Source organism: Equus przewalskii, chromosome 6, assembly GCF_037783145.1.
Source record: "Equus przewalskii isolate Varuska chromosome 6, EquPr2, whole genome shotgun sequence".
Classification (NCBI taxonomy): domain Eukaryota; kingdom Metazoa; phylum Chordata; class Mammalia; order Perissodactyla; family Equidae; genus Equus; species Equus przewalskii.
In genome coordinates, this window is record NC_091836.1 from 74070409 (window position 1) to 74142497 (window position 72089).

The window sequence follows — 72089 nt, forward strand, 5'->3', positions numbered from 1 at the left end:
TAAACTATATACACAATTCTTGAAAGCTGTCTGCCAATATTTGTGAATTAAGTATTAGTAAATTTTATGACCAAGCAATGCCATCCATGTTTATACAACCCAGGCTATTTGGGTTCCCTATAAATATTCCTATAAAAGAGTGCATGGAAAGATGTTCATTTTATTGATGTTCACATTGGTGAAAATGGGAGGCAATTTCACTGTTCGTCACAAAAGGAATGGCTAAGTGAAATGTAATAAATGGATATTGTTTTCGCAGCTGTGAGAAACAATCAGGGGTTTCCATGTAATATATTGAGTGAGAAAAGGAAACAAAAATGAGATTTTATAGGAAAATACAATTTGTGTAAATTAAAATGCATAAAATCATCATGTATTTTACAAGAGTACGTGAACAGTTTTTAAGTACATAAAAAGGGATAATGTAAAAATGAAGGATAGAGGGGAAAATATAAAATAAAACATTTTCGGAGTGGTGTTGAAAATCTGCTACAAAGTAAAGAGTATAATGAACTCAACTCTGTGCTTGAATTTCAAAATCAGCATCATCATCATCATCAAGACAGAAAGGTAGTAGTAATCTAAACAATCTTTCTGTTTGGATATGAGAGTACAAAATAGACACCCCTCCTGTTGGTCCAGCATCTGAACAAGTTGAAAAATATATCAAACTTATGCAGAGGAAAAATTGTTAGTCCACACAGTGGTCAAGCCTGCTCTACTTCTTTCGTTGATTCCATAAGCCTTTAAATACTGCTTTTTCATTTGCCAGTTCTAATTGGGTTTATCTTGCTTATTACCTTATGGTCTTTGGCACAACCGCCTACTGTATGCCAGGTGTGTCAGTTGTCGTTGGATTGCCTCTCAAATCCAAATGCACTCAATTGCCTATTCTATTGTGATAGAGGCAGACCCTGTTAAAAGTTCTCCTTTTCCAGTTGGCACAATGTTAAGCTTTGTCAGTAGGGTGTGCTAGAGAGGCACTGGAGGAGGAAAAGGATTGTCTTCCCAGTTCTGGTGTGATCTAGGATCCTGCAATAATCTCTGTCTCTCCAGCACCAGACCATGGCAACGTGCTCAGCTTCTGCACTGCCAGGTTCTAGCAGCACACGTGGCTTTGCAGCAGAGTGCTGCCAGTGCGGCACCTCTGTGAATGGCTCCTTCTGACATCCTCTCGGGTGCCTGTGTAGTAGAGAGCTGTTCCTTTGGAATTTCCCCATGACTCACTTCTCCTGTCACATCCTCAGGCAGTTTCATAGATCTGAGGTGAAGTTCCTTCACATGGGTGGCTTCCCCTGACATCCCAGGGAGCAGATTCTCAATAAATGCTGCTGACATGGCACCTCCCAGTGGATGACTTCTCATGCAACTCCCTTTGGGGAGTTTTGCAGCTTCAAAAATTGTTCAGCCTTCCATCAAATCTTTGGCATGCTGCCTCTCAAGTGGTTTAGACGTCAGTCCCAAGAAAAAGACCTTTCTCTCAGATTATTCCTTAATTGATTGTTTTATTCCAGCACTAAGAGAAGTGACTGCTCTCTACATCTTCTACTCGTGTATTTTCAGTCCTCTTTACTCCTTATGGACTAATCTTCCATTTCTTCCATCTCTGGTTACAGTTAATTTATGTGTATAAAGATAAGTTTATCTTTACAAATTTCTGTGTGACTTCAGTCTTTTAACTGGATCCTAACTGATACACTCAGCTGAGTTTTTCCAATAATCCACAAATAACACAGATTCCTGTATATAAGAGGTTAGGGTACATGGATGGTAGTGGCCAAAGATCGTATTTCTGACTAAAGTTTTTTCTTTAATTAGACAACTCTTTCAGGCATCATCATCAATATTAATGACACCACTTCCACCTTTATTATTCATAATAATTATAACAAAAACACTATTTAGATTACATTTGCTGAGCATGCGTCAGGCATTGTGAAGTACCATATGTTGCAATAAACTTTTTTGTACTCTTTAACTCTTTTAGTCTTTACAGTCACACCGCAAGAAAGCTGTATATCTTTGGGTACTTTACAGGCAAGAAAAACAAGGTGGAGGAAACATAAGTGATTTTCACAAGGTCGGAGCTAATAAGTGGTAAGTTTGTTTTCAATCCAGGGCCTGATTTCAAAGCGTATGTTCTAACGTGCTATATTATCCCATCTCACTTGTAAATCCTTAGAACAAGCATCTCATGCGTAATGGCTGAATTGTATTTCCCTGTTTATGGATTTTTAATTTTAAATATGTCCTCCACAGTGTTCAAAAATGCTCATATTCTATTCTATTCTATTCTGTTCTGTTCTGTTCTATTCTATTCTATTCTATTCTATTCTATCCTATCCTTTCCAATCCTATTCTATCTGATTCCCTTGCAGGTAGTTTTGCTTCAATTGCCTTTCCTACCTACTTGGAATTCTCAGAATACCAAACACATTATTCATCAGCAGTTTGGCAGATGCTATTTCCCTTTCTGTTTTGCATTTTTCTTTTTCCTTCTCTTTCTGACAAGTATATGCTTATCTTTATCATTCGTTTCATATGGAAGGCTTCACCCTCTGAACTCATAGAGCCTTATAGTGGCTTGTTAGATACATTACTTTCAGATCTTCCTAACTAGATTCAGAATTGGGGTGCAGGAGGAGACAAGCACCGCTTGAAATTCATATCGTATTTTCAGAATCTAGAATCCACTCAAGTGGCTGTTGAATGAGAAAGTGAAATTAGGATGTGTTGCTCATGGTAACACTATGCTAGTGACTACAAAGGCAGAGAATCCAGCAGAGGCAGGATAAGGAAGAGAGCAGATTTCCAATCACTTTCTGAATGTGAATGCTAAAGCCTCCTGAGGAGAATGGGCTCTCATTTGTTGTAAGCCCATGAAACAATTATAAAACAGCAGTGAATATCAAGCCACAGAAAACCCTTTTCTACATTCCCCTCAGTCCTATACTTATCACAATATTAGCAGCCCCTTCCTTCCGGTGCGGACTGTGAAAGGCTCAAGGAAGAGGCAGCAAGACTACCTCCCCTTGCTTTTCCTCCTTCAAGCAGATCTCTATAAGGTAACAGGGAACTAGGGTATCAGTGATGGCATTAGGGCAATGGGGACAGTAAAACATGTAAAGGAAATCTTGGAGAAGCAGGGGTGCCTTTAGGCAGAAGAACTTAGTCGGCTTAGTGCTATGAGGGCAACCGAAGAGAGAGAAGACATTTATAGGGCAAGCTATTTAAAATAAATAAAAGCATAGCAAAAATCTAACCCCCAAATCAAGCCTGAATTTGAATCCTTTTTGGAGGGAAAATAAAAATAGGCACCAGTGTCTGTTTCCTACATATGTTAACTATTTACAACCTCTTTTTTTATCGAGTCCGAGATATATAGTTGGTCTGACGTAGCTACTCATTTCTTTATGACTTAAATGCTTTACCCTCCCATGTGCCCATCTGAGTGAGAGACGCAGAAATAATTGAATACACCAGTGCAATGAAAATACATGTTGTTTATTAGGCAGAAGCCAGGATCTCAAAGCCTTTCATAACATCCCCATGTTTAATTGTTGGACTTTGGGCACAAAGAGGCCTTTCTCGGAAAGCATGAAAGGGAGCTCAGTGGTATTTGTGGGCCAGTGCATTGGCCACACCAGCCACCACCTTTTGATAGGAAGCCTGCAACTCTGGGGTGAAATCCTTGCCAAAGTGGCGAGCCAGCACAACAACCAGCACGTTGCCCAGGAGCTGTGGGGAAGAGAAAAAAGAGGGGGCATGGTTAGCAGAGGGAAGCAGCTTGGGCTCAGAATATTCCAATCTTATCCAAAGCTGTGCCCTAGACTATAAGCAGGAAAATAGCTGAATCTTGGATGTTACTATTTATGTGAATCCGCTAATAACAACCTGAATTTATACTTAAAAATGTCTCTCCCTTTCTGCCTTAACCCAGAACTTGTTATGTTATTCTTTAGAACCATGAAAGGAAGCAATAATACATGTTATCCTTTTTGCTTTGAACGAAAGAGTTAGAGACAAGGGAAAGAAAGTATTAGATGAATTTTTTTTTTAAAAAGAAAGTAGATTCAAAGAAGAAAGTTGTTTTTAATTAAACACTCAAAAAATTTAATTAAAAATACAATGAGAAGATATTGCAGAGACCAAAAAGAGGAAAACAAGAATGAACCAGCAGAAACAAGGGTTTTGAGCAAAGAAAATAAAAGAACTTAAATGTTCCTCCGGAGTCCGCAGTGATGCAACCACAACATCTCTTCGCATTCTGAACTGCAGCCTGACTTTCATGTCCTCTCCTCATTACATGAGCTTGACCAAAAAGAGGAAGGCAAAGGAGAAATTGAGGGTCACAGAGACTCACCCTGAAGTTCTCAGGATCCACGTGCAGCTTGTCACAGTGCAGCTCACTCAGCGCAGCAAAGGTGCCCTTGAGGTTGTCAAGATGATGCACGCCCTCACCAAAGGAGTGTAGCACTTTCTTGCCGTGGGCCTTCACCTTGGGGTTGCCCATCACAGCACCAGGATTGGACAGATCCCCAAAGGAGTCAAAGAACCTCTGAGTCCATGGGTAGACAACCAGCAGCCTAAGAGGTTTTAAACAGCACAAGAGACAGAGGCAGTCAGTACCTGTCAGAAACCCAGGAGACGGTCGTATATTCACATACCCAGCTTCTACGACTCTCCTTAAGCTGCTTGTATCCTGGATACTAACCTGCCCAGGGCTTCACCACCAACTTCTTCCTCGTTCACCTTGTCCCACAGGGCCAAGACAGCTGCCTTCTCTTCACCACTCAGTTGCACCATGGTGTCTGGTTGTGTGGTTGCTAGAGAACACGGTTGTGTCAGAAGCAAGTGTAAGCAGTAGCTGGCCCTGCTCTTCTTTTTATGCCCAACCCTGGTTTATGCCCTCCCTTCTCCTGTGAGCAGATTGGCCAAAGCCAGGGTGTGGTTCTCCAGGGTGAGGCCTGAGAGATGACAGCCATACCTGTCCTAGGCATTTCTAGCAGTGTCTTATAAGTCTGACTTCGGAACCTCAGCTCTCTCTCTAGGTGTCTCCAGATCCCATCCCAGCCGTAGAAATGCTATTATAATTGTCCTCCTCAGCAAATTTACTTGCACGTAGTTTTAGAATCACAGCCTGGTAAGCTTTGAGAGATTGCATCCTCAATTTTCGTATTACACAGATGAAGAATCTGAGGTCCAGCAAATGGAAAAGATTTACCTGCTGTGGTAAGTAACTTAGGAGTCTATGGATGGATCTCCTCCTGAGTCTTCAGAATATGCAAAATAGTTACAAAGACATCATGAATGAGACCTCCTCCCCTCTTCTAAGTATATCTTCCTTCTCTTGGTTTGGATTAAACCCTCCTGGTAAGAAAACAAATATTCATACATTTTTTCCTTAATTTAGTCATATGACCAAATAAATGATGACTGAAAAATAGAATAAATATCTATCAAGACTTGTGTGTGAAATAATTACTCTATTAGGTTTTGGGGAAAACAGAGTGATCTCTCAATGAAGTAAGAAATACCTATAGGTGAAAAGTAGTTACAACCCAAATTGTTAGGAATCCTAAAGAAAGCAATGTTTTCAAAGAGTAACCAGGGATGTGAAACTTACTTCTTCCTGGACTGATCTGGGAAAGTGTCTGGGAGAACAGAGAAGCTTCTCTGTGACTAAAAAGGAGAGATAGGAAAGTGGAAAAATATTCCAGTCTTGTCCCAGATTATTTTTTTTCCTCCCAGGCTACTAAGAATGCTGTTTGTATAATCATTTCTTTGACTCAAATTCATCACTCATAATCTCATTTTCTCTCTATATTTTTGGTATTTTTGTTTATTTGTTTAAACCCTCCTGTATTAAAATTTACACTTCTATCTCTACGGTTTTTCCAACATTCCTCTTTATCCCCCTGTGTAATCAATTCTGTTAACTTCAGGTGTAGAGTTCTGCTCCTTGCCACTGAAATATGCAATGAAAAGAGCAAAAGCAGCAAGCATTTCAGAGTTCAGCATAGGATCTCAGATTTCCCTGAGGGCGCTAATAGTTATTTTCCCAACTTTCCGTCATCTCCACCTCCTGCATCATCCCCCTTCCTGAGTTCCCACTATGTTTCACTAGGGAAATGACCATGCATTTTCTACTTACCGTGTTTCTCCTACCCTAGAGTCTTCTCCTGACTCAAGCCCCCTGATGTCTAGAACCATCTTCCTCTCTCTCTTGCCATCACCGGCAACAAATACTTAACAGAAGTCTCTCATCCTGTCAGCAGTAAGAGTCTGAAACGTTAACCACAAAAACCTTTTTAGGTGAACCAGAAGAAAAGGACTTCTCTGTTTCTAAAGAAATTCATAAAATTCCCACTTCCACTGCTTCATTCTCCAAAACGCTTTCTCCATCATTGCTGGATAAATAAAAATTCCTCACCCTGTTTACTTGTAACAAGCCACGTGAAGTACTTGTGAAAAAACTTAGTCTAATTATTCTCAGACATGTAGGAAAGGCTTGGTTCTTTTCTGCCGCCTGGAGATTATATCAGAATTATATGCCCCTAAAAGATCACATGGGCAAAATAGACAGAATTTAAATATTTTCCATTTATATTCATTCTTCTTTAAAATCCTGAAGCAAAGAGGGTCTTACTATTGGTCTATCTCTGGGAAAAGATTTTTCAAGTTGGCTTCTAGGAAAAGAGGCCTTTCAAATGTTTTAAATGTTAAAAAAAAAAAAAAAGATTTCGCTTGACCTTTAGAGTCTGAGTTTCATTTTATTAAGTTTAAACCGCTATTATCCTTATCATTATTTTACATTCCGACTGTTTTCAAGACCCCATTTCACACCCCTGATATCAGAGGGCAGGCATATGTATATAAAAGCAGGTCTACTGGGGAAGTTTGGACATGTCTTTTGCAGGAACTCTGTGTCATGGCAAATTCCCAGACCTTACTAAATGGTATAGAATACATTTATAATTTCCTGCAAAGAGTCAAATTGTCAGGGCTACATATGCCATTTTGATTGACAGAAATTAGCATCTACTTAAAGACTTGCTCTGCCATTTCTTGTGATCAGAAGTTGTTCCCCTGAAGTCCTCTGTTGAGTCTTGTTAAACCTCTTTTGCCATGAATGACCCAGGCACCAGTATTTTGTATTGGCAACTGCTGCAACTACCCTCATCCCGGCTTCACGACAGGAGCTGCTGTTCTCTCTTACTGTTGCTCCTTAGCATGACTGAAGAATGAAACAGACTTTTCCTTCTATTTCCCATGACCCCGCAAGGACAAAGCTGTAAGCTGTAATAAGACACGAAAAGCTCAGACATACCAGATAAAATAAGGAAGAATGAATAATGATAAATGTGGTCATGTTCAGAGCCTTAGGCTCAAACGCAGGTCAGCATTCAAAGGTTCTGGAAAGCTTCTTAGGCCCACTGCCATCTTCATCATTGTGAGGTTACTTCCACCCTGTGAAAGGTACCAGGATGTCTGTTCTGCTTTGATTCGAGCCCCTCTGAACATTCAACACACACACACACATACATACACACAACACCCTACAAGTCTGCAAGAGAGAGACAGAAGTTTTCTTTTTTCCTTTGTTCCAGTCTGTTTACTTTACCTAATTTCTAATGTTCTATACCAGGATGGGCCTGGTCTGAGTATAATTAAGAGGGTGAGCATTAATTTCCTTCAAGAGAGTCATGACATTCATCCAGAGGGGTGTGGTTTTGTCATTTGTTTCAAAAATTACACTCAAATAGGACACCCTTGAACATGCTGTAGTGTTCAATGCTAAATTCCTTAAGTAGATCATTTCAACAATTTAATTTATATCTTCCTGTGTTGAGCTCAGTTATTTTTTCTTTTTTAGGAAATGCTGTTTTTTTTTTTTTTTTCCTGCTTTATCTCCCCAACCCCGCCCCCATACATAGTTGTATATCTTAGTTTCAGGTCCTTCTAGTTGTGGGATGTGGGACGCCACCTCAATGTGACCTGACGAGCCGTGCCACGTCCGCGCCCAGGATCCGAATCCTGGGCCACCACAGCAGAGCGTGCGAACTTAACCACTAGGCCACGGAGCTGGCCCCGAGCTCAGTTACTTTTTTCCTCTTCTCTCCCAGATGCACAATCTCTTGGTTCCTTCAGTTTAACATCCTTTCAAAATTAAAATATCATTAAATTGAATTAATAAAATTAAATAAAATAAACATGCTCCAGAAAGAGTAAAACTTATAGAGAAAAGTACATACACACAAAATAGTTTAACAATAGGATACTTACTCACTTTTAAAAAAGTCATATTTCTTTCTAAAAAGCAATGAAGTTAGTATAGCCATAACTTTGACAAGTATATTCTAACTCTTACAGAACAACTCCCACATTAATATTTCCTCCATTCAGCTCAGATTTTCACTCATAATTAGCTTTTGTGTACCTCACTAAGTGGGCCATGGTGCTGATTTATGGAGAGTAAAGCAGCAGTCTTTTCCAAGTTAAATTTGAAACCGTACATCTTTACAGGCAGAATCTTGGCTTCAGTTTAGACACCCTTTACAAATGTGTAAGGCATTAATTCATAAAGCCAAATCTCCAGGGCACTGCTCTGAGGCTCCAGAGATGGATAATCTAGAAGATCATGCTAAATTCCCTTGATATTAAATTAAATTAAATTATTTTAAAATGATTATGGAAGCTTACCCACAATTCTTTTGTTCATTTTATTTCTCTCTTCTTCTCTCTTCCCTTCCCCTTTCCTCTCCTCCCCTCTCTCTCTCTCCCTGCCTCCTTTCCCTTCCCATCTTTCTCTCTTTCACACAAATACACCATCTTCATTCAAACGTACTGAACATAGTCTATAAAGCAACATGATAGGGAAGAAATTGAAATAACCATTGGGTAAATTATCAAGTAAAATTAAAATCAAGTCTTAAGGCATTAATTCCATTCCTAGACTTTTACAGAAGCTCTACTCTAACAAAGAATGAGAATATAACAACAAGCTGCCAAGTCTCTTTCCACCCCATGACCTCCTCACTCCCAGTGTGGAGACAGCAGTGCCTGGTATGCAGTAATTGTTTGGGCTTGATGCACGTCCCATCACAGGTGACGTTCTCTTGAGTTCTCCAGTATTGGGATTTTTAGGGCCAATTTCTTCTCTAGAATCACTGGCCAGCTCTAGAGGTGAAGGAACAAAAGAGAGTACATTGAGTCTTTATATATTTTTATTCTTCTCGTAACTATTTAGAAGGAAGAAGCTTAGTTTATTTCCCCCTTTCCAGTTTATGAAACCCACAATCTCTCTTACCCTCTTTCAAATTTTCTGAAAGTCTCTTCTTCTCCTATTATCTGATTCTTAGGAGGACTTTTCTGTAGTCAGGAGTGTAAATGTAATCTTCCTAAAATTTCTCTAAGGTGACTTTGCTTCTAAGTTGTGAGACTATGGTTCTTAAAGATCTTGTTCACATATAAAGACTTCTCAGTTCTTGGTACAATGACCTACGGAGAAAAAAAAATGAATATAAAAAAGCATCTGCCCTAAGGCAATTCAACACCTAGTGGTGAAACAGTAAACTCTAATGTGTTGTCTACACCCTGGTAGAACAGGCAAGTTATTATGGAAGTGCATGTATACAGAACAAAGTAGCAGGTCCTGCTTCAGGTAGTCAAGTAAGTCTAAAATTAATCAACAGGAACATGATATAGATTTAAAGAAATGCATACAAATTAGAAGGTTCTAGAAATCCTTCTAATTTTACTTATGACAAAAATAATTCTCAAAGATGTTTTACTACCTACCATCCGAAAGCAAATGATTGATCAGTGCTTTACTTTCCTACATGATTCTTTGTTGTATATTGTAGCATTAACACCAAAGGAACTTTATGCAATCGACTATTGTTCAGACTGTCCTCTAGTCCCAGGAGTTCTAAGACAAGGAAGAATCACTCATTCATTCACTGACTATTTCATTTAATAAATATTTATTTACTCCCTATGGGAAAACTTTACAATGCTCAGTAGTCATGTAGGATAGTATAAAATAGGCAAAAATGTTTATACAGCATGAGTGTGACAGATAAAGAAATGTGAAAAATGGGTAGAGGAGGAGAGTTTGGAAAGATTTCATTGGGCAATATTGGCAATATTGGAAAGTTCTTTGAGGCCAAAGTCAAAAGAGGTCACAAATGATATGGGAGCACTGAACTGTGCCTGAAATGGGAGAGGGTCAGCAATTAATTTGGGAGATGTTTTGGGGCAAGTGAGAAAGGGAGGTTATTTCTTAAAGCAGGAACACTTGATGGAGTGTAGTATTCCGGGCTACAATACGCAGGCCAGGGAAGCATGAAAAAGGAAACACAACAGTGTCTTGAGCAATCATAATATCTCTAATTAAGAATGCTATTTTTTGAGTAGTTGTTGGAAATGGATCAGAGAATTCACTCAAAAACTACATCCTAGTTTTGTGGTCTCCCATAGAGCCCCTGTAATACTGGTATCCTCTCTATATTTCCAACCTTCTTAACAATTCCTATGTTTTGGTGGTAGAAGTATTGTGACTGTGTGTCATCCCCTTCCTTTTCTCATTTCCCTTGACATCTTGGTATAAGACACAAAAACTTCCTATCTGTAGATCCTGAGGGACTTTCCCATACCCCCTGAGAAAAAAAAATAATAATTAATTAATGAATTAAATGAATCAGGAATTTGAGATGAAAGTTCTTTATTAGGCAGAAGCCATACCCTTGAGGGAGGGCATTATTTCCCTAAATCCAGAAAATACACTAGGGAAATAGGGTCTTCCTGTGGTCACCAGGAAGCAGATCAGGATCTCAATGGTACTCGTGAGCCAGGGCATGGGCCCCACCAGACACTGCCTTCTGATAGGAAGCCTGCAACTCAGGGGTGAATTCCTTGCCAAAGTGGTGAGCCAGCACAACATCCAGCATGTTCCCCAGGAGCTGTGGGGGAGAGGTAGATAGACATATACACATGATTAACAGAGAAATCAAGCTTGGTTTCTGAGAAACTGAACCAAGGATCATTTTCTTCTGCCCACGCTCAGCCCAAACTGATCCTCAGACTGTCCCCAAGAGCATAAAGGAGTAAACATATATGTATGTATTACATATAGATAGATAGATGATAGATCGATGGATAATTAGATATACACATAGCATATTTATATATTATATATGCTAATTAATGGATTAATTAGTGTGAGGATGGGCTGTCTTTTAGCAACAACTGCTGCCCCATTTCCCTACTTTTGGTATTTCATCCACTTTCCTTTCCATTGAATCTTGACTCTATAATTTTCCAATTATCCTTCAATTTTGAAGTGACCTATAACCCTAGAACAACATCTTGTGGCTTTCTTCTTTGAGGAGCCTTTCCAATCCCCATATGGAGACACAGAAGGGTTTTTCCAAGCATAGAAGTAGCAGATGAGAGCTGGTATGCATACATTCGGTACTGAGTAAGGAAAAGGAAGTTAGGGGTAAAAAAGAGAGAGAGGTAAAAGAAAAGACGTTAAAGAAAGAGCTTGATAAAAACAAGGAAGGTTGTGAGAAGGGAAATGATATGGAATACTGAAAAAAATATATAAAACTGCATAAATTTTGAAAAGCATTAAATGGTGACATACACAAAAGTAAAAAGGAATGTGGAGTAAGAAAATGTAGGTAAAATAACCAGCAAAAGACTAGAAAGTGAGTAGAAAAATGGAGAACATCTCCTAGATTCACGATGAAGTTCTCAGGATCCAAGTGCAGCTTGTCACAGTGCAACTCACTCAGCTGAGCAAAGGTGTCCTTGAGGTTGTCAAGATGATGCACGCCCTCACCAAAGGAGTGTAGCACCTTCTTACCATGGGCCTTCACCCTGGGGTTGCCTGTAACAGCAGCAGAAGTGGTCAGATGCCCAAAGGAGTCAAAGAACCTCTGAGTCCATGGATAGACAATCAGCAGCCTAAGAGGTGAGAACAGCACAAGAGACAGAGGGAGTCAGTGCCTGTAAGAAACCCAGGGGACTGCTTTATCTCTACATGCCCAGCTTCTACTACTCTCCATAAGTTGCTTATAACCTGGATACCACCCTGCCCAGGGCTTCACCACCAATTTCTTCCTCGTTCACCTTGCCCCACAGGGCCAGGACGGCTGTCTTCTCCTCACCACTCAGTTGCACCATGGTGTCTGGTTTTGTGGTTGCTGGAGAACATGGTTGCATCAGAAGCAAATGTAGGCAGTCGCTGACGCTGTTGTTCCTTTTATGCCCACCCCTGGCTTCTGTCCTCCCTTCTCTGGGGAGTATATTATCCAAGGAAATAACAGAAATTCATTGATTTGTGAGAATATAAGATACATCCTCTTTCCTTAGTTGCCTTCAGCTGGTCCTGAGATTGGCTGTTCTAGATCTCATGTGTCTTGACTCAGAAACTCTGCTTTCACTCTACTTGTCTCTTGATCTCATTTCCTTTAGGAGTTCCTTCTATAAATATGCTCCTACTCTCATTTATGCATAGATGTTTTAGTCTGATATAGTGGAATGTACCTTAGAGTTTAACTTATCCAATTCTTTCACTTTATAGTTAAGAAAACTAAGACCTAGAAAGCAGAAATTTTATCAAGTTGATTTTATATGGAGCTTCTCTTTGCCTCTAAAGGTATTTATAAATGGTTGGAATAGATAAATATTTTCACATAGTTTTAACTTTCTTCTTCTTTGGGTAAATATTTCTGGTCATAAAATTCCTTTTCTCCCTTCCTTCATTGAAATAACTGTTCACTAAAAGAATGAAAAATAATTAGTATTGTCTCTTTATCAGCTACTAAAATAGTTTTGGGGAACATGGATTATAATGGGAATAATTCAACGAGAGATATAGAAAAATATCTGATACCTATAACATAATTGTTTAAAACTATGACGTGACTAAATAACGAATGAGGTGGAATTACAAGGAAGATTTACATTACTCAGCCAGATTAAGTCTGACAGGGTTTCTGGGAAAAAGCAAGAGCAGAAATTTCCACAGCTATGTCCTCTGGAAAAAAGTGAAGTTACATCCTGGAAAGAAGATTCAAAAGGAATTTCACTCTTTTCTCAATACAAAATAGTGCTAAAATGACATACACATGTAACCCACAAGCATAGCTAGAAGGAAGAAAGGAAGGAAAGGAGGGAGAGAGAGAGGGAGGAAGGGATTGACAGAAGGGGAGAGAATGGAATGGAAGGGAAGGAAGAGGGAAAAGAATATAAAGAAGAGGAGAGGAGAGATTGACAACTCCAAAATTTGACAAGGATATAGATCAACAAAACTCTCATACTCTGCTGGTGAGAGTATAAAATAGCATAATTGCTTTGGCAAATATTTGTTGGTATCTACTAAAGCAGATTATATGAAAAACCTACGAGCTAGCAGTTATACTTCTGGATATAAAGAAAGGCATACTTGTGTGTGTGCAAAGATGCACAGAGGAATGCTTGAAACATCAATATACATACGAATCACGAACTTGTAGCAACTTAACAGTTCCTCATTTAGTGGAATAGGTAAATTATGGTAAAGTAAAAGAATTAAATACAACAAAGTAAGGAAAAGAATAAATTACTGCTTTACATACAGCAATACAGATGAATTGTACAATGTAATGTTGTTTAAAAGCAACCAGAGACAATAATTCAAGCTACATGATTCATATATAGAAAGATGGACAGTGTGACTAAGATTCAGGTCACAAGGAGAGTGTTATATGTAGGAAGCTTATTATTCTTTAACCTGAGAGCCAAGAAAAACTATCAAAAAATTCAAGGAAGGTAGTGGCATGATTTAATTTGTATTTTTCGAAAATTATTCTGACTTCAGTGTATAAATGAACTTTAGAGCAGACATAAGAGAGACAAATAGAATGACATTGGAGTAGGGCAGCAGTAAAAACACCATATCTCTTTTCTGGCTTGAGCACTGGGTGATGTGTAGTCACTGAGATGGGGAACACAGGAAGAGGGCCAAGTTAGGAAAAGAACAGGAGTTTAGTGTTGGACATGTTGTATTCGATGCACTCTTGGGCAATCCAAAATGGGATATTAAGCAAAAATTTAGATACATGGATCAGGAACTCAGAAAGAATAGAATCAGGTCAAGAATACACAGTGTATCAGAGCACAGAGGAACAGATCCTAGTGCATTGCATAAACCACGACCTCGACCTTTTCAAGAATGACAGACAACACACTTTACAAATATCTCCTTGAAACCTTGAAACATTTGTGAGATAGGAATCATTATCCCATTTTACAAGGGAGAAAATTAATTGTGAAAAACATTAACTAAACTTTTCAAAGGGATGGGGCTGTAATTTGATCTTTATCTGTTAATCCCAAAGCCCTGGCCTTTTGCTTCTATCCCAGGGACTTAGGTACAAGAATTTGAAGTGATTACCACAAAAGTGGCTGTGCTCCTTGCCTGCTTCAAACAAGAGACCTGTAGGCCTGTTCTATTCTGTTGATAGATTTCCAACTTTTTACTCACCAGACAAGGAAGCTGGCTATCATCTGTGACTTCTCTACTCTCTGCTTCACTATGTTACAAGTCCTAAAGAATCTTTGTCTCAATGGTTCCTTGCTTAATTTATTCTTAGTTTCATTGCTCCTGACAAGTTCAGTTCTTTGCTCATCACTTCACTACAATCGTGGCAAACCTCCATGGCTATATCCAAGTTAGACCCTGTCTTGTCAGTTCTATAGCCACAATTTCCCTAAAATTCCCTGTTCATTATGTTCATTATGTCTCTCAAGAAATTCACTGGTTCTTTTTGTTGTAACAATATCTTGTTTTCCTGCTTTTTCTGGTCTCTTTAGAAGATTCTCTAGTTTTATACCACCCCGCTGCTCTTAAAGGGCAAATTTCTCTTTTGTTCCTTTCACTTGGCATACTGATTCCTGAATTTGTCATTTTCCCACATAAACGGCACTTTATCTCCAAAGTCTTAATGTAATTAGAAATATGCTCCATGCCGCAGAGCTAGCCGGTGAAGTACAGATTCAAACCAAGGCAGTCAGTTTCTTTGCCTTAGGGAGGGCGCTTCCATTAATACCATTGAAGATGTGAGAGAAAAGTTTAGAGCATGACCTTGGACTGGGTCTCTGGGTCATCTTTATTGCATTATAGCTGATAAAAATATGTTTCTTATATTAAATAGAAGTGAACTATAACCCAAAAAAGAGCTCTATTCTGAGTTTATAGAAATAACAGCTTATCCAGGTCCCATACTCTGACTCCTACCATGCCCCTATTCAGTATCAATAGTCTTCTTGTATGTCTCAAGAGTACCTCCATTCCCTCCCTTTTTCTAGAGACATTGTCCACCTGAAGATCTACTCTCTCTTCCAAGGAGTAACTACTTTATGGAAGCCACTCTTATATTACAGAATCTTGCAAGAGTCTCTTCTCTACTCACCCCAAACTCCCAATCCCTGATACTCCTATTCCAATCTGAGTGCTTTCTTTTAGCTTAATCAATATAAAGGAAAAGACAGAGAAGACAAGGCTAGTTCTTATAGAACAAATTTTTTACTTTATTTGTATCATATAGAAGTTAAGTCTGGAGGCAAGGCACTGTCCCCCAGCCTTCAGGAGATGGACTCTTGGAACACTGGGCCCTCCAGTAGGCACCAAGAAAGTTGGACAGGCAACTCAGTGATACTTGTGGGCCAGAGCATTAGCCACACCCATGGTCAGCTTCTCCCAGGCAGCCTGCATCTGTGGGGTAAATTCATTGCTGAAGTGTATTGCCAAGACAATCGGTATCATGTTGCCTAGCAGCTGGGGAAAGAGTAGGGATAAAAAAGAAAACAGCACATGGTGAAAAGAAGGCCTCAAACTGACCTTGCAGCAAAAAGATATGACACTTATTTCCTTCCTAATAAGAGTTTGAACAACTTCAGGGTCATGCTCCCACAAAAGAGCTCCATTATGCCTTGTCATTGGTTTCTATATGACTCTCAGCCCTGTGCCTCCCATTGTGTTCTCCCCTTCTCTCATTTGTCCTGTCAACTCATGACCCCAGAACATTGCTATGTATTTCTTCTCTCCTTTGGAGACCCTTTTTCTTTTTTAAAAGTAGGATTATAGTACTACAAGGAGCCTTAATATATGTAGTCTAAGTACCCAGATGTTACATACATTCAAATTGTTTGGACAGTCGTATGACAAAGAATCCTGTGACGTGTACACAAGAACATTTAATCACTGCTAAGGGGCGGGGTTTGGGGGAGCCACAGGCATCCATTGAAAAAATTGCTCTTACTTTGCCCTGCTTAATTCTGGTTTTAAACTCAGGAACTGTGCAGAAATATATTCATTAATTCTTATGGAAAATTTCAATTTCCAAAGGCAAGGTGTCCTTCTCCCTGGCTCAATTTGTATTCTCGAAGCCAAAAATATTTAGCTCAATTTCAGCTAATGCTCTTCACAACATGTATCCTTTTAGAAATATCTGAAAGCCAGTGGCCTGCACTGGTCAAAGTAATGACTCTACATGGGCTTACCTACCGTGATCTTTGGAACAACCTAAATAGCCAAATCAAGTCCTTCTCTAAAATGTTACCTCCCCAAAATACCTGTATAGGACAAGACTTAAGTGTCTATGTCTCCAAAGATATCCAAAGCAAAAGTATCTATAATGAAAGAACAAAGCACAAGCTGGCCCAGAACTTACCCTGAAGTTCTCAGGATCCACATGAAGCTTGTCACAGTGCAGCTCACTCAGCTGAGCAAAGGTGCCCTTGAGGTCATCCATGTGCTTAATAGCATTTCCAAAGGAGATCAGCACTTTCCTGCCATGAGCCTTGACCCTGGGGTTGCCCATTATTGCAGAATCAGAGGATAAGTTGCCAAAATTGTCAAAGAACCTCTGGGTCCAAGGGTAGACAATTAGGAGCCTATGAGATAATCATAGTCACAGACCAGACAGGAAGTCAGCATATGTAAGAAACCTGACCAATCCCTCTTTCAGGAACACTTTTTTCCCCCTGCCCAGGCCTCCAGTGCCTACCTTCCCAGGATCTCGCCTCCGGCTGCCTCCACATCCACTTTGGCCCACAAGCTAGCAATAGCAGTCTTCTCCTCTGCAGTAAAATGCACCATGGTGTCTGGGAGCTTTCTGGTGATCACAGATGAGCCAGAAACAAGTCTGTGCTGCCTCTTCTTTCTGTGCTCTTTTATTCCTCTTCTCTGGCCAGAAAGTCCTCTCTTCTCCAAATGAAATAAGACTATTGGTCAAGGTTGGGTTGTCACCAGCAGGGGTGGGGTCTTGACAAGGGAGGGTCAGCAAGATGGACATTTGTGTCTCTGATAGGAATGGATATCTTTATCAGGGGGATTCTGCTGTCCTCTCCCTTACCATCTATTATGCAATTCGTCTCTCAACCTCCCCACCACAGCTACCCGTGAAGTGACCTGTACGTTGACCATGAGACATAACTAGAATTAGAAGAGGTAAGAATTATAAATCTATTGGGCATTGTGTCAGGTGCTTACACGACATCATTTTGTTGTTCACCTGGGTATAGAAGAAGCCACAGCTCTTCTTTGCTACCAATTTTTCTAAAGTTCAGATTGGGCTCATGATTTTATAGTTCTTGTAAATGGAAAAAAAGACCTCAATCTAGCATCAGTTTGGAAACAATATAGGTAAGAAATGAGTAATTTAGAGAAGAATTGAGCATTGCTTCATTATTGTTGGGTTCTGTTGATAATACATGCACATGTCTAATCAAATTATTTTCATTCTGACTATATGGACAAGAGTCTCTGGCCAATATCAAGTATCTACTCATTTGTGTCAAAGAATACACAATTAAGTATTGGGGAAAATAGCCATTCTTGGGTTCAATGAAGAGTATGCTGGAAGCACACTCCTTGCTATGTTCAATTTTTCCTCAGGTCTAATCAGACAATCTTCACTAACAGTATTCCACACACTATTGCTGCTGTGACCTAAGTCACTTTAGTCTCAGGCATTTCAAACAAGCATGTACAGGACTAGACAGCACACACTTCCAATGGGAGAGGGAATGGTTTCTTTTATATTTTTCTCTCAGAGTGTATTGTTCCTGCATTTTGAGCTCCAGGAAGCTGTTTTCTTTCTTTCTCCCAGATATCCATTTTCAAAACAAAGGTATATATAGAGTTTAACAAATAATCCCCATGTATATCTACAGAGGAACTCTAAAATTTAAAGAGTTCAATCCAATATTATAGAGCTGAATTTCTGTTATTAGAAAAGAAATCCTTTCTGTCCATTTGATATAATGAGAGAATTTTATGTATTCAGCTTGGAAAAGACTTAAATGTAAGACTCAGATAAGAATTGTGAATCTGCTGGAAGCTAGTTTATCATGACAGACTCAATTATCTGTGAACTCTCAGTCCCAAACTTGGTTGATGCGAGCACTTTGGTACAGAAATATAAAGACAAGAGTTTGAATCAGTCCCAAAAGGATTTGCTTCAAGAGAAGAGGTCAACGAAATAAAAGAAAGGAGAGGAAACTGAGCACAGATAGGAATCCCAGTTACACTCAGTTGTGGTGCTGGCCTGAGGGGATGGCTCAGGGCTCATGCTCTCCAATGGCCCTAATGCACACATTCAACAGGGTGTGAGCACACTGCAATCTCTCTGACTCAGGGACATTTGCAACTCTGAATGTTGGTGAATAGCCCCCCATCTTTCCAGCAAACCAGAGAGTGATTCTGGCAGCTACCTCTAATGCCGGCTTTTCTCTCACCCTCTGTAGACAATCATTTCCCAAGACTTTTTGATTCTTTCTTGCTCATGGCTGTTCCACACTTCCAATTTATTTCCATGCACACTCCTCCCACTGGCATCTGGATGATTATCACATCAATGCTAGATCATCATAACAGATATCTAACAGTTTTCCATTAATTCATCACATATTGAAAAGATATGTTTATTGAGGCCACTCATGCCATGCATTGTTTTAAACGCTGGGCATCTTGGATGAACAAAACAGCCTATCTAGTCTCATGATACTCACATTCTGGTGGAAAAAGGAGACCATCACCAATAATTAAAAAATTAATGAATAAGAATTTCAGATGGTGTCATATGACAGGAAGAAAATGCATCTGATGATATGGTAGCAAGTGACTACAGAAAAATAATATAAAGAGAGATATCCTGAAGAAAGTTACATTTGAAGTGGGACCTTAATAACAAGATGGAGCCAGGCATAAGTAGTTTGTAGAAACAAGTTCCTAGAAGTAGGAAAGACTAGTGCAAAACTCTGACTCTGCAGAGAAAGGAAAAAGAGACAAAAAATAAACTTGGAATTTCGTTTAGAGAAAGGCATTACAAGGTTGGAGAAAATATGTTAAGAGAATAGGAGGAAGCAGAGTTGGAGAGATGGGCCCAGTTCTTATTTGGGTACATGAGAGTAGAGTGAGTGTTTTATTCTAAGGCATGAGAAACCAGCAGGGATTTGTACACCTCACATTAGCATGATCGCTAATCTGCTCAGCACCACAGCCAGGCTAATCTTCCTTACTTTCCTTTCCATCACATTACACTCTTGCCTATAAACCAGTATGAACTTCCAGTCATACAGAAACTCTTATGATCTCTTCTCCCCAGCTACTCAATGCAATTTCTTTCCTTCTCCTTTTGATCTCACAGTGCTACTCCGTTGCTCTGGGCTGGCTTCTGAGCCTCTTCTGGTTCAGTTTACAATGATCTCTCTTCCTTGAAATGCCGTAGCTAATCTGCACACTTAGGCATTGTCTCTCTCGACTGTGTGCAATTATTTAAACATTCCTAGGCAGCTCTCATTGTTTAAACCATAAAGCTCTTTAATAAAGTCCAGAATCAGTTCTTCAGAGCTGACTTTGAAAGGAGCTATCCCTTGCTCTGACCTCCAAACCCTCCTGTTCTTAATCTATCCTCACAAGGGCTTGTGACAAACCAGCTGCTTTTAGAAGATGTATTCTTATAAGTAGAATGGAATTACAATCCCTACCTGGACCTTACTTCTTAAGATATGGGTTGATTTCCCTCTGTAGAATCCCTATATTGGTACTCTACCTCCATCCGAATCCTTTGCCTTCACTGAAGCCTTCACTCAGGCCCACATAATTTTCTGTTTCTGAGGAGTTCATGTCCCATGACACCTTCTGTCTCCCACCAGAACTCTCCCATGTCTTTGAATTTAACTTGAAGAACTCTCAAGTATATGTTCATCTAAAGTGAATGCCCCAGTTGTATATTCCTTTTATTGCACTGTTGTTTTATTTTCTTGTCAAAATCTGTACTTCATACAAAAATTGAATTAGAAGCTCACACACACGCAGTCCAACATAAAATCCCTGGGGTTCTCACGTACTTAATAGCACATGAGAAAAGTAGAACTGAAGACAATTATAGAATTCTTAACAGAACATTATTATTATTATTACTATTGATATTATTATTAATTGAAAAATAAATCTGTTCCTGGTGACTCTACACTGTGAGCAAGGGCTTCAGTGATACTTGTGGGCCAGGATATTAGCCAATCCAGTCACCATCTTCTGCCAGGCAGTCTAACCTGGTGAGTGAATTTCGTCTCAAAATGATTTGTCAAGACAATCATTAATATATTTTTCAGAAGCTGTAGAGATTGAAACAGATAATAGATTTGTACAATGAGCAGAGAGCTCCAGACTGGCCTCCAGGTGTCTGGCCACCCAACTCCTATTTAGAATCAAGCTGAGGTCAACTTTCCTCAAAGTCTGGAGTCTTGTCTAGTCACTAAACACCACTAATTTGTTCCCCTTGCTGGAGTAATGCTTAGTCATGATTTCACTCTTTCTATTTTCTTCCTACCACCAACACCATATTTTATGTCCCGAAAAACAAAACCTCATAGCTTTCTTTCCGTATCCCTTCCAGGCCACATAGTCTAGCTGTTTCTCTTCCTCAGAGACACTTTTCCCCACTTCTGGATTTTTAGGAGGTAAGTTTGAAATAGGTCACTAGAAGCAAGTTTGTAGAAATTCCCAGCCAATATATAAACAACCTTAGCAATATATTTTGAACTCTAGGTCCCTTCTTTATACAGAGCCAACATATGCCTGCAAAGATATATCTCCTTCACCATCTTTTCTATGCCTCCAGGAAGGAAAAAGTGAAAAATAAAAAGTAAAGGCAAACTTTCTTTCATACAATGACAATTACCACGAGACATTTTTCCTCACTTCTGTATAAGTCTCTTCTGAAAGCCAATAGAGTGCAAACAAGTTTCTCTAGCTCTAGACTTCTAGAAGCACTCCTTAGGCCCTAATACATTACCACTTGATCTTAGTTCAGTGCTCTAGAGTTGCTTTCCTCCCAACTCAAGTGTTTTCAAATACTTCACCTCCCACAGCTGTCTTTGGTTATAGTCAGATCAGTGCTCAGTTGTCTAAGTTGTCCTAATGCTAAAAGTAAGAGGGGATGAGCGTCTTCTGGCTTCACCCTGAAGTTCTCAAGATCTACTTGCAGCATATCAAAGTGCAGCTCCCTCAGTTGGACAAAGGTGCCGTTGAGATCATCCAGGTTCCTTACAGCTTTTCCTAAGAAAGTCAACATCTTCTTGCCATGAAACTTCACTGGGAGTTTCTCATGATAGCAGAGGCAAAGGAATGTTACTAAAGTTGTCAAAGAACCGCTGTATCCTGGAATAGAGACCATGCGATGGGATTATAGCAGATATGAAGTTAGAGCTCATCACAGGACTTGAGAACTGACCTGGACTTCTGCCGGGGTCATCTTCTTTCCCTTCTTCCTCTGTCCTGGCCCCAAGAACCTATCTGCTCAGGGCCTAGTCTCCAACCTCTCCCATATTCTCTTTGCCCCACAGGCTTGTGATTATATCCTTCTCTTCAGCTTTAATGTGAACTATGGTGTCTGCTCTGGGAGCTTGCTGGTAATCACAGATGTGTCAAAAATAGGTATTTCCTGCAGCTGGAGTGTGTGGTCTTTTTTTCGTTATCACTGAGTCACTGACCCCTTGCTTTGCCTGATTTTGTGAGGCTATTGATCAAGGCTGGACTCTGAATACTGTTGTGGTATTTAGACAGAGAACTGTTACTATGGTAATTTGCATCTGTGATAGCGTCTTGGAGACCCGTTGATGAATATGTGTTTTTATACCATTTCCCTGTTCAACTCAATTATGCAAAATTTCCCTATTCTCTCTGTTTTTTAGCTACTCTCCCTCTCCACCACACCATGGAAAACTAGTACTTTTTGCCAACCTTCCTTACAATTCTTGTCACTATCTCCAGATGTGCTTTTAGATTTAAGCTGATCCAAGGGTAGGAATCTGGAAAATTCAGAGATTGAGGGTTTCTTGGTTACCACTACAGAAACTATGATAGATTCCAAATAGGTCTCATTCAGTTAGGAGTGATTTCCATGGAGAAGTGATAAACTGATCTGTGAATAGACTTCTCTGTGAGTCAAATTTTGCCCATGATCCCTTTGGTTCACAATAACCTGGGAGAAATGAATCCCTTAAAAAAATCAGTTTAAGCGCAGGAATAGAGTAGTATTAGGCAATAAAATATAGGAGACTGGACAGTTATCTCATTATCTATGTGCCTTTGTAAAGCAAACCATGTCTGCTTGTCTGGAAAAAGTTGTTTATCTCTGCATTTGTGTCTACCACAGTCTATGAGTATTTCCCACTGCACCAGTGTGTGTTCTGCCTGGCGCCCCAGGGTTTTGGCGTGGTGTAGCACTTCCATCTTAGTGAAGACAATGGTAGAAAGCTCCTGGTGGGTAGTGTGGACTTGAAAGAGGTATGTCTGATAAATGCTGGGTCTGCTTTTCAGCTGGTCTTAGTCCAAGAACTAACATCAGGAGGCATCTCCTTTGCTTTCTCTTGGGTGCTTGAAAAACAACTCTAAAGGGGCAGAGGTTCTATATTCTTTTACTAATTGTCTACACACTGTCACAGCTGGGCCATCACTGCACCATAGATAACTTTATCTCTAATTCACTACAGTTTTTGACAGGACACACTTCCAATGTAAGAGAGTCAGATTCATACTTTTTTTTCCTCTAAGAGTGATGCATGATCTCAGATGTTATCTGATCAGGAGTTCTGAAGTTTCAGAAATCTGATTTGATAATTTGCCCCTGAGACTAGATACTTGCAGATCAAATAAAAATGCAGGTTAAGAAGTTACCCATGTAACAACTGCTTTTCTCTTTGCTTTCAAGGCAACGTTTTGCAGAGGCTTATCCCTCCTTGTCAGAAGTTCTTCCACACTTCCATTCTTCTCATGTCCCTCCTTTTGACATTGTCTAAATTCTCACCTACAAAGTTGATTCCTCACAAAAGTAAAATAAGATGTTTTCAAATATTCTTTCAACAAATATATTGAGTTACTATAAAGCATCAATTGTTCTACGTACTGGTGATTTAAGATAAACAATTCAGAAAAGGAAGCCTCTCACAGGGGACTATATTCTATAGTGTGAGAGATACATAGAAATAATAAGTAAATCAATCAGCAAAATAATTTCATGTATTATTATTTGGTATGAAGAAAATAAATATCTTGTGTGTGGGACACAACTATGTAAGCAATGATCTCTTTAAGGGGGTAATATTTGAACTGGAGCCACAATGACATGAAGATGTCTGCTATGGGAAGATATTAAGAAAAAAGTTTCTGGAAGTTGGAATAGCAAATGTAATACTCTAAGGCAGGAAAGCACACATATTTACACACACACACACACAACACGTACATATACATATGTATACTTAGTATGTTAGAGAGATAAATAGTATGTTAATCAGGTTGATATGTAAATAGTAAAGAAGAGAATGGCCAGAGATGATGTTAAAGAAGTAGCACCTGCTTAGTCTCTTTAAGATCATTTCAGAGGTGAGAAGCGAGAAGCTATTAGAGAATTTTAATCATGATAATGAAACCATTGATACTCCATTTGTACTCTTATCTAGATGAATATTGCAAGAATATCTTGTTCATTGCTAAACACTTTTTCTCAAGTGGCTTTATAGACTATTGATAAATATTAAATCCTATGCAAATATTAAATACCCTAGTCCTGAAGGCCTGTGTGTGTCTAAGATGTTTACAACTAACCCATGAGGGTAGCATAAAAGAAAGGTATATGGAGGTGAGAGATTGCTCAGGTGTGAAAAGAGTAATAAATAACACAGGCAAAGAAGGCATCTTGCTTTCTTTTAATTTAGAAAATAGATTGATGTCTAAAATAAGCAGGGAATAGGACAAATACGGGATTTGAAGACGTTGGACACCATAATTGCTTACAGGAGGAGCTCTATTAATGTATGTTAAGTGGGTGAGTGAATGGATGCTAATTGTACACAAGTAACTCCTATTTATTCTGCCTAGTGAGTTACTAATCATTGAGTGACTCATGAAAATGTTAAAGAAACTCCAGACACTGTTGAATTGTAGCAGTCATTGTCCTATGTGCTCCCATCCAAGAATGTAATATTAGAACTCTTTGTGGTGGACACATATGGGAAAGATTCTGAGGAAAACATTTTAGTACTTAAGATCAGTGGAATGGGCATAGAAGTGAGATGAAGTCTTCTTAAAACTTATCAACTATTTCTTGAGTTAATTCGAGTATTCCAGAGACTTCTTAAATGCCCTGGAGTTTGAAATGATTGCCACAAAAGTGGCTGTCCTCATTTCCAGCTCCAACGATGGGACGTCTAGGCATTTTTAACTCTGTCAATAGATTTCCTTCTTCTTACTCAGCAGAGAAAAAACCTGGCTATCATCTGTGACTTCCTCACTAACTATCAATCAGTTTACAAGTCTTGCTGAATCTTTGCCCTAACTGTCTTTTTCTAAAGATTTTTTAAAATCTTAGTCTCACTGCTCTTGTCAAAGTCTAGTCCTTTACCCAATCTCTTCTTTATAATCACAGCAAGCTCCTGGTCCCATACCCAAGGCTAGACTCTATCTTCTCAGACCGGTTATGCACCAACATGTGTCAATTTTCCTAAAATTCTTTATTCATGTTCCTTCTCCTGTGCAATAATTTTGACTTGTTCCTATTGCATGTAACACTAACATCCTTCCCTTTATAACCTGGTCTCTCCAACTGCTTTCCAAATTGGTGATACCATTTTTCTGTTTTTAAAGGACTGGTCTCTTCTTTTCCATCTGGATCTGGTATGCTGATTCCTGAAATTCAGGCTTTGAATTTGACATTTCCTCACAAAATGTCCTTTTATTGCCACTAAAGCTAAATTGGTTTCAATAATGATAGCTATACTTATAACTAAATATAAAATGAAAACACTATCATTAGGAGTACGTGTATACATGTATATAGGTACAGGATATAGAGAATATTATTACTACCATTAAAAGACAGAAATTATTTAGAAAATAAATTATCTATATTTAGAGAGGGAGAAGAGAGCTTATTGTGTTCCAGGTGGTGTAGTAAAGATCTTATATGTATTAATTTATTTACTTCTCACAAAATAATCTTTGACAAACGGGATATGGGAATGAGGGCTTAAGGTATTTAGTAATATATCTCTGGTCATAGAGTCAGCATGTGACGCTCAGATTCAAATCAAGGAAGTGGTTTCTTATATCTTAGAGATGGCTCCCCATTAGTGCAATTGGCAACACTGGGGAAAGGTCAGGCAAGCGTCCACGACTTGTAATCTAGGAAGCCCGTTTCACCCCAGTATAGCTGATCAAAAACTGTTTCTTACATTAAATAAAATTAACTATAACCTCAAACTGAGCTCTACCCTTAGTTTATACAGATAAAAATCTATATAGAACCCGTACTTTGAGTCAACATATCCTACCTCACATCAACAAGGCTCTTACAGCTGTCATGAGTCCCTCCATTCTCAGAATTTCTTCAAAGACATGGTTGCACTGACCCTGTTGAAGCTACTCACAAGCTTTGCATTGTCTTATTCAATCTCACAAGAATCTCTTTTTTGTCCTGTTCATACACCCTTTCTCCAAAGCCCTCGGTGCTCATGGTGTTCTTTCTTTTGAGTAGACACAAAAGATGAAGGCAGAGGTAACAAGACAAGGACATTTCCTAAAGAACAGAGTTCATGTTATTTTTATCATTTAGAAGTTAAGTCCGGAGGCAGGGGACTGTCCCTCCATCTTGAGGAGATGGACTCTTAGGACACAGGGCCCTCCAATAGGCACCAGCATAGTTGGGCAGGGAACTCAGTGGTACTTGCGGGGGGCCAGAGCATTAGCTACACCTGTGGTCAGCTTCTCCCAGGCAGCCTGCATTTGTGGGATAAATTCCTTGCTGAAGTGGATTGCCAAGACAATCAATATCATGTTGCCTAGGAGCTGGAGAGAGAGCAGGGATAAACAGTAAACAGAATATGGTGAACAAAAGGCCTCAAGCTGGCCTGAGCAAAGAGATATAAGGCACGTTTTCTTCCTGATCAAAGTTTGAGCAATGTTCAGGGCCACATGTCTGCAAAAGGATATCATTATGGGCTTGATATTGACCTTAATATGACTCCAAGCCCTGTCTCTCCTATCGTGTTCTGTTCTCTTCTTTGCCCTACCAACTCATGACCCCAGAACATTGTTATGGATTGTTTTCTGTTTATCTTTTCCAAAAGTAAGACCATAATATGACCAGGGCCTTGTGGAATAGTATATATCCCAGTCATTACATGCATACAATTTTCCTGAACGCTCATGTGAAAAAGAACCCTGTGTGATGTGTACAAGGGCACGTTATCATTGCTCAGGGGAAAAAATCCTCTTTAAAAACTTGTCCTTACTTTGTCCTGGTTGGTCTTGTTCTAAATTCCAGAATTATGCCACAAGGTATGCATCAATTTTCGCAGAAATTTTTAGTTACCAAAGGCAAGATGTTCTTCTCTCTCCCCAAACTTAACATTCCCTGGGCCACTTAGCTCAGTTTCAGCCGACACTCTTCACAAGATGTTTTTCAGAAATATCAAATGCAAGTGGCCTTTCACTACCCTTGATTTATGTTCTGTATAATCTTAGCTATGGCATTTACAACAATAAAATTCTCAAAATCAATCCCATCACCAAAATATATCCCACAGCTAACCCCTACTTCACAATAGGTAACTGCCTCTATTATCAAAAGTAACCATGGTACAGAAACCTAGGGTGAAAGAACAAAGCACAAGCTCACCTAGAACTCCATCTGAAGTTCTCAGGATCCACATGCAGCTTGCCACAGTGCAGCTCACTCAGCTGAGCAAAGGTGCCCTTGGGGTCATCCACGTGCTTAACACCACTTCCAAAGGAGGTTAGCTCCTTCTTGCCATGAGCCTTAATCCTGGGGTTGCCCATTATTGCAGAGTGAGAGGATAAGCTGCCAAAATTGTCAAAGAAACTCTGAGTCAACGAGTAGATGACCAGGAACCTATGAGATTATCACAATTACAGACCAGGTGGGAAGTCAGTATGTAAGAAACCTGTGAGTATATAAGAAACCTGACCAATCCCTCTTTCAGCAACATTTCTTTCTTTTGTTTTTGCCCCCTGCCCTGGTTTGCAGTGGCTACCTTCCCAGGATTTCACCTCAGACTGCCTCCATGTTCACCTTGGCCCTCAGGCAAGCAACAGCAGCCATCTCCTCTGCAATAAAATGCACCATGGTGTCTGGGAGCTTTCCGGCAATCACAGATGAGCCAGAAACAAGTCTGTGCTGTTTCTTCTTTGTGTGGTCTTTTATTCTTCATCTCTGGTGCCCATCTCTTGCTTCTCCCAATGAAATGAGACTATTGGTCAAGAGTGGGTAGTCACCACCGTGTGTGGGGTTTGGACAAAGTATAGTCTGGAAGATGGGCATTTGTGTCTCTGATACTGTTGGGAGGCTCTCTCAGAAAGACTCTACCATTCGTGCTCAATTTGAACCTTCACTTCTTTCTTTTCTTTGCTCGTATACCTCATTCTCCCCCCTCCATCTAGTATGCAATTTACATCTCAAGGTTCCAACCACCACTATCTTGCAACGACATGAAGGCTGATGATGAGGCATAGATTAGAACTGAAAAGGGTAGAAATTATAAATGTCTTGGGCATTTGGTGAAGAGTTGTGAAAATTTGTTGTTCAGCCAGTCTTCATATCAAAGAAGCCACAGCCCTTCTTGGTTCCCAATTCTCTTGAGATTACATTGGGTGCATAATTTAATGCTTTTTATAATAGAAATAAATATTTCTATTCAACATCAAAAGGAAGCAGGATAAGAAAAACTAGGTAAGTTAAGGCAGAATTGAATGTTACTCCCATATTTTTTAATCCATTTAATAGTCAGTGTATTTATTTGGGAAAAAGATATTTCTTCTGAGTCATTGGACAATAGTCTGTGGCAGATTCCATGTATCCACCAATTTGTGTCAGAAAATAGAGTTGTTTAGGTGTAGGAGGAGAAGGGTGCTCATATGTTCAATACAGAGAGTAGTTGAGTAGTAGATTATTTCATGGCATGGGCTGCAGATTAAGGAAGTTATCTCTGGTGTGTGCTGGATGTACACTCCTTTGCTGTGTTTCATTTTTCCTCATACCTAACAGGCAGAGACAATCTTCATCGATGATATTCCACACACTACTGCTCCTGTAACCTAAAGTTCTTTGGTCTCATGCATCTCAAACAAGCATTTATGGGACTAGACAGGGCACACTTCCAGTGGGAGAGGGAATCATTTATTTATTTTTTTCTCTTAGTCCATCACTCCTGAATTTAGAGCTCCAGGAAACTGGTTTGTTGGTTTCTCTTCTGGCGTAAATCCTTAAAAAATGACATTTAAGAATGTACCACCATGTGTACTTATGGAGTACTCTAAAACCTAAAGAGCTCATCCCAATAGATGAGAGCTGAATTTCTGCTATGAGAGAACTAATGCTTTCAGTCTACCACGCTTGATATAGTTGAGGGGCTGTTATCAGTTCTTAGGGAAATGGGGAAGATTTAATGTGAAAAAGGGATGACATTTGAGGCCAAACCGAGAAGATTCTCTTTAAGAGATCGATGAAATGAAGGCAAAGAGGGGGCAATTTCAAGCACAGACAGAAAACCCACTGAGACCTTGCCAAATTGTCAGGCCTGAGCTTTGGAAATCTGGCTTGATTATTTGCCCTTGTGGCCAGACCTGAAGATCACATTAAAAAGCAGATTAAGAAGTTTTTGTGTATTTTATTACGGGGTGCCTCTATCTTTAAACTAGTTTATCCTCTAACTTATCAGGTTGCCTGAAATTATAATAGTATAGATGACATCCTTTCAGTTTCATGATCTCATGTAAAGCCTATATATGTTCTTTGATAGGGATGAGTAAAAGTGAAGGAGAATGAGATTCATCAAGACATCAGTTGTCATTTTCTACTTATAGCTATAATAATTTGTGACCTCACAACATAAGGGTACGCAGGGCACATTTTTACCGGTATGAAGGTGTAGGGTAAAGAGGCTGAGGGGAACCCAGGTTAGAGACTTTATAATAGGAGGCCTGTGAGGTGAGTGTACAGAGATCTTTGACTACATTTGATAATCTTATTGGGTTTATAGAACTTGACCTTGGAGAATGACTCAGAAGCTGGTTCCCAAGCCTCTGAATATCTTACCAAGTGAGTGAGTCTTAATTACTCCTCCTCAGACTAATGGATTTCTATGACGCCTCTTGTCTGCAAACAAGCTCCCCATTTTTCCAGAAATGCAGACAGTGATCCAAAGGTCATCTGTAACTTTTGCTTCCCTCTTACGCTTTTGAGGCAATATCTTCCAAAGCCTTAGCTGTTTCACCGTTCCATTTTTCCCATGTCATTGTTCCTAACATTACCTAAATTCTCACTTAGAAGCTATTTCTTTACAAAAGCTCTCTCTTTGTTTCTCAAACATTGATTCCCATGTGTTCTCAAGCATTCATTCAATAACTGTTGTTTAATAACTATGTGTCACAATTGTTCTAAGTACTGGAGATTTAAGGTAAATGAGACGGAGAAGAAAATTTCCCTCTTAAGATTCATAATTTGAAAGTGGAAGATACATAAAATAAATAAGTAAACTCATCAACGAAATAATTTCAGTTATCATTTGCTATGAAGAAAATTAATATCTGGATTTAATGAGAGGGACACAATTACATCTGGAATAGTCTCTCTAAGGGGACAGTATTTCAACTGGGTCCAGAATGAAAAGAAGGAATCTGCCATGGGAAGATATTGGGATAGAAAGTCTGAAAGTTGGACCAGTGAATCCAAACCTCTGACAAAGGTAGAACAGACCTTCAGTATGCTAGAGATATGAACAATGGACTAGGGTAGTTGATGTGCAAATGGTAAAGGTAAGAATGACAGGAAATATTGCTGAGAGAAAGCATAAACCTAGTAACTTAGAATTTATCCTCAGTGGTAGAGAGTAAGAAGCTGGTACAAGATTTTAATCCTGATAATGAGATAATCTTTAAACTCTCTATACTCTTAGATAGATTAATATTGCAAGAATATCTTGTTCATCACAACATTGTTTTGTTCAGGTGGATTTTATTGCCTATAGACAATAGTTAGGCATTCTTTCATCTATGAAAGTTCTGAGTGATCCAGACCTGCATGTATGCATGTGCGTGTGCATGTGTGTTAATTATAAAGTTGTTTTCAATTCAGTCGTCTCAGATTGGCAAAATCCAGATCTAAATCTAGATCTGCAAAGGATAAAGAATGTGTCTTCTGCCCACAACTCCATCATCCACCATTCTTGACCCTTTGACATTCAGAGCCAGAATAATAATTGATGGGCAAGAAAGATAAAAAGAGATCGATTGATTAAAAATGCACATTGCTCTCATTTGTTGACTGACTGACTGACTGAGTGAGTGAAAATATTTAGTGCCATGAGCAGCCTCTCTTGAGAACATAATGAGAGGCTACAGGCCTCAGAGAGATCAGTACTGTTGACAGCCTGCAACTACGATAATCAGTGGTCTCTCATCTCTATTGTGGAAACATAAAGCCAAATTAGAAGGTAAGTCACAGGACAAATTCTGATGAATATGTGGAAGCAATAAAATGCCTAATAGAGTTAAATTTGCCAAGATACGACACTAACTTGTAAAGCGTGAAGGTCTCAAGCCTTGATATGAGAGTTTGAATCAAGGCCCTTTGGCAACCAAGCATAACTTCCTCAAGAATGATTCACTTATTGTCACTCCTACATGAGGATCCCCAGGTCAGTGCATAGCCTCTTCCTGTTAGATTCACCCAGGCTGGTGTCTTTCAGCCATTCACAACCACCTCCTTCCTTTTCATCCACCCCGGCCAATCAGATATCATATCCTCCTCACTTTACATTTGTTCATCCTTCACTTTTTGCAGACCTCGCTGCTCTTTTTGGGTTTGGGCCATTATGTCTGTTCCCCTGAATTAGCATCCACATCTAGTCTCTGCAATTTTAAATTCATTTTGTGTGTATTAAGCAAATTACTTTCCCCCCAAATCTTATTCCTTGAGTCATGTAATGTTCTAAGAATATTTATTGTTTACTCTTGCCAATAGTATAGCAATACTTCTTTCTATTTTTCTATTCAAGGTCTTGCCTTGTCTAGTCTTTTCTAATACTCTACCTATATCTTACTCTCTCCTCTACTCCTGGAGACCTATGCTCATGCAAGTCACTAAGCCCTAACTTGCTGGCTTTAGACTATGAACCTTTGTTAATATCTTATCTGCTATAAGCAGTCTTGGTCATTTTTCCCACAAAATTTACACATTATCCTAACTCTAATTTTGTTTTAATACATGACACATTCAATCAGTAGATAATGCACAATGATTTCATTTGTCTTAACCTTGGCTCCCCAGTGAGACAGTGAAACCCTTCAAGAAAGAGCAGGCTATTGTTGCTTCATGGAGACTTTCTCCAGAAAGCTCCCGGCTATTTCTCAACTTATCCTCTTATCTCCCATTCAGTCTTACAAGAGCTATGACAAGCTATCTGATTAAAAATGTACATTAGAGCAAATTGAAATAATAACCCTAGCCTAGAACTTAGATCCCTACAAAGCTTTTTTTTTTTAAACTGAATTCAGATATGCCCCACAAATCTACTTTGTTTTTCCTCAGGCACTGCTCACCACCTCCTTCCTTCCCCTCTCCAGTAAGTGTGTGCCACACTGCCCCCAAAGCCCCTACCCACTTAAATAAACCTTGCTGCACCCCAGGAAACTTCTTCCCTATCTTGGCATCCCCCCAGTCCCTCTGGAATCCTCCCATAATGCCCATCTTCCTTAATGAATCCCCGCAAACTTCTCAAAGGAGCCCTTGTTACTTCCTATGTATCTCCCCAACCTTCAACCAATGAACGTTTTCTCCTTTAATACAAGAATAAAAGATGGAGAAGACACAATGTTAATTTCTGATTACTGAATGGAATGCACTTTATTACACAGAAGCTGTGCTCTCAAGGCCACATCCCAGTCCCCTTGTGCAGAAGGAAGGCACTGGGGACACGAAGGGGCACTGATGAGGTGGAAAGAGGATTCAGTGGTACTTGTGGGCCAGAGCATTGGCGACACCAGACACCAGCTTCTGCCAAGCAGCCTGCACATCAGGGGTGAATTCCTTGCCAAAATGAGAAGCCAGGATAATCACCAGCACATTGCCCAGGAGCTGTTAGGTGAAAGACAAAATGACAAATAGGTGTGTTGAGTAGAAATTTCCCCCAGAAATTGCAGGAAAAATGGCTAAGACCTCCACTCCCTGCCAACTCTGCACCTTAACCTGCTCCAAGGGTTATGCCTATCCAAATAACTCACATACTCTAGTCCCTCAATTCCATTTAATATGCATGACCTTTCCATTCAACATTCTGCCTACTTATGGCTCCACCCTCCCTCTCATTTCATCATTTTGACTTGCCTCTCTCCCTTCCTTTCTCATTTACCAATTATCTAATTCCTGTAATCATAGGATTTCAGGGCTGCATGGGTTCTCAGAGTGAGTTTAACGTCTCTAACCAATGCAATAACAAGCTTCCTCCTACTTGACAGGTAATTTATTGACAGGTAATTTAGTATACTTTAGAGAAATTTTTTTTTATTTTTCTCTGAGATAATCTGTCCAGAATTTTTTTTCCCCAAATCTCTTCCTAAACTTCAGTCATAAGAACCACATAAAATAAGGCATTTCTCCTTCTTTGAGATAGGCCTTCATCTATCAAAAGTCAAATTCCATTCCTCTTTGAACAAGTCAGCTATGCTCTGATATTCTATAGGATAAACAAGTCCAGTTCTGACAACAATTCTTGAAAAGTTTTAAGTAAACTCAGGCTGCTAGTATCCCTTTACTATCACTAGTCCTGAATCTAGGAGTTCTCAGTGATGCCCACTTGAGGTCTGCCCTCATAACACCAAGTGAGACCCATGATATCTGAGATCTTTGTTAGTCTTTCCAACCAAAGGCTCAACTTCCATTATTATCCCAAACTAAAAAGCAAAAAAGAGCACATGAACATGAACATTTCCTGAACTCACCCTGAAGTTCTCAGGATCCACATGCAGCTTGTCACAGTGCAGCTCACTCAGCTTAGCAAAGGCAGCCTTGAGGTTGTCCATGTTCTTAGCAGCATCTCCAAAAGAGGTCAGCACCTTCTTGCCATGGGCCTTGACTTTGGGATTGCCCATTATGGCAGAGGAAGAGGACAGGTTGCCAAAGTTGTCAAAAAACCTCTGGGTCCAGGGATAGACAACCAAGAGCCTATGAGACGGGGCATAGCAGAAGGAAAATCAGAGACTCTCAAAAATCTTGAGGATTTTCCTAGTCAATTTGCCAGGTTTATATTTATCATCCTCTCTTATGTGTTGAAACCCAGTTCCTACCTGCCAAGAGCCTCGCCTCCAGCTTCTTCCACATTCACTTTGCCCCACGCGTTAGTGATGGCAGCCTTCTCCTCAGCAGTAAAATGCACCATGATGTCAGGTCTGGGAGCTTACAGGTGATCACAGAGGTGTCAGAAGCAGGTATGTGCTGCTGCTGTATGGTGTGGCCTTTTATTCTTTACTGGTGAACTTCTGGCCCCTGGTTCCCCCTAGTACTTTGAAGTCATTGGTCAAGACTAAGATGTGTCCCTCAGGGGTGGAGTCAGGCCAGGAAAGGGTCAGTAATGAAGAATGTGTTCTGAGTTTGTGATAATGTGTGTTGGTTCCTGAGACACCCTTCCTTTGTTAGCTCCTCCTCCATCCTCAAAACAATTTTCCATTCCTTCCCTTTTGTCACTCTTGTCTCTCACCATGTCATCCTCCAAGAAGACACCCATCTCCCCCATTCTCCTTCTCCAAGAAAGATCTAAACAGCAGAGGTAAACCCAAGATAAAGAGTTTTAGTCAAAACAGCTTTAATATTTGGGTTAAAAATGTTGACCGGGACAAGAACAGGATCAAGATAAAAGGTACAATTGTTGACATAGAATCTCTGCCATTTCTAACTCTCTTGAAAGAGTGGATTATAAACAAACATTTAGATCTTAGTTTTCCAGGGGAGAGAAAACACACACATGGTTACTTCAGGCAGCTGAACAGAATAGCAAGGAATTCACAATGGGACTAAGAACTCAATTCCAAAGTACAATACCCAAGGTTAATTTCACAGAGAGGACAGACAGAATAAGCTACCATCCTGTGCTTCTAGGAAACCCTCTCTCTGTCCATTTCTCAGTGACTACAGAGGAAAGTAGCTACTATGGGAACATTGGTCTGACCGCTCTTCTTGATCTTATGTCCTATTTATACTTCTTTACTCCAGTGAGACTGCTGAGGAGTCTGAAATTATTTAAAACCAGGACTTGTGATCAAACTGAGGAATAGATGATATGTTATTCAAGCTAGAAGTTGGAAGATGTTTAATGTTTGCTGTAGTCATAGGTGCCAGAGGCTTCAAATTCCTCTAGTACCCTTGTTTTTTGATGCCCCTGTTGTCTTTGGCTTCTCTAAAGTATCATCATGAAATAGATTCTGCTCCTGACAACTTTTTCAGTTGCAATCTGTTATACTAGAGTTGTGTTGATATGGTGGTAAGGAATGGTGGAGGAGAAGCATTCTGTAATTGTATAATTAAATCTCAGTCTTTAGTAACAAGTGTTCCTGACTGTGGCCTTCACAAGTGTTTCTTAGCTTTTTTCCCCTTAAGAAAGACAGGAAAGACATTCTGGGCTAGAATATAGCCTATGATGGGGGGATTCTAGGTAGAGAGAGGAGATATTTGATCACTGAAGTAGAAGACCAATGAATGGATAAGAAACAGCAGACTATTCAGTGAAGAATAGTCCGTAGGTGAATAAGAGTTTTTTATTCGATAGAGATAGGGCTGTAAGTTTCCAAGGCAAATTTTCTATAAATCCACAGAGTAAGGTGAGTGAGCTATTCCTTAGACCTTGGGTATGAGGATCAGACATTAGCAAAACACAGGGAATAAGTAACAGGTTTCTCCAGACCAAGAGTTTGGGAAACAAGTCTCTCCCTGAAGCAGACACTCTGAGTATGTCTCATTCTGCTTCCAATTCAGTGTAGACACCAGTCTTCTCTTGGAGTTAGGGTATGGGGTTGACCCTCCTCCTCCTCTCTCACACTCATTGCATGGCACATATCTCTTCTTTCTAGTAATGGCCTTTGGGAACAGAGCTGGCCTGACTCCAAGGACCTCGCCCATCACTTGCTCTCTTATCACTCCAGGTATGCGAAAAGGCTTCAGGAAAGGTTACAGGGTTGGAAGGTAGTATGTCTGTAGCTCAGTACAACGCTTATGACTTCGTTTATTTTTTTTAAGAGGTTTTTTGGTTTTCTTTTTTTTTTTTTAAGATTGGCACCTGAGCTGACAACTGTTGCCAATCTTCTTTTTTGTTTTTTCTTTCTGCTTTTTATCCCCAAGTCCCCACAGTACATAGTTGTATATTTTAGTAGTGGGTCCTTCTAGTTGTGGCACGTGGGACGCTGTCTCAACATTGCCTGACGAGTGGTGCCATGTCTGTGCCCAGGGTCTGAACCAGCAAAACCCTGGGCCGCCACAGTGGAGTGCACGAACGTAACCACTCTGCCATGGGGCCGGCCGGCTCATGACTTCTGATTCTGTAGTCGAGTAGGTTCAGTATAGTCTTATTATTGCTTAGGTGCTTGTTGATCCAAGCTAAATTATCTCAGTTGCTCATTTGGAAGTATTTTATTTATTTCTCTTATGAAATACCATGGTTAATGTCTCCCTTTCCTGGAAGAAAAACCTAAAGTTTAGAGAGATAACTGACACTGTTATCCAGGATAGATCAGAAAAATTAAATGGTCAGAAAACATAAACAGCAAGAACATTCATTTCTTATCTATAAAATTAAAAAGTAATAAAATGAAAAAACATTGATTTTAAGGTATTTAAATAAAAGAGGATATTTAAAAAGAAATTCCAAAACTTGATACAGTTGAATTCCTGCCTCTCAGGGTACCCTGTAGCACGTATACTTTTGTAAGTTCTGTGCTGGATTTTAAGAAATGTAAGATGCCTCTTTTTTTTGAGGAAGATTGGCCCTGAGCTAACTACTGCCAATCTTCCTCATTTTGCTGAGGAAGACTGGCCCGGAGCTAACATCCGTGCTCATCTTCCTCTATTTTATATGTGGGACACCTACCACAGAATGCCTTTTGCCAAGCAGTGCCATGTCCACACCCGGGATCTGAACCAGTGAACCCTGGGCCACCGAGAAGGGGAACATGTGAACCTAACTGCTGCGCCACTGGGCTGGCCCCATAAGATGCCTCTTTTCAGCAGGGAAAAATCAAATATTTTCTTAGATCTTGTTGCTAATTTATTACATGTATACTAATCCTATGAATCAAATACTGTATTATTGGGGGCCAGCCCAGTGACGTAGTGGTTAGGTTTGCACTCTCAGCTTTGGTGGCCGGGGGTTCACCGGTTCAGATCCTGGGTGCAGACCTACAGACTGCTCATCAAACCATGCTGTGGTTTGTGCTGTGGTAGAAGGACTTATAACTAGGGTATACAACTATGTACCGGGGCTTTGGGGAGAAAAAAGAAGAAAATAGAGGAAGATGAGCAACAGTTGTTAGCTCAGGGCCAATCTTCCTCACAAAAAAAAAATTAAAAAGCTCATGCCTTAAAAAAATACTCTATTATCTTTAGGTGCCACTAGCATGGAGAATTATGTAAATTACATTTTTGGTATGTAAAATGAGTCTTTACCTCACTGCTTGTTTTTCGTAATATTATCAGAGAAAAATTACTTCAAAAATTATTCTTCAGCACAAATGAATTATTTTGTTTTTGATTTTAAAATAATAAAATTATAAACAGGGTTTATAAGCCACTGAGGGTACAAAACACTGCTTAGGATTCTTGACTAGAGGCTATAAGTTCGTCTGCTTCCATTATGCATCTGAATTTATAGTCTCATAGCGGAAATAGGTTGGATCAAAGGTTCTATTACGTGTTGCATTAGCCTAGAATAAATTGGATGCCACAAGGAACATGAAATTCTTGTGGCTGCCATACAGGAAGCCAATGAACATTTTCTGCTATAATTGCAAAGAATGAGAGAATAGACCACAACTAGTAGTCAAGCTATACGACAGCTTTCAATACGCCATGCCTCTGCATCATCTCTCACAAAGGGTGTAGGTGAGTCTGAACCACAGCTGGGTCTTATTCTCAGAGTAACTTCTTTCAGTTGCCAGCTCACAGCATGAACATTGATGGCTTAACTGACCTCTGACACCACTGTGCTTAAGCCATAGCCAGAGATATGTGTGAATGCTAATTAAGCAAGAGCAATCTTTATTGGGAAGAAGAAATGGAAAGTCAGAAACAGCCAGTCATTAAACGCTTTTGTACAAGATGGACCTTGAAGGTTAAAGCTTGAATCTAGCAACTTAGAAACGTCATAAATTTCCCATTTTCTAATGGAATGTAACTTGCTTTCTTGGTTTCCGTGATGCTTATTGACCTTAAGTAAAGTTTCCTTCACTTTATTTTCATGATTAAAATTCTGAGAAATTCCTGGTTTTTTTTCTGTTTTTTTTGTTTTGTTTTTAAAATGTTATTACCTAAAGTATTCTGTGAACTAAGAACAAGACTAAAAAAGTACTGTGGAATAGTGAGAAGGAATGACACCATTATTAGAGCCAGTGCTTTATAATCTCCCCTCCCTTCAGTTTACTGTACTACCATAAGTCATTGGTCCATATCTCATAGCTCTTACCCAAGATTTAACTCAAGTAGTAATTTATAAACTTTGTTCAAATGCAGTACCTCCAAAGCATACATAAATTCAATATTCAAATTTCTACCCAGGGCTGATTCAAATGGGACTCTTAACTAGGGCTTAGAATTTTGCATCCAGAAATCATGGAAAAGATCCAATTCTATGCCAAGTTTCAACCTCTGCTGACAGAAAATTGAGAAGTCCTTGACTTAGTGACATTTGAACTCTACAAAGAAGTTAATGAGTTCTTTTTTTTTCTTTTTCGCCTAGGCATGCTATTTGCAGTATATTGGATATTCAGTATTGAAGCTATAGTGAAGCATATTTCCTGAATAAAAAAAAAAATTGCCTCTCCCTGGAAAAGGATAAATTTGAGGTTTGATCAGTAAGCAGGGCTTAAAAGGAAGCAGTAATGGTTATGGTTAGACCTCATCCATTAACAAGATCATCAACCATGAGGAATTATAAGAAACCAGGTCCTTTCATTTTGTTTGACCTAGTGGGGGCAGTTCATAATTTCTCCTGCCCCTAACCCCTTTTAGGTCTTGCTAGTTCTAGCCCCAGAAGGCTTCTTTCTGAAACCAAATTCCCACAACCCCTATCTTATTGAATCTGAGGCCTCTGTGAGGGAATGGAACACCTCTTAGGCTTCTCACCAAGAAGCTAATGTAGCTGTAATCTGCATTGTAGCCTCATTCAGGCCCTAATGTCACCAGTCTTTTCCTGTATCTGTTTGTTTTTGTCATCTTCTTCTTCTTCTTCTTCTGCTCCTCCTGTTCCTCTTCTTCCTCCTCCACCTCCTTCTCCTTCTTCTTCTCTGAGTTTGTCTCTTTCTCTATTCATTTCTTCCCTGGGGTTTTGGGAGCATATATTTTACTTTGTTTTAATCAACACAGGCAGGCAGATCCAGTGTTTTTCTCATCCTGGGGACTTGGGCTGGTGATAGCTGGGTGGGGTCAGAAACTGTGGGCATAGATAAGGACTCAGGACTACACAGAGCTGTGGCAAGGGAGGGGACAAACTAAAGACAGTGAGAACCAAAGTGCTTCTCTTACTGCCTTCAAAGACCCCATTCTTGGTTCTTACACAAGTAGACAAGTAGAAGAGATTACGGTTGGTGTTTGAGAGTCCTGCATGGTTAACTGCTCAGAAATGACTGATAAATATGCTCTGTGTAATATATATATACACATATATATATATAAAATATATAATATATACACACACATATATATGTGTGTATATATGGTTATAAATATGTGAATATTGTCAAAATATGAAGGCTACACTGAGTAGATAATTTGCAAGGCTTAGGAAGACATGGGAATAAATTACATTCTCTAAATCCAACTGAGATTAAAAATAAATTTAGTGCCAAAAAAGAAACACTCAAAGTCACTTGAAAGAGACAGAATGACTGCCAAACAAGAAGCTCCTGACTATAATCTTATGGAATGTTCTGATGTATTAAAAAAAAGATTGTTAATCATTAGAGAGTTGGTCAATGAAGAAAGTACAGTAAAAGGAAAGATTTTCTTAGCTTAGAATCCAGAGACGTTTTGAACCTCATATAACATTTATGTCCAGCTCAGGGCTATCCTTCCATGAAGATGGATGAACAAGTCATATCCAACCCCATTTGTAAGATGGTCGCTTGGCATCCAGCTACCTACCCTGGTACAGTTTGTTTCCTCTACTTTTGCCTGACTGATATAAGGAAAGAATTGATTGTTCACAAGGACACCAGTATTCCAGTTATAGATCTCAATGTAAATTAGTAAATAAGCACTCTGGTTTCTATTTTAGTGGTGTGCCTTTTATTTTGGCCAGAATAAGCCTTCAAGAGCCAAACTCAACCTGTAAAACAAGTGAGCCACATCCTGCAATTCAATAATCCATTTAAGGTCCTGCCTGCTGAGGACTAACTCTCATCGGCCTTAACATTTCCAAGATTACTCCGCTGATTTCTTTGTATGTGTGTATCATTGGATGTACGTGTATATGTCTTTTTACTTATAGTTGTGTGTGTGTTTGGCTATTCATTAATTCAACGCTGCAAAAGTGTTCAGAAGTGAGAAAACAAAGTCCTTGTTTTCATGGAGTTGATAGTGGGAGGATAGACAAAAAATAAATAAGCAAGTAAAATATATAGTGTATGCCAAATGATGTGAAGCACTATGGAGGAAAAGAACCCTTGGGATGAAGGATAGAGTGTGATGAGGAGAAGGGTGGATGGGCATTGCTACATTAAACAGTGTGGCAGTGACGGCACACTTGAAAGGGTGCCTACCAATCGATGCTGAGCAAGCAATTCAGATGGAACTGTGATTAAATGTTGAAAGCAGAGGAAATTGCAAATATAAATATCCTAAAGTGGGAGTGCTTAGAATTTTCAGGGAATCACAATAAAGCCAAAGTAGGCGCAGATTAAGTGACGGAGAGACTAGAAGAAGATATGGTCACAGTGGCACTAATCTATAAAATTTGGGACAATAATAATACCCATATCATAGAATTGTAAGAAAAAACATGCATATAAAATAAATATATATGTATTTATACACACACATGTACACCTATATAATATACATATTATAATTATATCTGCGTGTATACATACCTATATTTGTATACATATACACATACCTATATATAAATATACATCTATATATGTATATGTGCCACCATAAACATTAGCAATTGCTGTTATTGTAGAAAATTGTAACGATTTTGGCTTTACTATGAGTAATATAGAAAACTATCAGAGGGTTTTGGACAAAGAGTTTACCATATGTGATTTATATTTTTAAAAGATTACTTTGGCTACTATGTTGGGAAGAAGCTATAGAGGGGGAGTGGCAGATGCAGAAAGATCAGTTAGGAGTCTTCAGGAATAGTTTAAGTGGAAATCATAATGGCTTAGACCAAAGTGGTAGCAATGGAGGTGGTAGCAAGGGGTCAACATTTAAATAAATTTTTAAGCTAAAGCCTAATGGATTTTCTAAAAGAACGTGGAGTTTGTGCAATTTGTGTGTATGCATATTTGTACACTCTCATGGAGGCTAATTTCTGAGTGTGAGTATATGTCAATGTGAGGATTTTGAAGCTGGTCAAGGAGAATCTCTATGTTGAGTTTTGTCAAGGCCTTTGTTCATGATAGTTACTGTCTCAGAATTCTTGATTTCAAGTGGGGAGTGGGGATGAGTAGATTAAAAAAATCAGAAACTATCTCTGGAGTTTGTTCACACATCAGAACTTTAGCCAAAGTGACGTCAACTAATATCTCTTGGGCCTGATCAGAGGCCATAAGCTGTCACTTTCTAGCTGAGAAACTCACATTTTCTTTGAGGAGGGAAAACTATGTGATGAGTCAGAGAAAGATCAGACAGAAAAGCATTCTGTGCGGTGAAGGATTGGAGTGTTTATGCTGAGGCCTCTGTACTATGTAAGGAGGTCTGGCCCGCCATTCTCTTCCTCTAAATACCCAGTCACACTCCAGAGCACCTCCTTCCTATGGGCGCACCTATTTCCCTGATGAGTTACTCTGTGTGTCAAATGGAATAAGAAAGATAGAATTTAATTCAACGAACATGTGATTACCTGCTGTACCTTACCCATTGTGCTGAGAACTGTGTTTGAGAGAGAAATAGACAAGACACAATCCTTTTGCTTAGAACCATCTACATAGTTTCCAGACCCAGCACAAAATGATAATTCTCGTGGGTGTTGGTAGGAACAGACAATGCAGGCTGAAATAATGGTCAGGAGACAGTTGCTGAAGTTCAGCGGAGACATTATAGATTGTGAGCCAGCTCCGAGGCCTGGGGTTGGAGAGGTGGCCTAGTGAAGGAAGAATAAATGTCAGAGGCACGATGGAAGTGTCATATTAGAATTTCCAGGGAAACTTTTCAGATGACTGGCCAGGTCCAGAATACCAAGAAACATTCCTTAAAACACGGAAGAATCAGAAACAATTACACATGTTTCTCCAACACTTCTTTGGAATCTTCCCTTTTTTAGGCCCCTATACAGCACATGACCTCTTTTTCTTCTGGTTTACTATAGTTCCATGTGTATGTCCTAAATAAGTTTCATCTCTGCAGACATTTCTATAAACCACATTCCTCTGACAATTCTGGAGATCTATAGTAAGATTTCCTAGGGAATTGTATAAAATTGTGATCTGAGCCCTTGATTAAGACCCAGCTATTCTGGGGCTGTGCTGAGAAAGATAAGATGGTCAAGAAGACCATAGAGTTAGGAGTGAACAGAAGCTTATCAGATAATTCAGCTACAGGCATTGATCTACACCAAAAGAGGCATGCAGATGAAACATTGTGGGCATTGGGCAAAGGCAGACGTCTGAACAGTTAGAAAAGTTCTTCCATTTATATTTTTGCTAAGAGAATAAACTAGGAATGCATTTCCTCAGAAGGTGATGTAGCTTCTGTCACTATTGGCCAAGGCTTACCTTTTACACTGTGGCCTTCAGAACCACATCAGTCATTCAACAAATATTCGCTGATCGCCCGCTCTGACCCAGTGTTCAAGGGTATGGGGATATATTAGCAAATAAACAGACAAAGCAAAACAAACAAACCAAAAAATGCTGCCAGTTCCTTGATGAATATGAAACTAGTATATTTTAAGATGGGTAAATTTTAGGGTCTGAGTTATTAACAGGTTGAGTAATTTCTTTATAAATTTTAGAGCCTGAATTCCCCACAGTTTGAATAATTTCTGTAAGAAAAACTAACTTTGTCTGGCTCAGAATCATTATTCTTCAGGACTTCCTTGCCTCTGAATCTTGAATTTCTATGAGTTCTAAACTTTCTGCCCAAGACTGAATTGTAGCTGCCACCCCAAGTGCCTACGTTCTCATCTGATTTTCTCCTAGCCCTCCGCACACCTTGTGCACAGATTTTCCACAGACCTTGGGCCTTGATGAAGTAGGGCCTCTTTCCTTCTTCTGGTTCTGGTTCAGAACCCCGTCATTTCTAATACCTGCTATTGCAATCACCTACTAGCTTCCTCTCTTCAACTTCTTGCTATCATTGATCATCACTCATTTATTTCTTTGGTCAATAAATATTGGCAGAATGACTTGCTTCCATGTCTATTTCTCCATCACAGTGTTTATTATTTTGCAGTAAAAATCATCTGTTTACCTGAATGACTACCTGCTGCCAGAATGCATGAATTCTTTAGTCTAGTGACAGTGTTTTATTTGCGTTTATTCACATTAGTAAACTAGAGTCTATCACAGATTCTGTTACAGAACAGTACTCTGGATATGTTTGCTGAATGAATGAATGACTCTTGTCCAACTGTTTTTTGCTACCCAAATTATCTTTCTTTTCCACAGATGTGATCTTATTCTTCAGCTTCAAATCTCTAATCTTCATCTCTTTACTCTTTGCTTATAGAGTAATATTGAAATACTTTGGCATGGAATGAAAATGTCTTCTCAAATTGGCTCCTGAATCCACCTTCAGCCTCTTTCCTCCTAATTCTAGTTATATAATTCATTTGATGCCCATAGGGGGATTCATAGAATTTCTAGTCCTGTGCTATTTCTCTCTGCATCTCTAGTGTATTGCCTGGCACATACCAGTGATGATAGCAATAACAACGGTATCATTTCTTGAGTATGTGATGTTTCAGGCACTTTTAAGTAGTTTATAAGCAATATACCATAGTCATCACAACAAATAGGTGATAAAGTAATTACTACTCTCATTTTATGTATGACAAAAGGCTCTAAGAGATTCTTTAAATTTCCCAAGAAAAACAAAAACCAAAAGTGTCTGTCTGACTCCTAAACACATTGCTCTGAACCATGAAGCTGTATCTCTTTACTCATGCTATGAAGGAATGAACAATTCTCTGATTCTTTATTCACAGCTTTCAAGTTTGGCCCAACATCATTCTTTTAAGCACCTCTCCCAATCCAAACCATACTGGTCTCTATAATTACATGCCCCGTTTTCTTTCTTTTTCACATTTTTTCATTACTTTGTGATTTAAATGGCTCCTATTCCAGACTCTCTCGCAGTTATTATACACAACACTGTCTCTGTATTCTATTGCTTTTATAAACATTCTTTAGGTAGATTTCCTTTCTTAAAGTCTTCATTTACTTTAAACATGCTATTATGTATCCTGTCTCTGATTCCTACACTTGAATCAAGAAGGAAGTTGTAACGCAAAATCACTTAATCTCTCTGTTTTCCTATCACAGCCACATAGACTTACAAGAGGCCACTCATTCACCAACGAATACCAGAAACTATGCCACGTGTGTACTAGGGTCTGTAATAGGCCCTGGGAATCCAGAACCAGCATAGCTCCTGAGCTCTATAAGCTCAATGTAGTAAATGAACCAAATGATCATCTGAAAATTCCTCATGGCTCAGTTGAGCAAATCTATCTGCCTCTTTTTAAACCTTTTTTTCCCAATTGTATAACTCCTCAAGTCATTTCACATTTCTGAAACATTGTTTTGCTGCCATTAACTCCTGTAGGCTTACTTCAGAGTCATTCTTCTGATCTCTTAACCTCCTGCTTTTTCTCTCCCCGGGCACTGTCTCATGGTTTCCATCCTTTTGCAGTCCTCAACAGTTATCAACACATGGAAACCCTGCTGGCCCTCCTAAAGGAACATTTCCTCCCTATCAGTCTTAGAGATGTCTACATTTTCCCAATAAGAGTGGCAGCACCAAGACTGGCCTGAGATATTTTCTTAAGTTGAGGGCTCCCAAGTGGCATCCCCAGTCAGAACTGACCCAGCATGTGAGCATGTGCCCTCCAAGAGCACAGGCCCCTTGTCACCTAGATGTCTTGAGATTCCCTAAAATGGTGAATAGTGACTTCCTTTTCCCCTATTTCATGCCTTCTTCTTCCATACCCATGTCTCAGTACATGAATACAGGACTCTGTGCAAAGTAGGTGTTCAGTATGTAGAATCTTGGGATGGTGAGAGCTGGAGGAATCCTTTAGCCATCCAGCCCTGCCACATCTTTATAGTCAGGAGGAAACTAAGATTCTGCCCTGGTTATACGGTACATGAGAAAAGGTCAAGAAGCTTACTCACAATGGTCCTATGCTTCAAATTACTCTGATAGCATTTGATTAATGGCTATATATTTTATGAACTAAAAATTTACAGACATGTACTGACAAGCGATGTTTTTTCCACTTCTAGGTATGAGAAACAAACTGCAAGACAAATATTTGATGAATAATGACTATCATTCCAGGGCAGCTGTTGAGAAAAACAGAGATAATCTTTTAAATCAAAAGGAAATATATTCTAGGAAATGTTACGTCCTGCCTCAGGGTTCCCTTCTCTTCATAATGCTGGTCAGGGTGGAGTTACAGTTAGGCAGTCAACTTCTCCTTTTCTTGCCATCTGTCCCATAAGTCTCCTGCTGGGGACCCAGATAGCAGTCATCACTCAAGGCTGAAAACATCTGGCCACACACCCTAAGCCTCAGTATGACTCAGCATGATTCAGCACGGCTGTCCTGGGGCCAGACCCTGGCCTAGAAGGCTATGCAGATCAAGAAAATAGGAGGCAGGACACTGACTTAGACTGGGGTTCTGGCAAAAATGTCTATGCTTAGACTACAGAAAGGTAGCAAGGGAGGCTTAGACAAAAATGGAATATGAATTAATGGAAACCTGAAACTTATTTAATCAGAGATGAAGAGGATGGAGGGGATAGAGAGAGTTGGTCTTGTAGAACATGTAGTCATCCAGCAAATATTTTTGGAGTATCTGCTATGTGCTAGACACTAATTTCAGTGCTTGAATCATAAATAAGAATAAGACATGTATCTTGCCTTCCAGAAGTCCTAGTTAAAATAATAGTTAATTATAATACAATATTTTTCATACTTAATAGAGATATATATAGGAGGGAAAAATTATGAGTCTCTAAGTGCGGTTCTTTTTAGAAAATAAGGAAGAAATCGAAAGGTTTTACAGAATTAAGGAAATGTAAGCTGGGTCTTGAGAGATGAAAATGGATTTTTCACAGTTGAGAATATTTGTTCTTCATCTCCTTTCAGACAAGGGGTATGAAACTAGCTAAAATATAGTGTGCCCGAATGATTTGGTCTTAGAGAGGAGTCTCACTGGTGCATGGTCAGGGAAGGAGACCTCATCACACATTACAATAAGCCCTCCCTTCCTGCTCTCTTCTACATCAGAGGTTTCATAAGCCCTCTGGAGTCAGACAAATCACATAAAGGAACCAGGTGTCAGGTAGGGCCTGCAATGAATACAAGCCCATTTCCAATAAAATAGCACAGTCAGCACTTTAGCCAAATCTTGCCATAAGGGATTGGGGTGGGCTCAGTGACCCCAACACTACCTACTTCCTGTGTAATGTTCGGCAAGTTGCTTAATGTCTCCATGTCTCTGAAATGTAGGGTGACAATATGACTTAGTTCATAGCGTTGCTATGAGGATTAATTTGTTTATTGCATAAGGAGATAGAGACATAGTATGTCCTTACTATATATTAACTGTTATAATATTATAAGTATATGCATATAACTAATAGGGTCACATCTTACTTTCAAGGAATGATCAGAAATACAGATATTTTGAGGTATTTTCCCTGTATTTTTTTAATAAAAATTATATATATTTAAGGTGTATATCATGATGATTTGATATACACACTCATAGTGAAGTGATTACTACAGTAAGGCTTATTAACATAGCTTTTTCTTGGAGTTACCATTATTTTGTGTGTTATGAGAGCACGTGGAATCTACTCTTTTAGAAAATTGCCAGTGATCAACACTGTATCACTAATTATAGTCATCATACTGTACATTAGATCTCCAGACTTATTCATCCTAAATAACTGCAACTTTGTACCCTTTGACCTTCATCTCCTCATTCCTCCACCTCCCCACCCCAGTAACCACTGTTCTACTCTCTCATTCTGTTTTCCACTTTTTAGATCCCACATGCAAGTGAGATCATGCTAATTTTTTCTTTTTGTGCTTGGCATTTCTTGATTTTAAATGTTGACAGCAGATTCAGTTTATTTTGAAACACTATTCCTACCTCCCAAAACAATTCTATGGGAGATATTTAGGCAAAAAGCCATAATGGTGCAATTTCTGGTCTACCTTCTCCGTCTCTGAACCTCTCGTGCTTCCACCCTTTTCATCTTTGTCCCTGTCCTTGTGCCCTTCTCCCTAGTCTACCTTTAACCACTGAGAGTCTCCCCAGGTAAGACCTTAAGTTTTGGCTTAGAAGAAGAAACATTGATGGCTGATTTTTGAGATAAAGAAAGCAGGAGAGCTCAGCCCAAAACAGATGCTCTAGGGACTTCTATAGGATTGATGCTTAGTTCTTCCATTCTGCTTGCAGATGAGAAAGACAGTGTGAAGACCAAACTGATTTTGGAGAAGGTAACATATAGAACATGTCTTACACTGGTAAAATTTGGGAGAACTCTTGTCAGGCTCAGCAAAGGGAGGTGCAGGGAACTTGCAGAATTTCTTCTCATTTTCTATATTCCTAACTCATCACCACAGCACTATTCCTGGCATGGTTTAGCATCCTCAGTGCTTGGCACTAGTTCGAATGTCACACACACTCACATCGACATATATACATATGTTTTGGGGGCAGTGAATTTCCAAGTTACTCCAGGGTAAAGACAGAGGAAGCAGGTTAGGCCTGAGGAGTAACTGAAGAATATAATACACGAACACCCTCTTACTTAGCCAAACTTGCAGCTTGGGCAAGGGGTTAAGATGTTATTTGGGCACACAGAGGCCTCCGGTGTTCTCAGGAACACATAATCCAGAACCTATAATCTGTAATCCTACAATCTCCATAATTGGCTAGATCCTCTTTTTCCTCTGAACTTGTTTCCAAATTTTTCTTTACTTCTTTCTCTCTCAAACTTTCCTAAGGAGATGCAACCATGTTAAGGAAATATGGTCTGCAACTGTGGCTTGAACTCTGGTTTCCAGTCTGCAAGGTGTGAAAGTGGGGAGTAGGTGGTGGGGGTACCTAATTCTATTTCTTGGGTCCACAGTGGATTTCTATGTTGGTGTTTTGTTGGGGAAAGAGCACGGTCTTCAGCAGCAGCAAACTGGACTTACATCCTAGCGTCACTACTTACTAGCTTGGTGAGCTTGAACAGGTTATTTAATCTCTTTGACCATCAAGTCCTCCACACTTTAAGAGAGACAGTGGAATGTAGACAGTAGGATAGCCCAGACCACCTGGGCTCAAATCATAAATTGGCTGCTTGTTAACTGTGTGCCTTCGAGAAATTTTCTTATATTTTCTGTGCCTTAATCTCCTCATCAGTAAGAGACGTGAATCCACTTCTGAGTATTGGTATGAGGATACACTAAGTTAATTTACATAATGAAGTTAAATTATATCTTAGAATATACTAAATACTCGAGATCTTACTTACCATTGGCATGAATTGCAATATATTCAATAATATACATTTCATAAAACTAGTAGATTAAATAAGATTATTTAAACATCCTAAAATGGCACCTGACATATGGAAGGATTTCAGTAAGTATTAATTCCCAGCCCTTTTCATTTTCCTCTAGTCCAAATCCCCTCTTTTTCTTCAAGGGTATCTCCTGAGGTCTCTAGTACCTTAATCATCCTGTCTCCTGCTCAACTCCTGGTCTGATTCTTAGTAGAGCTCTCATGCTTCATTGTGCAAGTTCCCAATGAAGTGGAATTTTCTTAAACAGCAAAGTTGCTGTCAACTGTTTTCATCTGTGGGTGTTTCAGCCCTTAAAGCTGAGCTCTGGCCTTGGACCACAGTACCTGGGAAGATGATCTTACTGAGGGAGGAAAGGATCTTGTTGCACAACATCCCAGGCCATTGCTAAATTAAACATTGGGCTTTGAGACTGCCCCTATATATTTAAGAGTGATTGGTGTTATGTTTTAGAAATCACCTGCTACTTTGAGACCTCTGGTCCCTAGGGATCTCTGGCCTGAATTGCTGTCACTGGCCCAGACAGTGTGCATTTCTTTTGATCCTCATAGTGATCCCATGAGATAGATACAGTTTTTACCCTTATTTTATAGATGACGAGACTGAGCTCAGAGGAGTCAAGCCATGTGCCCCTAGTAGAGGAGGTGGGGGGGGTGGGTCTCACGTGGTAGTAGAATGTAAAATGCTGCTGTGCTGGGTCTCTCTACCCTTTCCATGTTCATCCCTGGACTCACAGTCTATCTCCCCTAAGAGTCATGGTCTCCACCCCGAGCCGACAGCCTGACCTGACCACGTATCTAAGTCTACAGACCTATAACACTTCTGGGCCCTGATAGCTGACAGCTAGCTCTGGCCCTGCCCTCTCTGTGACCTCTGATAGACACATCTTGCACACCAGCTCCCAAAGTCCCTTTGGGGACCTCGGGTTTGCTGAGTCAATGTTCACTGAAGTCCAAGCCCTAATAGACTCCCGCTCCCAAAGTTATAGTCATTGACTTCTCCATTCTTGCCTCCTTCATCTACAGCCCAGTTCCCCTGCTTTCCTAGGCCCATCCATCTAATGTTTACAGTAGTGCAGCCAAGGGCTTCTGAGCAGCAGATTTAGAGTCTGACTTGTGTCCAAGAACCAGTGTCACCTCTTGCATGTCTGACCTCAGGCAAATGCCTTGACTTCTCTGAGCTTAGTCTTGTCAATCCAAAAACAGGGATAAAAATAATTGTATCTATCTTGTGGAGTTAGTATGAGGATGAAAGGAAATATGACACCCTATCTGCAAAGCAGTAGCTTAATCGATTAAACTTGAGAATATAAAAGTTCTCAATAAATACTAGTGGATTTTATCACCCATTAATCCCATGCCTCTTCTCCTGCAGCTCTCCTACTCACTTCCAAGTTTTTTCATTCCTCTTCATTCTCTCTTACTCTTAGTGATTCCCCTACTTCTTTACAGTGATTCCAGATATTAGAGTGGGATTTGGGTATAAGCCATTAAAAAGTGAGGTATTTCTTGAAGGAGCCACACTCACCAAATGGATCACCTCAGCAAGGTTCGGGGGGTGGGGGGGAAGGAGGATCAAGGTCAATGGCAGGAGCCAAGGAAGGAACACCAGACAACTGGATCCAGGGCCTCCTGGAAGCTGAGGAATCTGAGGACTAGACTCTGGATGCTGGGAGGGTTTCCCCATGGGGAACCGCTTTGACTAAGAGGGGCACAGACTGTGGGAGAATAGTTTCTGGAGGGAGGTGAGGAGATTCTAATAGGGCACATCAAAGAGAGGGGTTCTGGAGGTTTGAGGCAAGAGGCTCCTCTCACATGAAGGAAAACTCTTCCATGTAGGATCTGGGCCTCTTTCCTCTTCACATCCTACGGTGCTCCTGATTTTAGGCCAGGCTTCACAAAGCCCTGAACTCCTTTCTACTGGAGCCCTGAATGGTAAGGGAGCATTGTGTTTTCCACTTCACTCAGAACTCTTTCTTGCGCTGCTTCCCCATTTACCTCAACACATCCACTTGATGATCTGATTCATCCAATCAAGAAGTATGAGAAGACCCTCTGTCACATGTGTTCATCCCTGTGTAAAGATGGGGGAGCAGATAATAAGATATAACAGCTCAGGCCTTCGCAGAGCCATGCGAGTCTAGGAATTCAAGACCAACCTTCTACTTAGGGTGGAAATCTCCTCTGAAACACCCCTGTCATATTCATACATGGAGCTTATGGCTTTTCCACTGAGCCCTTGTTTTTGTTAGCTTAATATGTACAAAGTGCTTACGTAAATGAAAATCTTCTAACCCTGTCACATAGTATAACTCAAATCTCTGTTCCAGAAGACAACCTTTTCATATTGGAGCATTCATATGTTTATTAAACACAAACTGCATGCTTTGTAACAAGTGCTGGAGACATAACAGTGACCCATAGAGCCATAGTCCTTGAATTCACAAAGCCAAGCATTGAACTGAAGATAGTGATCACTTCTCATTTGGTGTACTCGCTCCTGACCACAGAGAAATAAGTTAAATGACATATGTTATGTAAAGTACTTACTACAGTGCCTAGTGCATAAAGAAGCCTTCAATAAATGTCAGTTATTTTTATTATTATTGTTATAAGTAAACTGATGGAAAGTGCAGAATAAAAATAGTTTTTGGCTCTAGCGAGAGTGATTGCAGTCAGACGTAATAAAAATAGAACACACTTCTAGAGTACTTAGCATATATAAGGCACTACTTTAACCTCTTTGCATATATTAACTCACTCAATGCCACGACAATCCCATGAGGATGTTAAAACCCCATTTTACAGATGAGAGACCTGAGTAACACAGCTAGTAAGAGGTGCTGAGTTGCCAGCAGTTGGGCAGTCAGGCTCCAGATTCCTTGCTCTTAACCACTGCTCTCTACTGCCTGAGACTTCCCTGCAGCAAAGGGTTTGAATCTCTGAAATGAGTTAGTAGAGTGGCTATGTGGGGAGGGGGTCAAGTTCTTTCCTAGGGGTGTATAAGAACAGAAGGGAGAGGGACATCCTTGCTTCTCCACACATGAGCCAGCACCCACTCATCCGTATCCAGTGGACCTGTTAAAGAAGGGAATTTCATTGCTGAATGAGAGGACTTGGGGATGTCTAGTCAGCTGAGGAGTATTGGGTTCAATGACATTCCTGGTTTAGGAGTTGAGAGAGCTCATGAATTTAATCAACAGAAACTCTGTGTTGGAAAAAGGACCTTTTTTTTTAGACTACCGTTTACAGGGCAGGAAACTGAAGCTCAGGGTGGGGACTTTCTCAGTATGATTTAATTTGTCATGGAAATGCCCGGACTAGGACTCAAAACTCCTGACTTGTTGTCCAGTGCACTTGGCACTGAGCTCCTTTGCTCCTTACTGTGCTCATGCTGAGAGAAGGAACAGAAGGAATCTAAAATACCTTAGGTAGTTTCCATGCTACAGTCAAAGCTGGGCGGGGGCCTAGTTATTTCTTTGAAAATAAATATATCATTCAAATACATAAATAAGCAAACTCTGCTCAGGGGCTGGGAAGGAGAGGTGGCCCCTCTTGGGTCCTGGTCTTACAGATAGTGCTATCAGAGCCCTGACAGGGCCCCCTCCCACATCTGGGCCTTGGAGTGAGTCAGCCTTGCACAGGGGCGGGACAAACCATTATCATTCTGACCTGGATTCTGAGTAGGAGAGAGGAGAAAGGGCTCATAGCCCATAAACTCGGGCTATGACTATTCTCCTCAGAAGAAAAGGAACAATACACAGAGATCTATGTATACCCTGCACTCCCTTTTGTGTGCCTGAGCCCCAGAGAGCTCTCTGCTCTAAAAGTGTTGGCAAGCTCATTGCACTATACACCATCCCATCCAAACCCTCATCTTGCCCCAAACACCAGTTATGGACAATATGCGTCCTTCTTGGTTCATATGCTTATCTTTGCATCATAGTAAAGGAATCATTGAGAAATTTACTCTTTCAATTTTTTACTGTCTCTCTTGCTTCAATGGCTCAGTGGAAAAATGTATGTGTTTTTTTTTCCCATACATTGACAGTAGATTTAACTTCAGAACAATTCTGTTGTGTTTGTGTGAATTCACAATGGCTTTTTATTGTTAGTGTCTGGGAAACTTACATTATGGTGAAAAAAAGACAAAGCCATTGCAGTTCAGAAAATAAAAGCTATCATCTCTAGGCCTCAGTGTCTTAGCAATAATATAAATATTATAAAACTAACCAAATTGTTGCGATAATGTATATATAACACCTAGTCCTATTCCCGACACATGCTAGAAAATCAAGAAGAGGTATTGCAGAGTGTTTCACTTACTAATTTCTGACCCCGCCTGAGGGATAGTAGATGGTTGACAATGCATAGTTAATGTTCCAAACAAGTGACAAGGGTAGGGTTAGGATTAAGGTAGGAATTCAATGTTTTGTAATCAAAAAGAGCTGAAATCAAAACCAGGAGCTTGGGTTTTCCAGCTGTGGGGACTAGGTTGGAGTGTGTAGTCTGAGGTCGTACAGGGCCTGTTTAGCTGGAAATCTCTACAGAGAACTAGTGATCCCAAAAGGACACTGCTTGGAGGTGAATCTTGCCTGCATAATGGGGATGTTCTCCTACAAAAGGTGCAAGCAAGTCCTTACCCTGTTCCCGGAAGCCCTCAGAGAAGTGACCCCTCCCTACCTTCATGTTGAGAGAAGCGTTGAGAAGTCTGGGGCTGTGACTTTCGGGCTTGACATACTTCTCTCCTTTGTCTACCAAGTTCAACTCTCCTGACTGCCACTGAGGCCTCCTGCAGTAGGAGAAGGACTGAAAATGTTGAGAAGCTGGGACCTCAGATTCAGGGAAAAGAGGAGATTTTAGTGTCCATTCCCTGAATATTTTTAAAATGCTCCTGAACATTTTTAGCCTAATCATCTACAACATATGAGTTGTGGGTCAGAAATTGTTCTTCAAATCTTTTGGCTGCCTTTGACATCAGAATCTAAGGTAGCCATTGATGAATTAAACAAGGCCAGGTATCTCAGATCTGGGAGAGGCACATTTTAAACAGGATACGGAGACAATCATGAAGGCAAGCATTTACTGTATCTATCTAATCATCTATCTATCTATTTATTCATTCATAAATATAAACAAAAGCCTAGCATGTAGTATAGTATGTAAGTGCTCAGAGCTATGTCTGTGTGTGTGTGTGAGTTTGGGTTTTTGCTGGTGGAACTAAACTGGATGTACCACTCTGCTGCCCCCCTGCGGTCTCCAGACTATCCTGCAAGTCTGCATCAATTGCTTAGCTTAATTTAGAGGCTGTTTTGGGGGAGTAGATCCTGCCCTCTAATAATACGCAGAGAATAATGATTCCTAAAATAGCAGAATAGTGTCAAGTTTAGGAGAGAAGTATCTAAAATTAGACGAAGTGCAGTCTGAGTTCAGTCTTTGGAACATACATCTGACATTGGGCAATTTAATTAACTTCTATGAGTCTGGAGGTCTCCAGTATGAATTTGGGATAACAACATCTGCATTCTAGTGTTTAAATTAGACCTTAATGATTCAATGCATCACTGGACTTATTATAGTGCCTAGCATAAAGTAAGAACCCTATAAATGTTACCTTTTAATATTTATTTTTAAGAACCTTCTGTATGTAAGTTACTGACCCGGGGTTCACATGCATTATCTCACTTAATCATTAATACACTGTACAGCAAGTGTTTATCTCCCTTTCCCAAGTTAGTAAAGTACAACTCTGGATATTTAAGGAAATATCCAAACATGATATAGCTAGAAAATTGATTTATATTATTGAATACTCTCACAATACAAACTAAAAATTGAAAAATCCCATGTAACTCTAGCTTCATACTCTCATTTTCCTTCCTAGAGGAAACCAGCCTTAGCTATTTGCTGCAAATCCTTCCAGAATATATGTCTGCTATATGAGGATGGGGGTGGTGGAGACGGACGGAAGGAAGGAGGGAAGGGAGAAAAGAAGGCCAGAGAGATGGGAAAAGAGATTCAGTAGTTGCTTCTTTACTCTTGAAAAACTCTTTCTATTACACTAAATTGAAGTTAATATTATACTTTCTGCAATCTTGGGATGAATAAAGACAGACTAATATCTAAAATCATTTTGAAAGTCTGTGACATTTTGAAAATCCAAGGTGATGATGTTTTACTATCCTTGACTTTATCAGAAATAGGGGGGAAAGTGTATATATTTTCTCAGGAGATATAACTGGGAAAAAGGGAAACTGGGAAGAGTACCCAGTTGCCCTGTCTCTGTAAGATGGGGGCTCGCACCTTCAATCAAAAGATCCCTTCAACACTTTCCTCATTTGAGGCTCCACCCATCTTGGTCTGTTAACTACATAGGCATCTCCTTCCCTCTAGTGGTCACAGCAACAGCTGCAGCCTACTTTTCTAAAGAGTTCTTCCAGATATGTGTCAAGAATATAATAAAGCAATAAAAGAAAAAATAATATTTTGATTGAAGTCATTCATTTATTTCCATTGTAATCACCGCTGACATTCTCTTTCATAGTGATCATTCAGATTGTACTGAGTGTGGGCCAACAGGCTGTGAGACACTAAATCAGAGAAGAAGGCATTCTCATGCTTACAGGTCTAAACTGAAATTGCTACAGCAGAGTGAACTAGAAAGTGTACAGACATTTTCCACAAATAGTAAAATGACTGAACACTTCTCTAGATCAGTGCATAGGGAAGAATAATCAACAATGGACCCCATATTATGATGAGCAACACTAGCATAAACCCATACCACTTATCAGTCCAGCCATAAGCACAGACTAAGTGGATCACGTCAAGAAGGAGGCCAAAGGAATGAGAGGGATGGTGGGAACAAGAAGTTAAAAGCCATTTGATCTGGAATAGTAGAAGAGGACAGGTAGCACATAAAAAAGTATTATTATGAAGCCAACAATGCTGATGACTTTGTTAATGAAGATGGAGGCGTAACACAGGTAGTAACAGATATCCACATAGTAGCCGAAGGATTTGGCTGTCAGTATAGAGGATTCCATAAAAGAAAATCTAGGGAGGAAGCGTAATTGGGCATTAGATTAAAAGCTAAACTCTGAGGCATTGAAACAGAGGATCTCATCACTGTGGAAAGGATGGTGACAGTAAAGACCAGATCCATCTGAACAAACATGGAGAGAAACTAAGCTCACCAAGGAAGTTTTCTTTCCAGATGTTGGCCAGGATGGCAATGCTGCCCATGGGAACAGTGTAGAGATAATGGAAGAGCATAGGGATCAAGGCAGGGAGAGCTAGGGATGTCTGTGAGGATGAGGTAGAGGTTCTTGGTGTTAGTCACCATGAGCACGACTGATAAAGGCATATTGCAGAGACTAACATCTTTTATCATAAATCAACTCATAAATCTGGATCATAGTTAAAATGTCAGAGGCATGGATTTAAAAAATTCTCAATGATTCCATACAACTCCTGATTGATGATCAATCTAGGAGAACTTGAGCAAATGGGCAAATTTGGAAGAGTGAATTAAGAAAATCTTTATAAAATTCTGGAGGTCTGGAACTGATAGTCACTTTATCTCAGTCCATGAGATGAGAATTTGAAAGGGCACTGTAACAGAAAACAGAATTGGAGTAGAAGTAAACAAATAAGACACCAATAAACTCAAATGTGCACCAGTAGAAACATGTGCTTCATTAATTTTAGGCAGTTTCTCATACAATTTGGGTTTATTTATTGCTCATGTCACAGTCAGATGCTGGTTCTTAGTTAGTTCTCCTGGGTGCTCTCCTCCAAGCAGAGGCACAGGAATCCAGATTCTTTCTGGCATTTGAATTCACCATCTCAGAATCCTTTACTTCCTGCCACATGGAAGGAGAGAGAGAGAGCCTCATGAGAAGACACCCTTGGCTTGGCCAAGGAGATATAATTATCTTCACATTCTCTTAGCCTGAACCAGTCACATGGCCAACTTAATTGCAATGGCTGAGGGAATAGATAGAGGAGCACACGTAAGTGAACCAGGTCCATCTTGCCTACTGCACGATTATACCAATCACTGAGACAACGAGTTTGCAGCAGCAAAAGGGCTTAATTCACAGGCATCCAAGTGAGGAGAATGAGATAAAAGGGTAGGGTGGTCTGAAGTGTAGTAATAGATGATTGGAGGTAAGGAGAAGTGAGGTAGTTGATGATCTGCGCAAGCGTAGTTGAGCTTCATGGCTCTTCACAGGATGCATGTTCATAAAATAGCAGCATTACCATGATCTGGAAGTGGGGTTTTCAGCTCCTTGACAACAAAGGATCACCTATCGGTCATCCACGCAGGCCTAGTTGGTGAGTCGGTTGCCTTAACCATCCTGAACTGGACAAGGAGTCCACCCTCAGTTCCCTAAAAAGTCAAGCACCAGTTACCATGGTGACTCAAGTGGCAGAGATGTTATCTACAGGGCGGGTGTTAGTAATGCATTATCCAACTACTTTTGCAAACAGGCAACTGAGTAAGTATAGTTAAAGCAAGTTGGCCCCTGGTTTCATACATAGATTTCCCTGATCCACATTGTTTCTGCCATACTAGTCAGTAGTAATTAGCATTACCTCAAAACCTTACATCCAAAAACAGCAGGACTCTTGATAATAAAATCAAAGGCATAATGGAGCATATATTTATTATACTTAAGCAGTGAAAATAAGACCTGGAGTGTCAAAATGTTGCCAAACTCCATAATATTTAGGTGAATCTAACCTCTCTCATCTGAAACTATTATATCTTATTCCAGAATAAACAATTTAGGCTTGAAAAATGTTTTGTCATGTCTTATTATTGTATAATAGTTAAGAGCATATATTCTGAAGCCAAACAGACTGGGTTGAATTTTCCTTTCTGCTATTTACTAGGTGCTTGATCTTGGGACATTACCTTGCGTCTCTGTGCTTCAGTCTTCCGATCTGTGAAAAGGGCAGTACAATAGCACATGACTCTCAGAGTTACTGTGAATAGTAAATGAGTTAATATATGAGCAGTGCCTTGAGCATGGTGTCAGCCATAATAATTGTATCGTTATTACTATTATTAGTAGTGTTATCAGTATTACCTCTGAATTATCCTGGTGTGTATGTTGAGGGTGTGGGGAGTTGCAGCAAAGACAAGATGATCATTTATGTGTACAGGTGGGAATAAAGAATGAGATTATATCCCCAAGAGTTAAACCTGGGTCTTTCCCTGATAAAGGAGAGAAGGTTAATCCCTTCCAGAGAGCAGCATGACAAAAGTAAGATCTTTTCAAGAGAAGCCAACCCTTCTATATCCATGTGGTGATCAGCAGTATGCCAAGGAGAGTTCTGACCCAGAGCTTGTGGGAGCCATGCGCCAGTGGGCAGACATGTAGTTCTATTGGTTAACTCATCCGTGGATGTGAGAAAATGCTTTCTTCTTCCCACATATACCAAAATGTGGTTAGTCTAGAAGTGTACAGAAGTCTAGGTCCTAGTTTTCATGGATAAGTACTCTTTGTAATAATCATTTGGAGTATATGTACATTACAAAGAGGAATCAAGGCCTTCGATAGAAATAAAGTTTAATGGAAATTTAAAAGAGTAAACACATTGTGCTTATTCATTTGACATAGACTTTGGAAAAGGATGTGATTTTTATCAGGTAGATCAAAAACGGGGGCTATTGCTAAAAGAAACAGAAAGAACAAAGTTACAAATGGGAAATCTCCAGTAATATGCACTGATTTTTGACTGGAGTATGACATATGCATTTATATACAACATTTTCAGGTAAGTTAGTAATGAGTAATTTGAGTCTTAGAGTTCATAGAAAATTTAGAGGCTTTGTACAATCTTCTACTTTTTACCTGGGTATTTAAAATGCTAATAAATTATTTTGCTACTTTTTCTGGGGCATTTATAGTGGACAGTAATATATAAGAAAGCCTGGTCCATTAGTGTACAGCTCTGATTGTTGAAAATGTCCTTCCAATATTGATCTAAAAATTTACCTCCTTGTAACTTCCTGCAATAGATTTTAGCTATTTTATGTAAAAAACTCAGAATATGAAGTATTATTTTTCCTCAAAATACCACTTTTATACAGATGTTTTCTACCCATTTCATTTTCTTTACATAAATTTCAGTTGTTCTGATCTCTTCCCAGCTCCTATTTATGATCATGATTTCTTTGTCATCTTTTTTCTGTTTCACGCTCTCCAGTTCTTTTGTATTTATAGATTCCTACTTTAATTCATATTTAACAATAGGTTAATGGATACATTTTCAGCACTCAAAGACAGATTTAGATTAAAACATAACCAAGATAAAAATTATCTTTTAAAATTTATTTGTTGCATTCATCTAGTCCATCATGACAACACAATAAGGTGATATGGAAAGGGAATTTCTGGTATATTTTCTCCTTTAAAGTCCCTTCATATTAGTTAACTCTCTCTTGTCTGTCCCTGGCAGTGTGAATTGACCATCTTTTCTATGTTCCCAAATGCTTCTGATAAATATGCTGCATTTTCTTGCTTTTCAAGCCACCTTAGAGAAAGATCTGTATCTCCTGCTTGAAGTTATGGAGTTGAATCTTATGTGATTACCCCTATGACAATTCATCTTGCTGTTTTTGTTCCCCGGACCCATCTGTCCACAATACTTTTGGATCCAGCTGTTTAACAGTGACAACATTTGATAATGATGTCAAGAGACTTGGGTGGGCTATCAGAGGAGTCAACGCCGGCGAATGCAACAAGGAGAATCAGTAAAAAGTCAGATAAAGAGAGTGGTTGAGGAGAATGTCTCATGAGGGAGTGTTCACAAGATGGACAGAGAATAAAGAAAAAGGGAGAATGATAGATGTAATATAGGGACGTCAAAGTGGAACATAAGTGGAGGCTAACAGGAACCAACTGAAAATTATTAGGAAATGGCAGGAAAACAACTCTCATCCATGTAATGGAACATCCGTATGAGAAATACAACTCAACCATTAAAGAGGAATGAACAATAGATAAACACAACAACTTAGATGAATCTTAAAGTCATTATGTTATGTGAAAGAAGTTAATCACAAAACGTTACAAAGTGTTTGATTTTTATTGTATGACATTTGTGAAAAGACAGAACTATAATGATAAAAAACAGACCTTTGATTGACAGGGGTTGGGGTAGGATGTACAAATATAAAAGGTAGTATGAAGAAGTTTGGAACTGTTCTGCATCCTGAACAAGTCAATTGTACAGTATGCTAACCAAAAGGAGAGATGAGGCCTGGAGAGGATCACATAGCTAGAGAGTGTTTCTGGGTACACCCCACCCCAACACCTACATATACACACGTGCACGCAGAGTGATGCCCATGCCCACAAACCATCCATGAAGGAAGGAGAAGGGGAAGAGACTCAGAGAAAAGAGCTTTTGAGAGGTTTAACAAAATGTTTGAATATGTGGGGGTAAAAGTATATTTTTCAGATTTGGGGAAAAAATAAAAGGAAAAGAAAGAAAAACTGCAACTTCTTCATGGCCGTGTTTAAATTATTAAATGTCTAAAACTATCACTTTTCACTTGTAAATCAGAATTGTCAAATAATTGCCAAATTCTCTGTGCGTAAACAGGATGCTTGAAAGCTGTGTGTTGCATAAAGTTTTTTGTCCCTTCTCAAGAACTGCTGAGTAGGCATGACAATGCAACAAATTAATCGACATAAAGTTCTTGGAATAACACAGAGATAGGATGTTTGCAATGACTGTGAGAAATTAAAGTTTGTCATGAATTAAATGTCAGCCCTAGCTGCATCACACAAATAAAATTGTTTATTTTTTTTTTCAACAACTGCATTAACAGCTTTGGAGGTTTATAGAATGGCAGGCAGTCATCCTTGGCAAGATCATAAGCTGGTGGGGAAACCCAGTTACTGCCATGGCTGAACTCATGATAATGAACTGTTCTCACTTGATAATTCCTCAGGAGGAAAACATAGGCATGATTCCTTCATTTGTGTAAGTTCTGACTCAGGGTGTTCTGTATAGGAAGGTCTTAGGTTTGGCAAACTGGATGGTAGAGCTCATGGTGAGAATGAAGACTAAGCGACTTGTCTGGAAGCTGCACATGTTTGGGCAAACACTGTTAAATTGCACTGTAAATATCCTTATTTATAACTAGATCAGTGGGTAAATATTAGTTTACTAGTTGAAAAGATTTTCAAAGCAAGGAATTATAAAAAAGAATGCTCATGTTACGAATTTTATTTCAAATTAAAATCTATACATGTGCATTTATTTTAAAAAACTAGCAATTTTCAGTATGGATTCTATTTTTTTCATCTATTTTTGAGAATTGACACAGGCTGTCTAAAGATCAATACAGTGTAATAGCATATTCTAGAATCCCTTGCCACTGCGTGAATAAATTTGGGTTCTCAACTTGATCCCATTACTTCTTCTTTTTTACATTTAGATACCTCTATTTCTTTTTCTGAATTCTGTATCATACCTGAGTTTTTGCCTGAATTTCTTTTTTAGCACATTGCCTCTAAACTTGCACGATACATTTAATGTTGTGGTCTGTCTTCCTGTAACAATCAGTGAATAGCACTGAAATCCCCTTCTAAAGATTTCTTGGGAAATAAAGTAATACGTTGCACTGCTTGCTTAAAATTTTAAGATAACCAATTTTTTCTTCTCTTTTATTTTTTTATGTTTATTGACATCCGTGTAGTTGTCAGTAGGGATGCAAGCTCCCTGTATGTAGTTCATATTCTAGAATGATGTGCATTTCAAACCAAAGGGCAAAGTTAATTATAATGTCCCAAAATGAAGTACACTCAATATGCCAACTTTAGAAACATAAAATAAGCAGTACATTGAGAAAGACAACCAAAATGACAACGAATGGAACTCTCAGGCCCAACTTCCCAATAACCATCACTAACCGGTTGCACAATGACTGAATCCTTCAAGGGTAGACATTTGTTAGTTTTGAGCTGTCCAGTATCCAAATATCCCTCTTAATTTAAAGGAACACTTCATTATTTACATTTAGTTTTTTATTAGTTCTTTCCTGCTACAGAGGCTAAAAGGATGAATTTTTGCTCACCCCAAGTCCCAAATCCAGGGCACGGTGTTATCCAGGCTCCAACATTTAGATTCTATAACTTGATTCAAGAACAATAAAAAAAGTAAATTGAATTCTATAGCTTGGTTAAAAAGTGATATAAAAAGTAAAGAATAAAATGTAAAGAATGGAAGTTGTGACAGTGGTGTCCTTAGCACTAGGATTCATAGCTGTAGCAATAGATCCCATTCCTGTTTCTGCCAAAAGAGAATTGATGGACATCTACTACTTGTTCCACGGGAGATGCTTTATTTCCTGATACTTTGCAAATAATTCTGAATGTCACCCCAATATTGTTCCAATATTCTTAATTAACTTAAAAGAACAAAGATCAGTTTCTCTAACTTGAAAATTCTGTTTCTTATATATATTTCTAAATAATACAGTAAATCTTATAAATGGCATTTTCACATCGCAGATTCTCTGGCTTTTCATTGCTACTCAACATCCATGTTGGAATATTCTTAGAGTGCTCACTGACTGGACATGATATCAGTATGGAAAGTTTCTTAAGTGAGGCAGAGAAAATCTAGACTGGACTAATTCTTTCCTAGGCTCTGCACATAAGCTTTCAATCAGAAAATAGGTTGTTGGAAGGAGGTCCAACTAGAAGAACCAACTTAGAAATAGGAAGAAACAGCAGTCTTCAAGGAGCAATGAATATAGCTTTTTAGGTCACAAGTCCATACCTAGAGTAGCTCCATACAGTAACACAGAACTAACAGCAGATGAGTAAGTTAATTACCATTACTTATAACATTAATAACAGATAGTAGCCTATGGTTCAGTCAAAATGAACACCATAAAGACTTACAAGATACTGAAGAAAGTTAAAGGAAGAAACTAATCCATCACAGCAGAATATTAGGTTTTATGCCCTGATTGGCAGAAAAATTTCATGGAAAGAATAAACCCTGAGTTCTTTTATGTGAGAAGCAAGAGAGGGGAGACAGAAACAGGAGATGATATCTAACTCTATAGTCAGTCTTTGCAGAAGAAAAACATCAAGAGGTAAAATTGAAAGCTGGAAAGAGGAAAAATTAGCATGTTGGTGTTCAGCAGCCATTGGGAAGAAGGAAAGAATTGCCAGGGGATCTGGCTTCAACTGGCTGATAGGAAATTGATTGGTTGCCATTGGGCTTTTAATCTGTATCAGTTTCCCTTTAATAATAAACTACATTGATTTACTAAGGGAAACTGAATTTTCAGGAGTCAGCTTTCTTGAGTTCTACACATTTTGCTTATTTTCCTCACCAAGATTTGTTTACTTATAAAGCAACATCATTTCCAATACAGTTCTACTCAAAACATAGAGATGGGAAGATGATAAATATATCTCACTAATTGCCTTTCATATAATACATAAAATGTACCTCCAACTGCATGTCTTTCTTCAGATGAACTGCATTTGAATCAGGCTGTTGAGTCCACTTATCTTGACATATTCTAAAGTAGTACATATTCTTCCTTTATACACAGGACATGAAAAGCCTCATCTTTTTTTATTTTTTTAAGATTTTATTTTTTCCTTTTTCTCCCCAAAGCCCCCCGGTACATAGTTGTGTATTCTTCGTTGTGGGTTCTTCTAGTTGTGGCATGTGGGACGCTGCCTCAGCGTGGTCTGATGAGCAGTGCCATGTCCGCGCCCAGGATTCGAACCAACGAAACACTGGGCCGCCTGCAGCGGAGCGCGCGAACTTAACCACTCGGCCACGGGGCCAGCCCCTGAAAAGCCTCATCTTATTCGTTTCCTCTATCCCTTTTCCCCAAGATCACTGGCATTCCTTCTTTATTAGAATAGAATACATAGAGATGTATATTAGAATATATTGGAATAGAATATATATATAAAAGAATTGTTCCACTTCAGTGGCCCAAATTCAATTCCTGGGCATGTATATATACTATTTGTCAGCGACCATGTTGTGGTGGCAACCCACATACAAAACAGAGGAAGATTGGCACAGACGTTAGCTCAAGGCAAATCTTATTCAGCAAAGAAATAATAATTAGACTTTTTTTGCCTCGTGTTTTTGCCTCGTGCTCCAATCCCCCAAGGCCATTCATCTAGTTGCCAGGAGTAGTCAAATATTTGGTAGATGCAATTGAGGCAACATTGTCCTAAATAGGAGGATTTTTCAAATATCAATAGGAAAAAATGTGAGGTTAGAATAGGGCATATATATTAGAATATGTGACATATATATAATATATAATAGAATATATATTAGAAAAAATGACATATTACATAAATTATAATATGTGTTCAAAATTCTCTATATATTCTATTGTAATATATATATCCTAACACAGGTGTAATATTAGAATGTATATATATATCTCCTCAAGTCAACTTCTAGCTTTATGTAATAATTAAAATCTTATCTAAGTCTGAAAAAAGAGACTGAGTTTAAAAACAAGGTTCTCTTCCAGTAATGAGAAAGACTCAGCAATCCTGGGGCTCTCAAGGTTTGGAAATAAAGGCTCAAGCCCTGCTACACACAGAAAACAGGTAAACAATGCTTCTTCGAATCTGCTTGGTCTTGATGCTGTAGATAATGGGGTTCATGAATGGAGGAAAGAGAAAGTAGACATAGCTCATGGTTATATGGACCACATGTGGTACCTGTGGATGAAAGTCAAGCCAATCACAGTGATGTAAAAGACTAGGACACAGCTAATGTGGGAGACACAAGTGTTGAGGGCCTTAGTTCGCTCCTCTCTAGAGGCAATGCCCATAACTGTTTTAAGGATTAGGATATAAGAGAAGAGGATAATCAGAGCATCTAGGAAGAAAGTCAAAGCCACCAGAATAACAGGGTACACACGATTAAATGTAATATCAGCACAGGCAAGTTTCATGACATCTTGGTGGAGGCAAAAGGCGTGGGAAAGAACATGGGAATGGCAATATGGGAACCAATAAAGGGGAAGAATTGGGGGCACAATAGACAAAAAGCCCCTCAGAAGTACCCCTAGTCCTACCTTCATTATCCGGGAATTAGTAAGAATGGAGTTGTACCTTAGAGGGGTGCAGATGGCAATGAAACGGTCATAGGCCATGGCAAGCAAGACGCCCGATTCCACAATGGCCAGTGTGTGAATGAAGTAGGATTGAGTGAAACAGGCAGCCTGGGCAATTTTCCTCTGGTCCAGCATTAGGACACCCAGGCCTGTGGGCATTGTAGTTAGCGTCATCCCAAAGTCTGTACCTGCTAGCATAGCTAGGAAGTAGTACATGGGCTCATGAAGACTGTGGTCATTCTGAATAAGGAAGAGAAGTGTGCCATTGCCAAAAAGGATGGAAAGGTAGATGAGAAAGAAAGGAATAGAGATCCAGTGGTGAATTGTCTCTGAGCCTAGGAAACCAGTCAGCAAGAAGGGAGCAACACTTTTGTTGGACCACATAGTAGGCTTTTCAGGTGGAGAAGAGTTTTTTCAGGGGCTATGACCTCTAAATATGCAGTATTCTTTCTTTCTCTCCATCCTCTTGTAGCGCATCATCAAGCCATTTTTCACCTCAAAACTTACAAGCTTTTGTGAATTGTATCAGTCTGAATTATAAGTTTATACTGCCAAAGACTTTGCCTAGAATAACAAATAAAAAATAATAATAATCATGTTAGTGATCTCAACAATTTGCTCTTTAGCATCTAACTTTTATTCTTTCTATCATACATCTTGTGTTTCAATCACACATCTTGCTCCTAGTCCGCAAAATCATTCCTTTGCCTCTATTTCACTCTTTTTGCTCTTTTGCTGCTCCTCGTATTATGTTTCACATGGGCCCTTTTAGTTTCCATCTGGTGCCAGTTCAGATTTTCTCTCTTGAAGCCAATCAGATATTGCCTCACTGATTAATCACTGAGGAAAATGATTAATCAATAGAAGTGAGTCCGTCACCATGAAAAGTTTGAGAAATATTGTCATCAATATTGCCATCTCAAATAAACTATGAACAAGGAGATGACTCATTGAGAGTCTAGAGAAGTCAGAACAAGTGGGCAGAGTTGGTAAACTCATCTTAGAAAATGTGACTACTCAGTGGACTTGGAACTCAGGAAATTGTCAGTGCTACAAAAGATCTGAGACTTGTAACACCAGAGACAAATTTCAAAACAGGAAGAGAGAGAGGAGTTGAGAGCTCCTAAAGGAAACATTTTAAGGAAGACAGACTCCTAGAATAAAGGTCTCCTCATAAGCCAGAAGCCTAGTACTTATATTAGTCACAGATTAAAAACAAACAAAAATAAGACATGAGTATTTGAATGACAAAAGAAATGTAAGAAATTAATGATTGAATGCATAAATTATACCCAGCCTCTTCTAGGGAGGAGATAAAGATTCTCAGAGGGAAAAAGATGGTGACTCTGTTGCTGGTGGAAACAATCATATAGATCTCCTAATATTTATGTATCTGGAAAGCCCATATCCATAAAATTAAATATGACTTCTAAGGGGAACTTTGAAATATAACCTGTTTAATAATTATACTTTTATAAAATCAAATTAGTTTTGTTTGCATATAACCAAGAAATTTTGTTGCAAGTTGATGACCATAACAATTAAAGAGAAATATTAGTTTTCCCAAATTCAATTAAATCTATACATGCCCAGGGTCTTTTTAAATATTGTTTCCTCTCATAAATATCATTACTGATATCTCCAAAGAGGAATTCAGGAAGAATGAGGTGATGATAATCTTTGCACCACTTCCATTTCATAAAAACAAGAATAGATTTTTACCTTGAGAATTTGCACATGGTAACCATCTCTAATAATGAGCAGTGGAGATTTGTGGGAGACAGATAGAGGAAAGGTTAATGTGCTGTGGAAATGATCACCACTTCAAGGAAATACTGTCAATGACAAAAAGGTCAGTCTTGGCTCTGAAGTGACAGATACTTTGTTGATGTAGCTCCTGATAAGATTGCCAACCAACTTGATTCATCTTGACAACACTTACCTACCTCCACCTCTACACAGGAGTGATGGGTATATCATCATAAATTATAACTCCCACCTGCCCCATCCCCTTAACCTTCCAACATTGCCTTTCTAATAAAATTGTGGAATGAAGAGATGGAGAATGGATAAAGGACACAATCTATTGTATAGGATAGGGACAAATGATCTATTTGGTCCAGCTGTTACTGAGAAAGTGGACTGGAGGGAGAAAATAAGAGGAAATCCAAACTTGCTTAGACTACATGGTGCTGCGAAAATCTGAACTATGAGTATTGGATTTTGCTTGGGTTTTGGAATTTGACATGAGCAGGGTTTAGGTACCCAAACTGTGTAGTAATCCCTTTGGGAACAGCTATTACAATTCGTTAATATTTTTTGATTGACATAAGTTAAAAGAATACCATATTCATTATCTGCAGTACCTAATATCAGCCACCCTAGCATTTAATTATGATAAATTTGACACTGCCAGGAACTATCCACATTTCCCAAATATGCCAGGTGAAATAACTGCCCAATTTAGGGAATCTGTTAATATGTGGTGTGTGACATTAGTGCCGGTGGTAACTTCAGTGGAATTTCTCATCTCCATCAGGCTAGCCCAGAGGCTCCATCAGGGATTCAGAGATGACTGGAATTTACTATCCCTTCACCCCACTGAGAGGGTCTTGTTTGAACTGATTCTCTAAAAATACCTAGCCCTGAATCCGCAGTAGTTTTGTAGAGTCACACAGAGATATCATTCAGAGTTTCTTCAACTTGCTGTGCTGACTAGAGGCTTGGGAACTGTTCTAGAAATCAGTTAGGAAGACATAAGAGTTGAAAGAGAATGGAAAAAGAAGAGAGCACATTAGGATCATATTGAGAAAATGGGAAAATCTTCTCTTTACTTCTGTATAACCTGCATGCACCCTATAAAATCAGTGTCTCCTGACTCCATTTCATTCACTCTTAACTATTGTCTGAGAATTTCTGTTGCTTTAGAACATGACTCTGTTCCTTTAGTTAATTACATGCATGCATATGTATATATAGATGTGTGTATATGTATAGAGATGTGTGTGTGTATATATCAGCTAATAAGGAATAATAGGAAGCCATGGACTGAAGACAACAATATTAAAGATCTCAACTTTTAAGTGATCATTTAAATCATACCTTAGTTATAAATTAAGATGGGAAATTAGATATGGGGAGAAAAGCTGTGAAGCTAGGAAAACCTCTATTTTATGTCAGAAAGAAAAGAGATCTGAAAGGAGATAGACAAAGAAGCAGGCAGAAATATGAGGTTAGTAAAGGTGATCTGTAATTACAAAGGTCACTGGGAAAAAAAAATATAGAAGTAGCTACTGCTGTAGTTTAACAGTGAAAAATGTCATAGAATTGCCAAGTAAGAAAAATGGAAAATATCCATTTTTTTTGGTAAATAGGCCTTTGGTGATCTTGACAGTTTCAATAGAACAGTAGGAATAGATGTCTAATGATTTTGAAATGGAAAGTGTATAAATAACAAGAAAGTGAAAACAACATAGCATTTACATTCTTCAGATGAGAAAACTGAGCCTTCACAAAGTCAAATAATTTGTCCAAGGTCCACATACATGGCGTACAGGAATTCAGACAGTTTTATCTGCCCCCAAACTCATGTTCTCAACCATCTTTTGAATATAAATGTAGTTGTCCTTCCAAGCTTGCCTTTCCATATGCTGTCCCCTTTCCTGAATTTTTCATTTCATTAAAAAAATTAAAAAGACAAGACTTTAATTCTTTCTTATCCTTTACAGAAGAACTGCATAAGCCATGTAGAAGAGTTACTGTCAGGCATCCTTGCTGCATTTAAACCCCTGGGCTTTCTTACCTGAGCTGGAGCTTTCTCTTTGTGGTTCCTGAGCATGATCTGCGGATAGGTGTGTTGCTGTATCTTCAGTGTGTGTTCAGAGTCCTAATGAGAGTTGTACTTGTTAAAGAAATTATTCCCAGGGGAGTCATTCTAGCTCATTTCCACATAGGCTATCTGGGAATACCAAATGATCCTCTTTTCCTCTTCCGTCTTAGAAAGACCCAGACCACTGAAGTTGGTCCCCAGGTCCTCCATTCTCTGGATGGAGAATCTCTCAGAGAAGCAGTATCTCTAACATCAGATGGAGCATGGCCTATCTAAGTCATGCTCAAGTTTTCTATGGGTCATACAATGGGGAGATCAGCCAGTTTTTCCTCTTAAATGTTGACATTTGGGGAATAATATTACATTCCTCTTTTTTAAAACCGTTCATGAATTATATTCTCACACACCATAGTATTTTTAAGAATGACAATCTGAAGAGGCCCTCCAATCCAACTCTTTACCAAATCCTTGAACCACCACCTAACAATTTGACTAGGCATCTATTTGTTTCCAAATGAAGTAATCTATTCCATTTTGACTGTATATTATATATATATATATCATATAAATAAATATGTATTTAAATATAAATCTACTTCACTGAGATATCTACCCTCTTTTCCTAGTTCTGATCTCTGGAATCAAATAGATCAGGTCTAAACCATTTCATTCACGTATTCCGTCTAAACGTTATAAAGAGATCTACATTAATATTTCTGAGACTTCTTTCTTGATGGCTGATCATCTGCTAATATGTTAATTGTTTGTCACAGAATGACTCCTAGTTCTGACTCATCTCCTACTATTCTGTTTGTAATTGTACTTCTTAATCCAGGTGTTGTCAAATCAGTCTCATTCTGAAAATCTCCTCCTCTAGATCACAAGCTTAGCTTCTATTTAAGAAGTCTATGATTATGAAGGTTTACAACTACGTATCCAGAAACCTTGTCTCAAGATACATTTCAGAATTCAGTCTTTTATATTTAAAAAGGTGATAAAATGTATATTCTGCATATTATATATGGTACCCCTAGCAGGTTGCATCCTGGAAACTATTATCTGTTTAAATTAAGAGGATAAGGAAAGACTAATTATCCTCTCATAAATTCGGGTCAGATTTGCCAAAATGTTCTTTTACATCATGTCAGATTATGCCAATAAACGCATTTAATAATTAATTTTGCAAAACATTTTGGCTTCAGATTTATAATCAAGGGGTTGTAGATTTTTAATAACGTTATTATCAAGTTAATTCACATTGAACTTATAATACACTAAAACTTCTGAAAGATTTTTAAAATAGTTTCATTTTCAGTGCATAGCACAGAGCTTGACTTGTGGTTGGTGCTCAGAATCATGTGCTCTGAATCATTTTATCAAGCAACTGGCTTTGTGGCCAAATTGTACATTTTTTTTTTACTTGTATCTATAATGAGACTAACAGTTTTAGATTCAGCCCCTTGCTCAAGCACATCAAATCATGATCTCTGCTTTTCTTTGTTTTTTATCATTTATATATCTCCAATTTTTATGTCAACCATATTACAGAAAGGAATGCATAAAAAGACAGGGTCAAGAATACAAATTTATGTGTCTTTTTCTTCCTGAATGTTTTGGTTGAATAGTGAGACTTAAGGTGAGGTTTTTCAACCACCTATTATAGAATTTATATTTCTTCATCCTGAATGAAAGACTGCTTTGAAAAGTGTTGTGTTGATGTTTAAATACACTAAGTCTACCTATTCTCATAATCTATCCAGGTTATTAAATGACTGGACTAATACCCAGAAGAGACTTTTAGTTTCAGTAAAGTATTCTACCCAGAGGATACCGTACCACAGTTTAAATTTCTTTTTTTCCTCTCTGTGTTAGCTATGTCATCGTATAGGTAGAGACAGAAAGTCATAATTGGAATCACTAAGTAAAGGCTCACATATAGGCAGGATAATTAGACCTAATGGTCCAGGGACAAGGTTGAAATGAGATGTTTTAGTATGTTGAGGATTTTAAGGGAGGTTTCCCTCTGGAGAATATAATGAAAGAAGGAGTTATAGCAAGTCTGATCCAATTAGGTTATGGAGGGCAGAATGACTAACCACTGCTTGCTTTTTTTGTTGACATGATATCTGGGAAGTCTATCTCTCTATTGATCTGTTGATCTACCATCTATTGAACAGTCAATAATATGGAGCATGTACACTTTGTATTTCCACTGAGTAGGAATTTGTGTCAACTAAACACAATACTAGGGAATTATATTCTCTGAGTCATTTTGAAACAATTCTTCTTCAGCACTAAGGGTAGCACTTAAAACAGAGCACTCAATCTCCAATGCAAAGTTTGGGGATAGCCTCACGAATAAATCGATCTCCCAGCAGTCTGCTTCCTCCATCTTGGGAACAGCCATGTTTATTCAACAGCCAGTAGCCCTCTTGAACCCCTTCAGGGGCACTCAAATTTTCTCAGGTTTCCAACCTACTATGTACCCAACAAGCATGCCAATGATGCAAGTCCACTATAGTTCAAATTCCCCATTCTTCTTAGACATAAATTACAGGTGCCTGAATAAACTTTAACTTGATCCATGCCAGGTAGGTGGGATCTATCTCACTTAGCATAAGGGAACTAACTGAGTGTTAGCATGAAAGACCTTGACTAGTTTAACTGGGGTTTCTTCCATCAAATTTAATATTGTAAGGGAGGCATCCCATCCCTAAAACTTAACTATCAGAATGGGATATAATATCACAGTAACTGGTGACCAACACAGGAGTCATAGATTTCCCATAGCTTCTATTCTTCAAATATGACTTGCAAAAGTAGTCTTTCCTCAAACACAAGAACCTCTTCACCAAGGTTAGCAAATCAATATGTGAACAATCTGGAGTGGGATTCTCTGATAAGACACTTGTAAACATTAAACCATATTTTAGGATTTTGGTTGATATTTGACATTAGTGGCTTAAGCATTGCACTCTAGGGCACATTGCTCCAACTTATCACATTGTGGAGGAAAAATTCAGTTTCACTACTAAAAAAGTCTGAAAAAGTTCTAGTACACAGCCATACAGACAACTTCTCCCAGAAACTATTTCTTAAACTTGCAGTGATTGGATTCTACTCCACTCCATATTGTCCTATCTTCTCAATATGAAATTTTATACGGAGGAGGCCAGAGAAAATATTTGTTGCAAAGACATCACCAGTTCTAATCTTATTCCCTGAAGATGGACCTATAAAATATGGAGGTCTTATGTTTCTACTTCTGGAATGATTATATTTTCTTTTTATTTATGTTGCCCTCCCACA

At 39.1% G+C, this 72089-nt stretch overlaps 4 protein-coding genes and 1 pseudogene across 5 annotated transcripts; all 5 read right to left on the bottom strand.

The window, feature by feature from the left end:
• Positions 1–3483: 3483 nt before the first annotated feature.
• On the bottom strand, positions 3484–5054 carry LOC103553388 (hemoglobin subunit beta). Its single transcript, XM_008523927.2, has 3 exons — positions 4715–5054; positions 4364–4586; positions 3484–3738 (listed from the first exon to the last, which is right to left on the bottom strand). Exons 1-3 carry the CDS (start codon positions 4804–4806, stop codon positions 3610–3612), a joined length of 444 nt encoding a protein of 147 aa, XP_008522149.1. The 5' UTR covers positions 4807–5054; the 3' UTR covers positions 3484–3609.
• Positions 5055–10738: 5684 nt separating this feature from the next.
• On the bottom strand, positions 10739–34269 carry LOC103553412 (hemoglobin subunit epsilon). 2 transcript variants are annotated; one of them, XM_070626715.1, is made up of 3 exons: positions 33920–34220; positions 33575–33797; positions 10739–10964 (listed from the first exon to the last, which is right to left on the bottom strand). In XM_070626715.1, exons 1-3 carry the CDS (start codon positions 34009–34011, stop codon positions 10836–10838), a joined length of 444 nt encoding a protein of 147 aa, XP_070482816.1. In that variant the 5' UTR covers positions 34012–34220; the 3' UTR covers positions 10739–10835. The 2 variants fall into 2 exon arrangements, with proteins under 2 accessions (XP_070482816.1, XP_008522202.2); XM_008523980.2 differs by lacking the exon at positions 10739–10964 and adding an exon at positions 32451–32711 and having other exon boundaries at positions 33920–34269.
• On the bottom strand, positions 15620–17197 carry LOC103553399 (hemoglobin subunit epsilon-4). The gene is made up of 3 exons (XM_008523957.2): positions 17061–17197; positions 16725–16947; positions 15620–15829 (listed from the first exon to the last, which is right to left on the bottom strand). Exons 1-3 carry the CDS (start codon positions 17150–17152, stop codon positions 15701–15703), a joined length of 444 nt encoding a protein of 147 aa, XP_008522179.1. The 5' UTR covers positions 17153–17197; the 3' UTR covers positions 15620–15700.
• Positions 26273–27704, bottom strand: LOC103553406 (hemoglobin subunit epsilon-like; annotated as a pseudogene).
• A 30143-nt stretch (positions 34270–64412) lies between the features above and the next one.
• On the bottom strand, positions 64413–65335 carry LOC103554250 (olfactory receptor 51B4). The gene is given in 2 exon segments (XM_008525224.2): positions 64413–64552; positions 64555–65335. Coding segments are annotated over 2 exon segments (921 nt in total).
• Between the last annotated feature and the right edge of the window lie 6754 nt (positions 65336–72089).

Excerpts from the sequence above, each read along its gene's own strand:
- LOC103553388 (XM_008523927.2), bottom strand. The coding sequence starts at position 4,806 with ATGGTGCAACTGAGTGGTGAAGAGAAGGCAGCTGTCTTGGCCCTGTGG. Across the intron at positions 4,587-4,714 it reads GGTGGTGAAGCCCTGGGCAG|GCTGCTGGTTGTCTACCCAT; the intron begins GTTAGTATCCAG and ends AAAACCTCTTAG. Across the intron at positions 3,739-4,363 it reads TGGATCCTGAGAACTTCAGG|CTCCTGGGCAACGTGCTGGT; the intron begins GTGAGTCTCTGT and ends TCTTCCCCACAG.
- LOC103553399 (XM_008523957.2), bottom strand. The coding sequence starts at position 17,152 with ATGGTGCATTTTACTGCAGAGGAGAAGACTGCTATTGCTAGCTTGTGG. Across the intron at positions 16,948-17,060 it reads GGAGGCGAGATCCTGGGAAG|GCTCCTAATTGTCTACCCTT; the intron begins GTAGGCACTGGA and ends ATTATCTCATAG. Across the intron at positions 15,830-16,724 it reads TGGATCCTGAGAACTTCAGG|CTGCTAGGCAACATGATACC; the intron begins GTAAGTTCTGGG and ends CTCTTTCCCCAG.
- LOC103553412 (XM_070626715.1), bottom strand. The coding sequence starts at position 34,011 with ATGGTGCATTTTACTGCTGAGGAGAAGGCTGCCATCACTAACGCGTGG. Across the intron at positions 33,798-33,919 it reads GGAGGCGAGGCTCTTGGCAG|GCTCTTGGTTGTCTATCCCT; the intron begins GTAGGAACTGGG and ends CCCGTCTCATAG. Across the intron at positions 10,965-33,574 it reads TGGATCCTGAGAACTTCAGG|CTCCTGGGGAACATGCTGGA; the intron begins GTGAGTTCAGGA and ends TCTCCCCCACAG.